General features: G+C 45.3%; 1 protein-coding gene across 1 annotated transcript; it reads left to right on the forward strand.

The window, feature by feature from the left end:
- Positions 1 to 13,309: 13,309 nt before the first annotated feature.
- Positions 13,310 to 39,005, forward strand: grapa (GRB2 related adaptor protein a; the record flags this gene model as incomplete). The annotated part of the gene is made up of 2 exons (XM_080724918.1): positions 13,310 to 13,486; positions 38,161 to 39,005. Coding segments are annotated over 2 exons (357 nt in total), but the record flags the coding sequence as incomplete, so codon positions are not given.
- Positions 39,006 to 72,089: the final 33,084 nt, after the last annotated feature.

Below are 72,089 nucleotides of genomic sequence, written 5' to 3' on the forward strand. Positions count from 1 at the left end.
GTGGGCATACACTGGGTCGTTTTACAAAAAAGGAATTGGTTCATTTACCAGAGTAATTGACATTAATTCAGTGTGTTCCATTTCGACAATTGTGTTTTCAATTTTGCTCTTCAGTGTTCTGTACATGCTTGGTAGTGTTCAGCCAAAAGCTTAGTTGTGTTTATTCAATGAATGGTATGTGTGTGTCATGTGAAAATAGGGCTGTGTTTACCAAATGAAAACACGACTTCCATTTTGTGAACATGTTAAGAGATTTGATGGCAAAGAGTTCTTTTGCAAAGGGATGCCAGGGTTTAGCAATTTGTGTTTGATGTTTGGAGTTTTGTGTATGCAGTTTTGAAAAGAACGTACAGTTTTGAAAAATGTGTTTTAGCAATCGAAAAAAACTGTAACTACGACCTAAGGTCGCAATAAAGTAGCGCAAGGTTCTTCAACAGGGGGTCCAGGAATCTATGAAAAGGTTGGGGGGTCCCTGCTTCATCTTTCTCTCAACTAAGGGGTCCTTGGCCTGAAAACATTGAAGAACCCTTACACCAGCGATACACACAGATCCATGCAGAATGTTCGCCATGCGACGCAAGTCATGCGACGAGGCATGAATGACTCTTTCCAGACATCAGTAGTAAGGCAGGCACCAGAGCAGAGCAGAGCAGAGCAGAGGAGAAGAGGAAGAGAGGAGGGACAGCAGCGGGCAGACAGATGGAGAGACAGACAGACAGACAGACAGACAGACAGACAGAGGGAAAGAGAGAGGAAGTGAGAATGGAGAGAGGGAGGAAGTAAGGACACAACGAAGGAAGGAGTGAGGAGAGGTCAGATGACTGTCCACCGGGTTGGGCTTTTTGCTGCCTCTGTCTTGTCTCAAAGTTTCTCTCCTGCTCTGTCTCTCTGTGTCTCTGTCTGTCTGTCTGTGTCTCTGTCTGTCTGCTGTCTGTCTGTCTCTCTCTTCATTTAACTTGGGAAGAGAACAAAATATCTGTATCGCTGTGGGCCTTAATTAGAATACACGGCATCCGGTAGATGAGATGTGTGTGTGTGTGTGTGTGTGTGTGTGTGTGTGTGTGTGTGTGTGTGTGTGTGTGTGTGTGTGTGTGTGTGTGTGCGCGCATGCATGCGTGCATGTGCATGTGCATGTGCGCGTGTGCGTGTGTGTGTGCGTGCGTGCGTGCGTGTTTGTATGTGCACGTGTGTGTGTGTGTGTGTGTGTGTGTGTGTGTGTGTGTGTGTGTGTGTGTGTGTGTGTGTGTGTGTGTGTGTGTGTGTGTGTGTGCGTGCGTGCGTGCGTGCGTGCGTGCGTGCGTGCGTGCGTGCGTGCGTGCGTGCGTGCGTGCGTGCGTGCGCGCGCGCGCGCGTGCGTGCGTGTGTGTGTGACAGCTGCTGTCTATGTTACGGAGAGTGCTTCCGCTATGTCTCTGGATAATAATTAATAAATACATCAGAATGACGTCTAAACACTAATATAGCTACAGCAGTATACTGATCTAAGTGCAGCTCCCTCTCTCACTAACACACTGATGATCTAACAACAGCTTCCTCTTTGCTTATTCCTGTCAATGTCAGTCCAGGATCATCATTATTTTATTTCAGCCCTCATCTCCAGTTGTGCAGACCCATTATTATTAATAATAGTAATTATTATAATTTTATTTTAGTATAAAATGATCCCCAGTAAAGGGATATTCTTAACCACTTAAACCCTATACTTTTGCAGTGTATTGTGAGCTGGTAGATCTGCTATTTTACACGACGGTTCTCCCCACAATACGGATGCTGGGGTTGGAGTGGTTAATTGTGCCAGTTGAAGTGGTTAGGGGCTGACCAGCCAAACACAAGTGTTTCGAACGAAACACCTGTTTATTTAGGTCTGGAAGGAGGTACTCCCTCCTTTGGGTGGCGCTATTGCGTCAGCCTCACAACAGAACGTACTCACGTTAACTCCCGCAGGGCGATCCCTGATTGGCCGGAGGGCTTGTCACTCAAGTTTTACGGTACTGGGTCAGTCCCCTATAAAACCTGTGGCATCCCATAATACTGTCTCTTGAAAGCATCTGCTCCGAAAAATCGAACAGAGGGCAGAGACTCGGAGGGAGTACCTCCTTCCAGACCTAAATAAACAGGTGTTTCGTTCGAAACACTTGTGTTTATTTTCGGTCTTCCAGTTCGGTACTCCCTCCTTTGGGTACGTCAACTCCCGTAAGCGACGTCGGCCAACGTCTACTCACCATACACATGAACGGCAAAGGAGATGTCTTCCAGACACACCTTCGCCCACAAGGTCCCCCCCTGAGACCACCGGAATCAGTCGGGGGCAGTGAGTAGGAAAGAAAAGGAAGAGGAGCGCGCCAGAAAGCACAAGGGCAGTCCAAGCGCTCCAGACGAGGAGGAAGACACAAGGGTCCTCCTCATTCTGCAGAAGAGTCAGCAGCCACCTGGAGGACTGAATGCGCTAACGAGCGCGGAGCCACGTCCAACTGGTAAAGAGCTGCAAAGGTGGACGGCGAAGTCCAGTTCGCCGCCAACCAAATCTCCTGAATGGTGGTCCCTTGCCAGAGACCCCAAGAGGAAGACATCCCCCTAGTGGAATGAGCTGTGAAACCCACAGGTCTAGCCACATTCGCACTATCATACGCCAACCTAATGGCGTCGACAATCCACCCCGAAAGGGTTGCTTTAGCAATCTCCATCTTCGCGGTGGACTTGCCGTGAGGAACGAACAGGCTGCGCGACTTCCTGCGCGCCTGAGTCCTCTCACAATAAATCTTCAGTGCCCTCACAGGGCAAAGAAGATTAAGGCGCCTGTCCTCCTCCGTACCAAGGGGAGGAGGATGAAAGGCCAAAAGCCGCACCGGAACATGCTGCACCACCTTATTCTTCGGAATGAAGTGAAGGTGAGGTTAAAGCAGCACCTGCCGGCCGTCCGGGGAGAACCTCATGCAATCCTCTGACACTGAGAGGGCATGTAGGTCACTAGCCCTCTTGGCCGTAGTTAAGGCCAGAAGAAGAGCAGTCTTGTAGCTAAGGAGCTTCAGAGAGATGCTCTCTAGAGGCTCAAACAGGGGTTGCCTCAACCCCCGTAAGACCACCTCCAAGTCCCAGGCCGGGGCCAGGGGTCTCGCCGTCAGGGAGTCCCGCCTAACCGCTGCCATAAACTGTACCACCCACGGGTGTTTGGACAGTTGGTCGCCATCAAGGCTCTGGTGACAGGCCTTAATGGCCGCAAGGTAACCTCTCACCGTAGAGGCCTTACAATTCCTATCCACCCGATCTTGGAGGAACTCCAAAATGATCGGTATTGAGGAGAACACCGGGTTCACCAAAGGGTGTTTTAACCCGACACCACTCCTCAAAGGCTTCCAACTTGCCCTGATACACCTTACGAGTAGAAGGAGCCCTGGACCTCTGCATCGTATCAACGACTGAAGGGTCCAGGCCGGCTGCGATCAGCCTTTCCCTCTCACGGGCCAGACCCACAGGTCTAACCTCTGAGGGTCCGGGTGGAAGATCTCGCGATCCGCTTGACTCAGCAGATCCCGTATCTGGGGCAATTGCCAAGGATCCCTGTACAGGAGCGGAGCTATCAGTGAGCTCCAAGTCCCCGTCCTCGGTGCTATTAGAAGCAGTTCGTGACCGTAACGACGAACCCTCTCGAGGGTCGGAGTAATGAGGTCCATCGGTGGGAAGGCGTACAGCAGGCCCTGGGGCCAATCGTGCGCCATAGCGTCTATCCCCAAGGGTGCAGGCCCCCTCAGGGAGAAGAACAGTGAGCACTCCGCGTCCTCGCGTGAGGCGAACAAATCCACCACCGGATGACCATACTTGGTCCAGATCTGAAACGCTACTGACTGGTTCAGGGACCAGTCCTCGTCGCGAACCCTCCTCCTGGACAGCAGGTCCGCCCCGCTGTTCAGGAGACCAGGGACGTAGGAGGCCTTGACCGACTGTAGGTGCTCCGAGCACCAAAGGGCCACTTTGCGAGCCAGCCCGTCCAGGGCTCGCCGCCGCCCCCCCTGTTTGTTCACATAACACATTGTCACGGTATTGTCCGTCCTGATGAGGACGTGACAGTTCCAGATGAAGGGCTCGAATTCCTGGAGCGCCAGGAACACCGCCATCAATTCCAAGTAATTGATGTGCTTGTTCAATAAATCGGGGCCCCAAGGTCCCCTCGCCGTACGCCCTTCCAGGGTTGCACCCCAACCCGAAAGACTGGCGTCCGTGGTGACTACCTCCCTGTGAATCACCGCCCCTAGCCTGGCGCCGCTTCGAAGGAAGCCGGGAACCAGCTAAGGGCTCAGGGCCGTCCGTGCTCGCTCGGAGACCCGGACCAGAGTGCCGCCCTGGCAAGGAGGGATGTTCAGGGAGAGCATCCATTGCTGGAAAGGTCTCAAGTGAAACCTTCCCAGACTCACGAGGTCCACGGCCGAAGCCATCAGGCCCGTGAGACGCTGCACCAACTTGAAGGAGATTTCCTCCTCGGAAAGGAAGGTGCTGGCACAGGACAAGAACTTGTCCACCCTCTGCTGAGAGAGGCGGGCGACCATCTCCCGGGAGCACCCAGGAAGGTGGTCCGCTGAGATGGGTTCAGCACACTCTTCTTGTAGTTGACTGCGAACCCCAAGGACTCGAGGTGCGCTATCACCACCCGGGTGTGTTGCGCCACCTCCTGGCTCGAGCTTGCGCTTACAAGCCAATCGTCGAGGTGAGATCCTTATCCCCTGCCGCCTGAGAGGTTCTAGAGCTGCCTTCGTAACCATCACGAAACCGCGTGGACTGAGAGACAGGCCAAAGGGGAGGACTGCGTACTCGTAGACCTTCCCCTGGAAAGCGAACCTCAGAAACTTTCTGTGAGGAGGATAGATCGACACGTGCGTGTAAGCATCCTTCAGATCTATTGAGGTGAACCAATCGTTCTCTCTGACGGATCGAAGCAGGCTGGCAACGGTCAACATCCTGAACTTGAAGGTCATCAAGTACTGGTTGAGACCCCGGAGGTCCAATATGGGCCGCAGCCCCCCTTCTTCTTGGGAACCAGGAAGTATGTGGAGTAGAACCCTAGATGGAGCTGACTCCACGGGACCTCCCGTACAGCCCCCTTCAAGAGGAGGGCCTGTATCTCTTCCTCCAGAATCCTGGTGAAGCTCACCGTGGGAGAAAGCGGGGGCGACATCTTGAACTGTATTCTGTAGCCCTTTGTAATAGTGCGATAAATCCAATGGCTTGGATTGCACCTCCTCCACTGATCTGCACAAGGTGCCAGCGGAGCGTAAAGATGTGCTGGCAACACCTGCCGAGCCAACGGCCGCGACACTGCAGGCCGTCCGCTGTGGCCGGAGGAAGCTGCCGCTGACCTGGTCACGTGGTGCGCCGCAGGCAGCGCAGGAACCCACCTGTGATCCACTTTCTTTACCTTCGCCCGACTCGGGCCTACAGAAAGCGTTTCCACCACCTGAGGGGAAGCGCGCTTTACCCTTAGCTTTCCTGGAAACGTCCCGGAAGAGCTCATGGTCTTTAACATTAGCAGGTTGTTCCTGGGCTGCCGCAGTGGGCAGTTTACTACACCCAAAACCTTGTGAGGAGTGTGAACTATGCTGCCCTCGAGAGGAGGGGAATGTGAGCTGAGTGTGAGTGGCTCTAGCAGAGAAGGAACTGGAGCCTGAATAGGCCGAGAAACCAAACCCTTGTACAGACTGTGTGAGTGCGAAACTAGCTGAGGCAGCGAAGGTGCCTAAGGAGGCTGAGCACATACAACTTTCTCTACAGCACAAGATGCACAGGGAAGAAAGACACAGTTTGTATCGAACACACAATTCTTTACTGGTATTTTCGACTGGCAAGGCACAAAATGTACAGCAGCCAGAATTTTTGCAGCACACAACACGGGCGGGTTCACAACACAAACACACTGCACACAAGAACCCGCCTTCACCATAGAACGCGGGGCACGCTGCTTGGTGGCCGACCGCTGAGAAGACTGGGCAGCAGGTTTTGTCGGAGGTACAGTCTCAACCACCAACTCCCTGGTCTCCTTCCTGGCAGCCGCCCGTGCCTGGAAGAGACTGAGCCCGCCCGCCATAATCTCCGTTCCCGAAGAAGGCAGGTTGCGGAGCTCTTTCTTGTCCGTCTCCTCATCCTTCCAGTCAATGGGCTCCAGCCAGCGGGTGGACTCCATTTGCATACACTGGTCCATGGAACGGCCCACCCAAGCCATGGCATGGAAATTGAGTCCGATCAGGAGGTCCAGCGAGGCCTTGGTCTCAGCCGCTACATCGAGGGGAGGGTCAGAGGCCGGTGGGTTCTGCAGGAGCTTCACATAGGCCGCCAAGAGGCCCGCGGCATTGAGAGCCCTCACAGCATGTCCATCAGCTCTGTAAGCCTCCTGGGTGGCCTTGGACATGGCCCTTTCCCATTTGTTCTCCAGAAGCGGGTGGACACCCGCCAGCGAATAGGGGCTCGGCCCACCAGGATTATCATGGAGGAACCGGGCCTGGAGCATGGAGGCCAAGGCAGGGCTGATGTGCGGGCATCTAGGAATCCCCATCTCCTGCACCCCCTCGAACTCCGTGGAGAAGTCCAGCTTTTCCGGGTCCTTGTGAGAGGTCCAAGTCTCCTGGAAAACCTGCTGTAGGCCAGTGATGGCCGGCAGGCAAGCCATAACAGGCGGCGGCGGTGGAGCAAGGTCCACGCCCAGCCGCGGTTGGCGGGAAGTTGCAGGCTGCTGACGTACAGGGACGGTGAGGTTCTGCAAGCGAGCGGCCCTCTCCAGCAGAGACCAGGGGTCCATGGGAAGGGGAGGGCTGGCGCCAGTGGTGCCACCTGAAGCTGCTACGGGGCCGGAAGGAGGGAGCTGAGACGCGGACAGGGCCACCGTCTGTGTCAGACTCGAACCGCCGGCAGCAGAGGAGGAGGCCTGTGACTCCGGCAAGGCGGAGGCAGCAGGTTCAGTGCCACCGGGGGCTGGGGAAGCAGCAAGGCCTGCTTGACTCCCGGCCTGAGCGGTGGTAGGGGGAACAGAAGCTACTTGACTCGGGGCGGCAGCGAGGCCTGCCGGGGCCCTGGCCACAGCAGAGACGGAGGCGTGAGTAGAGCGAGGCGAGTCATTTTCATCAGGGTGGAGAGAGATCACAGGGGACCCTACTTCCATCAAGACCACGTCCTCATCAGGATGCTGGGTGGAGGAAAAGTCCCCCTCTTCCCCAACATCCTCCTCCTCGCTATAGCGGTCGAAAGCAGAGAAGGAAAACTCTGATGAATCGCTGACAGCCCTGGAGTGGGCTGGAGAGGCACCACCATCGGCCGGAGGAGCAGCGCCGTCAGCCGGAGCGCCGCCGGCTGGAGAAGCGCCGCCATCGGCCGGGGGAGCGGCGCCGTCGGCCGGAACGGAGGCGCCGCCACCCGGAGGAGCGCCGCCAAACGCAGGAGGGTCACCGCCGCACCGGCCTACAGGGAGGCCCGGGGAAACAGCAGAGGCGAGACCCGAGAGAAGAGAGATCGTGTCGAGGCGGAGCCGACGCGCACCTAGAGGTAGGTCGCGACACTCCAGACACACAGGAGGATCTTCCCCCAGAGCATCCAAGGCGTGACGCCAGCCCATGCAGGCGATACACGCCCCATGCAGATCGTCCGGGGCTACCAGCAACCTACAGGCAGGGTTAGCACAACGGCCGTAGGAGCGCGAGGACGCCATATCCAAAATAGCTTTTTTCCAATAGCCTTAGCGTCGACACAAGAGCCGAGAGTCTAAGGCAGAAAAGCGTATATCAGCGTGAGCACAGGCAAGGCCAGTGCTCAACAACAACAAAGCTAGCACAATACAACGAAGCCGGTAGCTAAGAGCTAACGCTAGGCTATCGTGAGGCTAATAACAAGGAATAAACAGCTGAGCGCTGCGTTAGCATAAACAACGAAGCCGGTAGCTAAGAGCTAACGCTAGGCTATCGTGAAGCTAATAACAAGGATTAAACAGCTGAGCGCTGCGTTAGCACAAACAACGAAGCCGGTAGCTAAGAGCTAACACTAGGCTATCGTGAAGCTAACAAGGAAAAAACAGCTGAGCGCTGCGTTAGCACAAACAACGAAGCCTGTAGCTAAGAGCTAACACTAGGCTATCGTGAAGCTAACAACAAGGAAAAAACAGCTGAGCGCTGCGTTAGCAAAAACAACGAAGCCGGTAGCTAAGAGCTAACACTAGGCAAAGTAACGTGAAGCTAACAACAAAGGGAAACAGCGGTGCTGTGAAACTTTACGTTGAACATTGAAGAGAAGAATAGTCCCGAGACCGGTGGACTGGTCCTAAGCTGTCGCTCTCGGTTATCCTCGAGACGATTATATCTTCTAGAATAGGTTGAAATATACTTACAAATTACGTAGGTCAGGAGCTGTGAGATTTCGCGCTGTACCATTTGAGGAGCAGATAGCGAAAAGAGACAGTATTATGGGATGCCACAGGTTTTATAGGGGACTGACCCAGTACCGTAAAACTTGAGTGACAAGCCCTCCGGCCAATCAGGGATCGCCCTGCGGGAGTTAACGTGAGTACGTTCTGTTGTGAGGCTGACGCAATAGCGCCACCCAAAGGAGGGAGTACCGAACTGGAAGACCGAAAATAAACTGCTGGTATAGGGACTCTTCTGTTGTCCTATCTTTCAGCAACTCTCTTTCTCCCTTTCTTTCAATTGATGTTCTTCTGTATTTCCTCTTACGTCATCAACTGAAATCTCATTTTTCTGCGTTTCATTACTTCGATACGGGAGTGTACCAGCGTCGGCAGGTTAGCTACTCACCCGCGTCGGGTTACTGAGGTTAGGGTTAGGTTTAATAACATTCACCCAGTTAACAACTCACCAGCGTCGGCAGGTTAGCTTCACCGCGTCGAAAGAATAGAACGTCAAAAAAGTGTTATGTCGCAATATCGACACACACCCAACCGCTCCTAAGTCTGGCTTTGTGTGTCTGTCTGTCTGTATGTATGTCTGTCTGTCTGTCTGTCTGTCTGTATGTATGTATGTATGTATGTATGTATGTATTTATGTGTGTGTGTGTGTGTGTGTGTGTGTGTGTGTGTGTGTGTGTGTGTGTGTGTGTGTGTGTGTGTGTGTGTGTGTGTGTATGTATGTATGTATTTGTGTGTGTGTGTGTGTGTGTGTGTGTGTGTGTGTGTGTGTGTGTGTGTGTGTGTGTGTGTGTGTGTGTGTGTGTGTGTGTGTGTGTGTGTGTGTGTGTGTGCGCGCGCGTGCGTGCGTATGTATGTATGTATGTATGTATGAGCATGGAACTGTATGGAGATAACACAGACAGAACAGCCCATTCAAGGAGATAGACCTATTAGGCCTACACTTGTTGTGTCGTGTTTGATACCATGCACATTTTTTTCTGTCAGTTTAGCAGTTATATAAAGATACTTACTGACCTCTGAGTGGCGACTTCACTTACCTTAGGATGTTGAATGAATGGCTGATGCATTTGCACCTTCCCACCAGCAGGGCGCAGCAGGGGTGTCGGGTAGCTGGAGACAGCAGCCAGCCAAAGTATTTTCTTATTATGTTTGTATGAATATGAATACTGAGTCAACGCTTTGTTAGGTGTGTGTGTGTGTGTGTGTGTGTGTGTGTGTGTGTGTGTGTGTGTGTGTGTGTGTGTGTGTGTGTGTGTGTGTATGGGTGCCATGTATACAGGGGACTCTACATAAGTAGGCATGACAGAATAGTGGATTTGATATCAAAAGATATCTCATCCATCTTCAGGTCCTTTATTATGCTATATAAGCATTCTACTGTGAAGCCGAGCATGTTTAGCCTTTGTAATGATGATTCTGCGTTCTCTAACATTTCAGCTAACACCCCTGATGTCATTGTTGTTAATGAAACCCATAGGGAGGTGTTTATTCTCGAGGTCGGCTGTACCTTTGACTACAGCTTAGAGGAAGCTTTCTTAACCAAAGTGTTAAAATATCATCAGCTAGAGCAGACCATCGCTCAGCTAGGCTACAGATGTAAACTCTTGGTTTTTATCTTTGGGAGCCTAGGGCATGTGCACAAGCTGGTTGTAAGGGGCCTTCAAATGTCCGGCCTCCCCAAAAGGAGAGCCAAACAATTAGCAAGGTACTGCTCTGTATCAGCTATTATAGGAAGTCGCTCCATTTGGAGGAGGCGTTGTTATCTTTACCCATGATTGTTGTCTGCTGTGCTTGACATCTATGCCAACAGTATTGTGTGTAACAATGTTCTGCCCTACCTGCACTTTGTAACTGGCAGTTTTCCTTGATTATCTGACTGCACTGATATTGTTTATGTCCTTTGTACGAGGAATTCTTGTACTTCTGCTTATGTGGACATAAATAAACATTTCAAATGTGTGTGTGTGCGCGTGCGCGCACGTGCGCGTGCGCACATGCAACCCAATTAAGAAGCACATAGTGAAAGCCAAAAGGAGAAAATATAAAAAGTGAGTGAGCAGAATTCAGAGAGAGGACGGTCAGAATGTCTGAGAATGATGAGATGCAGAAAAGGGAGAGAGGAGATGGCGTGCATCCCAGACTAAATAGCCTAAACAGAGGAGAAGATGACAAAAGCGAGATGAAAGAGGGGAAAAAAGGGCAGGGTAAAGGTGGAGCTGAATGCCACCCTGTCATCAGGGAGATATCACTGCTTATTCAGGAAACACAGTCTATGAATAGCTCTATAGAGCAGAGAAATCCACTGAAGGAACTTAAGCCATGACTCCCTAACCAATTCCAGTGTCTGGAGTGAACAAACAACACCACAACCTTTTTACACACCTATCAAGTATATTATTCTTTGTGCACAGGGTTTGATTTTGTTGCTATGCTGTCGGGGGGAAACCTGTCTAAAACCGTTCGTATTATACAAAATAAAATAACTAAATAGTGAGAATAGCCGATCTACAAGCTCTACAAGTTCAGCGCGTCACTTTGTGAACTTGTAGATCTGCTATGTTCACTACTTTTGTGCGACCCTCTTGATTGATGAAGTAGGGAATTAATTTACAAAAAGAATAAAGAATTGAAGCTAAATGGTTTCTGCCTGACAGCAGTGATTTGTAGAGAAACAGAAGGAGAGACATGGACTCCCCAGCTAATCTCTCAAGGACAGCTGAAGTGCTGCTCAACTTCAAATGAAAAGCAACAAAACAGAGAGGGCGCTGCTTTTCCCTTTTCTTTAACGATATGGGTTCCCAGATTGCCCCCCAGCAAACCCAACCCTGTTCTTACAGACACACTTACAGTGTTTTGCTTGCTGTATCATTCATTCAGAACACAAGACATTTCCATTTGTAGTTAAAAAAGGTATCTGACAGCAGAGAGAAGAGGTGATTGTCTTGATTGTTATTTGTCTCACCTTTGTGAATTGTGCAGAAACAATGTGAAACAATGTGGAAGAAACAATGTGGCAATCGTTATGGCTGGAGAGTTCATTATTATTAGAGTAACTGTTATTATAACCATTAGTATAGCTGTTGTTTCACTCCTCTCATTGAGAAGTAATGTAGCTTTCCAGACAGATCCCAACAACAGAGGGTAGGGTATGGCTGTCAATGAAGGAGCACATGTAGAGATTGTATTTTAATCCAATTCACAGTACTAAACAACAATAGCTATATCCTACAGTAATCATCTCTACGGTATACTAGTTTGTCACATGGCATTTGGACCATCAAATAGTGGATTAATACTCGATTGTGTGTTTGACAAACACAATATCAATTGTTTATTTACAGTATGTATTCCCACAAAATGACAAATGGGACATCATGATAATGCCCACTTAAACATTTAAATACTAAAACTAAATAATGAACACAGCCAAAGACATAAGACAGGAAATGGACATTTTACCAAAATACATGGCATTAGAATGTGGCTGATATAGCAATAACGAAACCATCCATAACATCTTCATGGTTAAATGACTCAATGTTTTAATGATGAGCTGGCATAGAATCACAAGATATCTGTCAACAAACATGGACCAGAGCCCAGGGGTAGACCAATGAAAACTGAAAACTGTTTGAGTTAAGCCTTCAACAGATGGCATTTTCATAACCTCTACAGTTAGATACAAATAATTACCCTAACACTGTGATCACTGTATACAAACCCATCATTGCAATTGTTCATGGTCATCACTATTCATGTTTGTTCCAACTTACTGTCCGATTATACAGTTGATATTGAGTTCATTTTACTGGTACTGCATTATTGATGGATGGATGGATGGATGGATGGATGGATGGATGGATGGATGGATGGATTCATTGATTGATTGATTGATTGGTTGATTGATTGATTGATTGATGGATGGATGGATGGATTGATTGATTGATTGACTGATGGATGGATGGATGTTCTCATTGACAAAAATGCATATACAGTACATGACCATATATTTGTACATCCGTATCTGTCGAAAAGATAAAAGGCAAAAAGCACAAGAGCTCATTTCCATTAAATAACTAACCATGTAAAACCTGTATACTTTGTTGATCAGGGATCCTCAGGGCTCTGTACTCAGTACCCTCCTTTTTTACCCTATAGCAAATTTCTTTGCCGAAAAGAAAACTCACAATCAAACGCAAACAATGTGTTCCACACGAGGACTCATTGTGTAATTCGTGAGTGTGAGTGAGCATGTAGATATTTGTATGGAACATCCCCCATAAAATGAATGAATGGCAGTCACTACTTCAGTTTTGGAATAGCCAAATTACTATTACTATTCGAAATGTATATTTGACCAACTACCTAAAATTTGACTCCACTGACTCCAGATACCCGTATATCTTGGGTCATTACTAATTAACTAAATGTTTACAATTTTGAAGCCTCTCAGAAATGTAACCTGTTAGCAATATCTGATGCAAAAAAAAACAGAAAAAAATAATATTAATTATGTATCATAAAATGATGAACTTTGTTATCTATTCTAGTTTATGTTTTTGCGTAGGATTTCGTAATTGTCTATGTCAGTGGTTCTCAAAGTGGATTTCAGGGACTCTATGTTCCTTTATGGGGGTCTAAAGTGACCCTTGCAAGTCTGTAACTTTGACAGTGCACAAATGGAACCAAATGGACCCTAACGGGTCCATTTGGTTCCATTTGTACACTGTGAAAGTTAAGGGGAGGCTTTCAAATTTCAAAGTTAGAGAGCCACTGGTCTATGTAAATGAATTATTGCAAAAAAGTGAATAAAATAAATATTCAAACAAATGTATGTATTCTCTCTCTCTCTCTCTCTCTCTCTCTCTCTCTCTCTCTCTCTCTCTCTCTCTCTCTCTCTCTCTCTGTCTCTCTCTCTCCACCAGCTATGGGGACCATGTCCAGCATTTCAAAGTGCTCCAGGATCGCTCTGGTCAGTATTTTGTGTGGGATGAACTCTTCTCCTCTCTTAATGAGCTGGTGGACTTCTACCATAGCAACAGCATCGCTAAGGAAAGAACCGTCTTTCTGAGAGATCCCGAACAGTTTGCCAGGGTAAGAACTGAACTAGTCTTTTTCGTTCTAGTTTCTGTCTGTCTGTCTGTTTCTCTATCTTTCTCTCCCTCTCTCTCTCCCTCTCTCTCTCTCTCTCTCTCTCTCTCTCTCTCTCTCCTATTTGAAGAATTGCCTCTCTTATATAACCCCACCTGTTTCACAGAATGATATCCTCTTCTCACATTCTCATTTCTGTCCTCATGTTCTAGACCATTTAAACCCACATCTGTTCCTTAATCTAGGTCAGTGGAACTCAAACGGTTTCACACGAGGGAACCACGTTTTTTTATTCACTGACCGCGAAATGAAGACAACGAAATTCTAAATAATACAATATTCCCCTATAAAACTGTCATGACCCTGGTATCTGAGCACATATCACAGACTGCCATGTGAGTCACCATCACCCACTGGTTTGGAGACTCTAATCCAGGCCAATGCTTCTCAAACGGTGTGCCAACTCTGGGGCACGCTATACAGGGGCGTCACAAGGGGTAGGAAAGTGGGACTGAGTTACTAGGGCCCACGGTGGTGGAGGGGCCTTAATTATTTCATACATTAGCTATTGAAAAATAGAAGATATACAAGCTCACAGCGCGCCACCGAGTGCCGCGCTGCGAGCTTGTAGATCTGCTATTTTTGAAAATGTGTGCAAATCTTTGAATATATGTATTTTTTAAGAGAACTCAAATTTTGCTTCTGGGGGTCCCTGGAACTCAATATTTTGAGATGTTGTTCCGTGGCCAAATACATACCATTTTGGGGGTCCTTCACATGAAAAGGTTTGAGCTCCACTGACATAGAAACATAGGTTTTTCAAAAAACCTCAGAAAGATTTTCATGATTTTTCAAAAATAGCAGATCTACAAGCTCGCAGCGCGGCACTCGGTGCCGCGCTGTGAGCTTGTATATCTGCTATTTTTCAATAGTTAAAGCACAGGGGCCCCGCAGTGAATCCTTGTACCCAGGGCCCAGAATTTGGTGCGACACCCCTGACGCTATAGTCTGCCGTGAGACAAGACCAGGTGTACCATGGGATTTTGTGACAACAGCACATTATTATTGCAATACAGATTATATAACTGTAACTTTACAAAACATTATTCATTATTTCTCATTTACCGCAACAGTACTTTGTGTGCACTCATTTCCCAAATACATAGTCTATTCTATACCCTTAAAAAATCTTACATTTTAAAAGATTTTTAAATAATTGTTTAAAATGTAAGATCTGTGCAAAACCGCGATGCCATTCTTTAGGGTATGGAATAGAATCTATTCCATACTCATTTGCAAACAGTATTTTCCATTTGACATGTTCTATTATTGCGACCGAAGGTCGCAGTTTAGTGTGTGAAACGGCACATGCTAATGGACGACTGGACGTGTACACTTTTTTTACGGTCTATGGATTTGCCCCTCTGACATCATGCTCTGACATCACTTGTTATGTCAGGGGAACCACTTTGCCGCTCTGACATCACACTCTTGCTTCACTTTGATGTCACACTAACTGAATCCCTTTTATGCCATATATGGAGTTCCCTGCCATATCTAACAGGACTTCATATGGAATACCCTTATATGTAGGCCTCATCGGCCACATACCACACTAACAGAATCCATATATGGCCAAGACAGCCCATATCCGTGTGGCTGGTTCTACAGACAGGGATCTCCATGTATGGGCATAAAAGGGTATGATGTCAGATGTCATCGTCATCATAGGACTTTCACATAACGAATAACTGAGTAAGCATGTTTGGGCTCTCACAGCATATCTCCATACAGTACATGGATCTCCATATATGGGTACCAGGGGTCTCCATATATGGGTAACTGGTCCGATATACAGTACATCACTGGCCAGATGGCCAAGACATGGCGCCCTGAGGCGTCTTACTAGTAGAACATGTCAAATGAAAATACTATTTGAAATTTTTATCACAATTGTTCAAATTGCGCGTTGTGAGTTTGTAGATCAGCTATTTTCACTATGAATACAGGTGTTGTGCCTTAATTGCACATGGTGTGCCTTAGGCACAAAAGGTTGGGAAAGCACTGATCTAGGCCATCCAGAGTCATTGAAGTGATAGAAGCGATAGGCACCAGGAAGAACCTGTTTACTAAAGCAGATGACTGCGATGTTTGCCTTTAAGCAACATCCATGATATCTAGGGTAAAGGTAACGCCTTAAATACCACAACCTGCCCCTTCATTTGCAGACGAAACAGCCATTTATTGGGCAAAATAACCTGTCGAGCTATAGCAGTTGTAAACATTTTAATGGGAAAGTAAAACAAAAAAAAGGAAATTTTCCCCCAAAAGTTATAATACTGGAAAATGAGAGTGCACCAAGTGCTGATAAGGTGTGGCAGTCACACCTGGACGTGTGTGGCACACCCCGTTTGAGAAGCACTGCTGCAGCAGTGGTCCTCAGCCTTATCAGGGCGTGACTCTCCAAAATAATCATATTATTTGAAGTTGAACTGGGGACCTCCCAAAATAATGGCACCAGATTGGCGTGACGACCCTTGAAAGTGTTTATTGAGCCCACCTGGGCTGTGTCCGAAATCCACCCTATTCACTAATGTAGTGTACTAAAATGGGGCTCCGCCATTTTGAACTAGTGTCCGAATGTATAGTGAGCATTTTTGTACCCTAATATAGTGTACTGAAGTATCCCACAATGCATTTGGATTTGTAGTGAGGATTCGATGGTCACTATTCAAGCGCTATTCAAGCCCTGCCGCCCCACAATGCACTGCGCTACGGCCGCTGTCTCGCGCTTTGAGCACGCACATGCGGTGTGCACGCGCACACGCACACTGCAGGTTCGTCTCTGCATGGCAGGAGGCGTAGCCACCTGTTGCTGAGCAAACGCAACAGAACCGCTCGTAGCAGAACCACCGGCTAAAGAAAACAACTGTCCACAGCATTGTCACCAGAGAACAAAATTTGCTTTTCATCATTTAATGATGAAAACAGCTCTAAAGTTGTTTATGAAGAGAATATACGAGAATAGACGCTGGAGGCTTTTGTTTTTCAATCTTTTCTTCCCAACCTTCCACAGCTGATAATAATCATGATAAAATAATGTTATTTAAATTAGCAAGAATAACCTATTTTATCACAAACATGGGTGTATGTCTGCATGTGAGACAAATGAATGTGGCATAAACATTATTCATTCATTGATTCACCAATGAATGAATACAATTTAAAAAATATATATAGGCCTATACATTTTTTAACATTATTTTATTGAATTGTGATGAATAAAAACATAATTATATTTGGCCTATTTCTCATAATAACAACGCAACATGTTGGTATGTACGGCTATTAGGTGGGTTTAGGAATCACGCATTATTTATTGCTCCAAAAGCCAGCGCTAGAGTGTTTTAACTGTGCGACAGCGATGACGCAACCAGATGGCGACGGGGTAGTGTCCGAAATGCGCTGATTTGTTCACTACTGTAGTACACTACATCTGGATCCCTCATTTAGGGTTAGGGAGTAGGGAACGTGTTCCGCATTTCGGACACAGCCCTGGTGTTAGATATGTGTACCATGTTGTTATCCTGGCCTGTGATGCTGTCAGCAGCTGCTGGCTGGGCAGGCCCCCAGGCAGGGCCTCCAGCCTGGCCCTTATTGTGACGCTGTCGCCTCCGGCAGGAATGTGATCCTATCATGGCTATACTTTGTTGTTGTTGAGTGGAAACCTTGTATGTCCAAAACCTTCCTTTTTGTGGGGTTATTTACGATTTAAAATAGTGAAAATATGCTTGTAGATCTGCTATTTTCACTTCTTCTGTGCTACACTTTTGTATGATGAAGTAGGGCTTTGATTTACCAAATATAATTTGAAACTTGGAGATATGAGGTTTTTGCCGGACATTGACGACTTATTACTGTAACATACATTATCAGTGCTACAGCATACCATACGTTACGTCACTGTCGCGTAGAAAAACCTTGTATGTCTAAAACTGTTAATGAAAACTGAAACGAGGATCCAATGGATCGAATGTACAGTAGTTACATTAGTCACAAGCTCTTGTTAATAAGTAATCCTTTGAAGGATTACCACATAATAACATGCACCATTTTCCACTGACAATATCTGGGATAATAAACTCATAAGCTGATTAATAGGGGCCTGAGTATGATATCTTTTATCTGGAATGTGCCAATTTTAGCCACAGCACTGAGTCAATCTTATCTAGTTTTCTGTCATTTACTCGAAATGCACTCCTCTTGGGTTATCGCGCCTCCTAGCGTGCGATACAGAGCTACACATATGCTCCCGAATGACAAAGTCGGAGGGTATGCCAGTCAAAACGCCCCGCCCCAACCGTGGGCATAAGGCGCGAGACTGGCATGTGTACTTCCTCTTCCGTTCCTCTGCACGCATGAGATACGGACGTCTACACATGTTACTCTACGACAAATTAATTAATTCTTCAAGTTACTCAGTCTAAGTTCAGTTCGAATTCAACTTTAGCCTTAGCGGTGAGTAGGACCATCACCCACGGGTTTCGTTCAACTTGGTCTGTTCTTCTCTGTTTTGTTCTTCGCTGTTTGCTGCTAACGATAACAAGCGGCTAGCCTAGGTTAGCTTAGCTTACCTTCGTCATGTCTAGCGAGGGTCTGTTTTCACCACCCCTCCCTCGACGCTGCGGGGATCCGGAGTGCAGCCGCTTCATTGCCGCTGAGGACCCGCATTCCATCTGCCTGGGCTGTCTGGAGCTACAACACGCTTGGCAAGGTTTCTACTTCCCAAACAGCTGCGTGTTCTGCGCGACGATGGACGCGGCCGTTCTTCACCAGCGTCTGCTGGTGGTCATGAACATGGACGCTACAAGGCCCAAACAAAGCCACGTCGCTCGGGGAGCTCAGACGGAACACGGCGCTCAGATCCCCGCCACGCCAGGACAAAGAAGCGGGCCTGTTTCCAGCACCGCAACAAGGTTTGTCCAGGCGGCTCCTAGTGTTTGCGAACCTATCCGCAGTAGCTTCGCTCCGATGTACACTATTTCTACCACAGCGCACAGTGGTGGACCCGGCATGTTCGGCTCCACCCCGCGCTTCTCCTTCACGCCCGGTCCTGGTTTGACCAGCACTGGGCCTCTCCAGGCCTCCGCCGCCCTGCAGGCTAGCCTCCAGGGACCACTCCAGGCGGGGCCATTGTCTCCGGTCGCCGCCGAGGCGGCCACCAGTGGGACTCCTCACCCCACCAACCCGTTCCTGATGACTCCCACGGTCACCGCCCCCCCCTCTTTCCCCCCTCTCTTAACGTCCCAACAGAACGTGCCACGTAAAGTGCCTCGTGGCTCGGACGAGTTTGGCACCTCCGAGGAGGAGGAAGATGCCATGGAAGGAGAAGAGGAGGAAGATGAAGAGGAGGAGGAGGAGGACGGTTTGGTTCAAGAGGAGACAAGTGAGGACATTGTGATGCTAAGCCCCCGTCATGGCGGCACCCCTCGCACCTCACCCCAAGCCCCCCCCATCGCCCCTGCCAAGAAGGCAGCGGTGGAGAAGGAGAAGGTGGGCGCCACAGCAGAATCCACCCCACAAGAACTGGACCTGCTGGCAGTGGTTGAGCTGGCGGTGGCCAAGATGGGCCTCACTATGCCAGTGGAGCCTCGCCCTGCGAGCTCAACGGAGATCAAGTTTGCGGGCAAGAGAGAGGTACAGACACCAGTCCCTCGCTCTCAGAAGCTACCCGCTACCCCGGGGCTCAAAGAAGCTCTCCATTCCACATGGAAGGAACACAGAGAGCCCGGGAAGATGGCTCTGTCAACCTCACTGGCGGATGAGGACAAGTTTGGCGTGGGCGGCCTTCCCCCTGTGGATGTCGCCACTAATCAGTTCTTCTGTGCCCAGTTTAAACCCACGGAATGCCCCTTCACTCAGGAGCCTGTGCCCAAGTTCAAGAACAAGGACGAAAACAAGGTCTCCAACATGGTTAAAAATGTTTATAAAGCTGCAGGGCTCTCTGTGAAAAGTTTAAACGTGGTGGGGCTGATGAATGGAGCCATGGCAGAGATGCTGCTCCAAAACAAGGACCGCCTCCCTCCTGAAGCCTATGCTGAATGGGATGCCATGCTACAGCTGGCAATAGTGAGCAACGTCCATGCCATCCAATGGGCTGGCAGAGGGATGGACGTCGCTGTCAGCATGGAGAGGTTCAGGTGGCTGCAGAAAGTCCCCTTCCAAGGCGACGAACCAAAGGCCAGCGAGAGGCGAGAGGAGCTGAGGGGCCTGGACACAGCCCCCAACAGTCTCTTCGAGGGAGCGTTACCGTTCCTCCGTGTCATCACCGACACCAATAAAGCCCAAAAAGAAGTGGTGGATGCTGTTTTGGGTAAACCTGATAAAGGGAAAGAACAGTCAGGCTACTCAGGACGCTCTTCCCGTAATAGGGAGAGATATCAGGGACCCCCCCGACAGGGCGGGAAACCCCATCGTTCTCCTAGAGCTCCGTCTTCCTCCTCGGGCACGAGCAGGAACAGAAGTCAGAGCAACCAGGGCTCCCAGCACCAGGAGATGCGCCCACCAGCTCGCCCTTCATACAGTGCAGCAGTGAGGGGGCGTGGGAGAGGGTCGAGAAAATGACACTTTGAGAAAGAGGGCCTTCTCACCCTCGGCGCACGGAGACAGGGTCATGGACGGCTCTCCAGCGCGCAAGCACAGTGCACTTTTGATCCTGCCACCCAGGGTGGAGGAATCCAATGTAAATGTGAATTTTGTTACTGTGCCAAATGTTTTCTCCCAAGTAAAGAATGTGTCTGCGAAACAAGGTCTCTTCTTTCACAATGCACACACAATGGAGAATCCCCAGTGGGGACATCCATATATAAAATATGCATGCCCAGTACCACAATCACAAACACAAACAGCCTTCAAGGAAACCCCCTTAAGGGGCATTTCCAATATAAAAGGTTTAATTGTTCCACAGCCTCAACTCAAGGGCCGGAACAACAAGTGTTCCTCCCTTCCGACACGAGGGGGCGCCAAAGCGCCAGTCAAGGTAAGAAGGTTGCAGAGAGGTCTTTCTTGTTTAGCTATCCCAGCCCCAGCTGCGACAGCAGTATTAAACAGGGTTTTAGACAGGACGTGTTTACAAGAATGCGTTCCTTTTTACACTCCTCCTCTGCCTCCTGTCCCACCGTGCAACAAAGTGTTGTCGCCGGTGATAAAGGCATTAAACGTAAGGCCCTCGCTTCACAGCAAGACGGTGTCACGCTCAGTAGTAAGTCACGTGTCTCAGTCTCGAGTCCCTTTGACTTCCGCGTTACCGGTGACGTCAGAGTCGTGTCCGGGGGTGCACATACCGTGCATTCCTATCAATCACATTCCGTTAGGTCTGACGTCAGCTCCCATTCAGAATCCTTTGTCAAGGCATTTAACTCAATGGAAAGCATGCAAGCCGTGTCCCTGGGTGCTTCGCACCGTGAGGCAGGGATACAGGCTACAATTCTCAACCCAGCCTCCCTTGTCAGACAGAGTGATATTCACGCACGCAAAGGGGCAGGCCGCTTTGATTCTGAGAGAGGAGATTCACTCTTTATTGGGGAAAGGAGCGATCAGGGAAGTTTCCACAGATCAGCTCGGTCTGGGGTTTTATTCTCATTATTTCGTTGTGCCAAAGAAAGGGGGGGGGCTGAGGCCCATTCTGGACCTAAAAGCCCTCAACAATTTTCTGGTAAAGTACAGTTTCAAAATGTTGACGAACGTAGCGCTATTGCGCTCGATCAGAATCAACGATTATTGGACGTCCCTCGATTTGAAGGACGCGTACCAGCATGTGGGAATTTACCCCCCACACAGAAAATTCCTGAGGTTCGGTTTCGAGGGGAAAGTGTACGAATACACTGTTCTCCCGTTCGGCCTCTCTCTGTCTCCCCGCGTGTTTGTCAAAGTGACACAAGCGGCTATAGCTCCCCTGCGGCAGCAGGGAATCAGACTTGCGACGTACCTGGACGATTGGTTAATAAGCGCAAGTTCGAGAGAGGAGGTGACACGTCTCACCAATGTGGTGATGTCGCAGTTAACCTCTCTGGGGTTCAACATAAACTTCAAAAAGAGTATGTTAACACCAGCTCAGCAGACCACCTTTTTGGGGATCTCGCTGGACTCAATAAATATGACGGCTCGACTCTCACAGGAGCGATTAGTCAAGATCGTGGCCTGCGCGAAATCTTTTCGCGTGGGCAGAGTGGTCACGTACAAGCGCTGCATGATTATGTCAGGGCTGATGGCCTCAACTATCCATCTACTCAGGCTGGGCAGGCTGTATATGAGGCCTTTTCAAAAGTGGATGTTGGCACTCAAGATCCACTCGACACAAGGTCGCCGCAAGGTCAAGGTGTCCCCAGGGTGTGTGTACACACTGAGACCGTGGGTGGACGTGACTCTTCTGTCCCAGGGGGTCAGTATGGGCGTGGTGGTGTCACGGAAAGTGATCACAACGGACGCCAGCCTCAGTGGTTGGGGCGCAACGCACGAGGGCCGTTCGGTGAGGGGAGTTTGGGACTCCGCTCTACAGAAGCGGCACATCAATTTTCTGGAGTTAAAGGCAGTGTTTCTGGCGTTGAAACATTTTTTGCCTTTCGTGGAAGGGTGTCACGTGTTGACCAGGACAGACAACACGACGACCATGTGCTATATCAACAAGCAGGGGGGCCTCTCCTCCCCGGCTCTCAATCAGCTGGCGCGGGATCTGACGCTGTGGTGGGAACCACGTTTGGCGTCGATCAAGGCGTCGCACATTCCGGGGCTTCTGAACAGCGGAGCAGATCTGCTGTCCAGGGGGGAGCCCCTTTATGCGAATTGGTCCCTCCACCCGGGAGTGGTGAGACAGATTTGGAGCAGGTTCGGTCAGCCTCAAGTCGACTTGTTCGCGTCAGCAGAGAACGCGAAGTGTACACTTTTCTTCTCTGCGACGGGGCCAGCCCCACTGGGGCTGGATGCTCTGGCTCACGACTGGCCGAGGGAACTGCTGTACGCGTTTCCTCCGTTGGAACTGATCCCCCAGACTTTGGAGAGGGTCAGGCGGTTCGGCCTCAAACTATTGTTGGTGGCTCCGGGGTGGGGCGTGTGGAGGTCGGAGATATCTCCCCTCCTTTACGACAACCCGTTGCCTCTGCCGCCAATCAGAGATCTGCTACGGCAGGCAGGGCAGGAGATCTTCCATCCCGACCCGGCGAAGCTAGACCTTCAGGTTTGGCCCGTGAAGGGGAGTCTTTGAGCGCTTTGGGTCTGACGCCAGGGGCGGTTCAGACTATTCAAAGTGCTAGGGCTTCGTCCACGCGGTCGGCTTATGATAAGAGGTGGAGGATCTTTGAAGACTGGTGTGCGGAGCGTACGTCGCCGGTGGTGGCGTTTGAGGCTCCGGTCCAGCTTGTTGTGAATTTCCTTCAGGAAAAGCTAGAAAGTGGTCTTGCCTTTTCTACCATTAAAGGTTACTTGGCGGCGCTGTCAGCGTGCCATGTGGGCTTTGAGGGTAAGACGGTGGGTAGGCACCGTCTGGTGGCTCGGTTTTTAGCGGGTGTGCACCAGCTTAAACCGGTTACTAGGTCCCTTTTCCCGTCGTGGGATTTGGGTGTGGTGTTGGACGGGCTGTGCCGTCCACCGTTTGAGCCTCTGGAGGCGGCGAGCTTAAAGCTTTTGAGTTTTAAGACTAGTCTTTTGTTGGCCTTGTCTACAGCCAAGAGAGTCAGTGATCTACATGCGTTATCGGTGGACCCGGTGTGCATGAGATTCTGTGAGGATGGCAAGAAGGTTCTGCTAAAACCCCATTTGGCGTTTGTCCCAAAGAACCGTGTGATTATACATGAGCCAACCGAGTTGGTGGCTTTTCATCCTCCTCCGTTTTCTTCGGAGGAGGATAGGCGTCTACATTGTCTTTGCCCGGTAAGATCCTTGAGGATTTACTGTGAGAAGACGAGGGCTATTAGAGCGTCAAACCAACTGTTTGTCACTTTTAAAAGTGGTCCTAGACGGAAAGCGGTGGCTAAAGCTTCACTTTCAAGGTGGATTGTGCAGGCCATAAAGATGGCCTACACTTGTGCTAAAGTCCCGGTTCCTGAGGGCCTAAGGGCTCATGACACTAGGGGAATGTCGACCTCCTGGGCTCTAGCCAGGGGTGTCTCGATCCAAGAGATCTGTTCGGCGGCTAACTGGTCGACTCCGTCGACTTTTGTGGTTTTTTACCATTTGGACGTGGCTCCATCTTCATTGGCGCATTCGGTCCTGGGTGTTGCCGCCTCCTCTAGTTAAAGACTTTTTCCCCCCTTTTTTATAGCTGAGACCAAGTCCCTTTGCTCTCGGTAAAAGGGGGGGACCCTGTTTCCTTATAAAACGGCTGCTAGTGGGCCTATTAGTGAGTAGGCGGGCTCCAGCCTGTCAGGGTTTTATGAGGCGGACCTGGTCGGCCTATTAGTTCATGAGGCGGATTTCGGTCTGTCAGGGTCTTTCTACTTTCTTCCGCTCTCGAGTCCGGTGGGCTCGGGGCTCCGTGGGGGAGGGGCCACGCCGGGGGTGTGGTCTCCTGTCAGGCGGAGCGGGCGGAATTTGAGGGTGTGCGCTTCCGGGGGTTTATGTGACCCAAGAGGAGTGCATTTCGAGTAAATGACAGAAAACGAAAGGTTTCGTACGAAACCATGGTTTTCTTAGTTTAGGAGAAATGCACTCCTCAAACGCCCCTTCGCGCGCATGTTGCGTGCAGAGGAACGGTGTTGTTAAGAGGAAGTACACATGCCAGTCTCGCGCCTTATGCCCACGGTTGGGGCGGGGCGTTTTGACTGGCATACCCTCCGACTTTGTCATTCGGGAGCATATGTGTAGCTCTGTATCGCACGCTAGGAGGCGCGATAACCCAAGAGGAGTGCATTTCTCCTAAACTAAGAAAACCATGGTTTCGTACGAAACCTTTCGTTCCCTGTTACTGTTTGCAAGTAGCAATAAAGTGAGTCATTTGTTTTTCCAACTTCTGTGATATTCTAATATTCTGTTATTTCATATGCAGAGAGATTCATGAGAAGTATAAATGCATAAACTCCTTTTTGACCTTACCAGGGATATGAACTAGGGTTGGTACTGTATACGTATAAGGACAAGGTCAAAATAAATGTATTGCAATGCTCTTTCAGCGTTAATGTCAGCATAGAACAATTTGTGGTTTTATTAGTTTATATATGCTATAAAGTTTATGAAGAAGTGGTAAATGTGACCACAGCATGTTCTTTCAAATACTTTTTATGATGTATTGTTGCTATTGTTTGGGTAATGCACTTTTAACCTCATATCTCCCCATCTCAATTAATGTATGGCTGACATAGCGTGTGAGATTACAGTAGAGCCCATCGTCTGTATGCTGCAAACGCTAACATGATATTTCTCTGGCCATGTCAAAGTAGGCAAACATGCGGCAAAAGTAGGTGAACATCCTAAAATCCTAAAATAACAGATCTACACGCTCACAGCGCATCGCATTGTGACACGTTGTGAGCTTGGGAGATCAGCTATTTTTGACAAGAGATTACGTATAGGAAAAAACAGTACCAAGAATAGAGCCCAGGGGAACCCCGGTCAACAAAGTATGTGACGTCAATGTCTTGTGATTCCCCTGACAGCTTCAGAGTAACAGTAAGACATCACTATTTGTAACTACATTTGTACAAATCCCTTTGCACATACAAATAATAATGTGTTTTCTGTGTGTGTCCTTGCTCACTGTACAATAATATGAATAATTATAGATAAATAAATATAAAAATCTATAAACGGACATAAAGAAACAACTAAAAGAGTGCTTGTCGAAGCGCAGATCCCCGCCAGGCCAGGTTGCTTAGGCAGTCGTAGCCAATCGGAATGGAATCTGTGAAATCTGACTGATACATTTTGATCTGAAAATGTTGTCCGCCATCCGGCACAAATTACTCTATATTGTTCCCCCCAAATAAATTGTTTCATTAAAAGCGATAATTTTTTAGAATTGATTGAATTGATTAGTTAAAAACCTGTTTCACCCCTAGTTCCCTGCCCTGCAAGTGAAGAGGAAAAGAGAGAAAAGGATCAATAGAAAAATGTGATTGAAAGAACATAAATGTTAGGAACAATGGCGTATATAAATTCAATCTTTATTTCAGACCCAGGGAGATCCACATCACAATTATACAACACAACACAATAAAAGGCATATAAAAGGCAACATAATTGTCCATTCATGTAAGCAACAAGTCGAGATCAAATCAAGAGAATATGTACAGTAAGTGTTACAATCTGCCAGTCAGGATCTTCCTAAAAAGGAGGACGTGGCGTGCTTTAAAACATGTGAGCAACTTCGTAGAATCTGCAATAATTGCAAATAGCAATTGCAAATAATTCTCCATTTATATAATGTACAATGAAGCTGACATATGTCTATTTACTATGACATGACATGCTTCAGGTCATCTTCCTGTCACATCTCATTAAGTCTCAGTCCGAGATCTTTAAAGGGAGGTCAAACTCTTAATATCAGGTCATTGCCCATGCCCAACAGTCAGTATTCATTACATCATAATTATGTTACAAACATGCTCTGTGTACCTACAATGCAACACAATACCATTTAATAATAATATATTTTTTTATAATGCACTTTCCACTTGAAACAAATATCAAAGTGTTGAAACATTAAACACCACAACTATACAAAAAAAGGTCAAACCAGTGTACAGTAGCAAAGGCGACATTCACACAGGCACGTTTTATGACGATTAAAACGAATCCTATAACGTATTGTTGGAAAATACACAATGGTTGGGCATGTGTGAAGACGCATCCGTATTCTTTTTCGAATAAAAGAAACGAATGCAAATCAACAAAAAAACGGTGGTTTCGATGCGCTACCGCAAACGCTTCCCTGTTGGTGTGAATCCATCCGTCTCAAATACATGCAATGAAACATTGTGGTAGGCTATATAGAGCCATGTGCGGGTTAAATCCATAGTTATTTATAAAAGGTTAAATCCCCCGTCTGTTCTCATTAGATTTCTGACGATTCTGGCCGCCTCCTCCCCTCAGTTGATTTCTGATCACCGCTCCCTCGTTCGCACATGGTGTATTATTTGTGAGGAGTTGTTGCTCACAGTTAAATAAAAGGAAAGTGCCACAGGAGTCACTTGTATAGCTGTATATCATATAATATAGGCCGATGTGTGGGTCTTGCTCGCGCGCGCGGCATCTGTGCCAAATCGTGTCCAGATGGAGACGCTTCATGCACGGAGCGCAAAGAGGGAGCCAGCGGAGGGAAAGACGAGGGTCAGAGAGAGAGAGAGAGAGAGAGACTGAGAGAGAGAGAGAGAGAGAGAGAGACGTTGACGCTCTACTCTTCGTAGATATTCATATCTTGCTAAAGTATTTTCTGTCTGGTTTATTGCTGGTAGATTTTGCGAGTCCCTCCCGCCGCCGCTGGTTTTATTTTGTGATCGCCCAACCGTCGACCGCAGATAAATAGGCTAATGCGGCGCTTGCGGGGGTCCTGCGGTTACATTGTGAGTTGAACTTGAAGAATTAATAAACACAGGGAGATGGAGGAGGCATTATTATGCAGCTTGGATACATACATGTCCCTGGACAGACGTGGACGATTCCTTGTTTCGGATGACAAAGTGCAGTGCGAGCGCAAACGTATCAATTAAATATGCAAGAATGTGGCAACTTCACCCCTCCCATTCGCACGACTAAACCGAATTATATTATGAGAATGTGGCCTAAGAGAATGCTTTGTTAAACAGGAAGATTTGTTGTCTCTGGAGGAGGTGCACTTTTTCTAGTTTTAGGTCTGGTCTGGTTTGGTTTGGTTTGGTTTGGTTTGGTGGTGGAGTCAGGGCCTTTGGTTGCCTTTCGTGCCCATGCCTAGAACCAGCCCTGCAACTGAGCAATGCCTTCAGGTTTTATTAAAATCAGCTTGTTCATTCTCAAGTTACCTCGCATTGCTGTAGGCAGGATACGTTTCACTTATAAGATTAACTCAATATTACATGAGTCAGAACCACGCACCGTACATGAGTCACAACCATTAGTGCTCAGTCATTGTTCCTGAGGTTTTAGGAGACATGGGGGTACAGTACACAGTAAAATCCTCATTGTTCATTATTTAACAAATAACTCCCAATTGAATAAAATACACAGACATAAAATACATGTTGTTTGTAGGCTACATAAGGGTCCAATTGGTTAAATGTTTACACACTTGAAAATAGAACAACCAGTAAGACTCCCTAATCGGGAGGTAAGCGACCGTCAGGTCACATGTAAAAGAGGGCTGTAAGTGGCATTGGTTCCTGAGTGTAGGGGGATGTGTGTGGCAAATGTATTGCATTGTTTGGGCCAGAGAATGTGTGGTTTAGCAGTGACATGGTTGTGTTTCTGTCGGCAGAGATATGTCATTATGTAGGTGGTGCAAATGTGTAACATACCGGTAGGTGTTGTGTTGAAATATGACAAGCACAGATTATGTTGTGGGGAGCACAGTGGCTGAGTGATGAAAAAGCAGACAGGCGTATTCATTTAGATGGCGTTTATTGTAGAAGAGTCAGCTTGACAGTGCAGTGACATGTAGCAAAGAAGACAGCAAAGACATAAGTTAAACACTTGCAAGGTGTGACAGAGTGTCTCACATTAATATGGCTCGCAGTTGTGCAAGTTTGTGAAACCAAATGAGAGTTAAAGTAGACATATAGGCAGGCAGAGAGACAGAGGAGAGCAGGATGTGTCTAATTTGTGGGAGAGTGAAGAGGAGAATTTGTACAGGCGCAGAGTCAGAGCAACAGAATGGCGTAGACTAAGTAATGAAGCAGTGAGATTTAGGGCCTCCACCTCTCACGCCATACGGGCAGCCATAGTTACACCTGGAATGTTGAATCTCCATATATGGAGATAACCTACGCATCACACAAAGTCTGACCTCACCAGCCCATACTTGGGCATGGACGACTTATATCTCCATATACGGAGATGGCCATATATGGAGATACGATGACATCACAGCGTCCACAGCTGATGATGTGGCGTGATGTCATACAATACACAAACAAGCCCTATATAAAGGGGCAATTCTCACCAGGGAAGAAAGCATTCCTCGACTCAGATCTCCATATATGGAGATAACCTATGCATCACACAAAGTCTGACCTCACCAGCCCATACTTGGGCATGGACGACTTATATCTCCATATACGGAGATGGCCATATATGGAGATACGATGACATCACAGAGTCCACAGCTGATGATGTGGCGTGATGTCATACAATACACAAACAAGCCGGTGGCGGAGATATGAGTTGGGGAAAAGTGTGACATGACGGACAGACAGACTGACTGACTGACAGACAGCCGGTGGAGGTTTTGGTAGTAAATGCGACCTGACGGTCGCAATTAACACTGATGATTTTACTGTGCATGCAGTTTCATCCAATCTGTCATTCTACATTAGATCGCTGCAGATTAGTCATAGCTTGTTGAGTGGTTTCACCTGCGGCGGTTTCACTGGAACAATCATGGGACCTGTACCACTTCTACAACCGTGTTTAATTATGCCACTACATCATTAACTAGAATTGACGGAGTCAATTTTTACAAGTGTGCCTGCAGCTCGCTAAATGCGCGACCTCGTGCAGCGGTTTGGACCGTGAGACCATCCGCCAAGTCGTCTGTGTTTCTTTTTGAGAGGGTCGTTCCCCCTGAAAAACGCGTTTTGGCACGAAACGGTTACGTTTCACGTGTTTGTGACGCCCCCTAGGGGTCGAAGTGGAAATGCTTTTGGGGATATGTTGAGTATGCCACCCGCAACCTGTGGTAGAAATTCAGTGTTGACTCGACGTTTTGTTTGTGATTTATGGCTATTGTTTGCAAAACGGGCCCCTCCCGCTAACTTTGGAAGCACGTTACGAACAAACGGTATGGACTATCAAAATATCCCTTGACTATGTTCATTGCATGGGTTCATAGATCATGTGTACCCATTTTCTTGACATTTGAAGAAAATATGTAGGAAAAGGAGCAAAAAGTGTGTTTTGGAGAAAATTCAAAATGGCGGAAAATCTATCCTGACGCAAATGGGCGGGGCCTATATGGGGAGATGCGTCTTGACCCAAGGAATCCAGGGAAAAAATAATTTTAATTTTTCGACCTACGGTTCAAGAGTTACGAGGCAAGTGGGCCGTTATAGCGCCACCATGAGGCCGAGTGGAAATGCTTTTGGGGATTTGTTGAGTATGCCACCCGCGACCCTTGGTTAAAATTCAGTGTTGACTCGACAATTTGTTTGTGCTTTACGGCTATTGTTTGCGAAACGGGCCCATATCCTGCTAATAACTTTGGAAGCCCGTTACGAACGAACGGTACAGACTATCGACATATCCCTTGAGTATATTCATTGCATGGGTTCATAGATCATGTATACCGCTTTTTGCGACATTTGAAGATAATATGTAGGAAAAGGAGCAAAAAGTGTGTTTTGGAGAAAATTCAAGATGGCGGAAAATCTATCATGGCGCAAATGGGCGTGGCCTATATCGGGAGATGCGTCTTGACCATAGAGTATATATAAAATAGAGAGCGGACGAGCCCCGCCCCCACTATCATTTCAATGCAAGTGCTCAGTGGCGTTTTGAAGCAACGGCTACGTGCTAGCATGTAGCTAATCCAGGTGCATTCTGGGGATTTTGGAACCAGTGTGGTTCCAAAATGACGTCACGCTGCTCTCCTCTCCTGTTTGGAGTGGAGGGGGCGGGGCCAAAATGCGCGTTTAGGCTGCAGTTCCAACTTTGGCCACCATCGGGGTTGCTTCAAATCTAGCCCTGGGTTCTGGGGGCTTGGTCTTGACCCAAGGAATCCAGGGAAAAAATAAATTTAATTTTCCGACCTACGGTTCAACAGTTACAAGCCAAAACGTAAAGTGGGCTGTTATAGCGCCACCATGAGGCCAAATGACACTATTATTTTTTATTTAATCCTTGAAATCATTATGAACCTCCTCTCCAAGTCTTGAAACTGTAGCCCCTATGGTTTGCAAGAGAAAAATAATTGAATGTAAGTTTTTGCGATTCCCATTATAAGTGAATGGGGAAAATTAATTCACTAATAAATTAATATCAATTAAACTATAGAACCTTTCTCTTAGCAAAACAATAGCACACGATTCCCGATTAAGCCGGTCGATTTGACATATGGTGCGAGTGTGTGGTGCAAAAACTGTGGGACTAGTTACGTGCCGAAGTTTTCGTCTGTCCGTCCGTCAGTCTGTCTGACATAAGTATGAGCGATAACAATAAGTGTCCTTGCCATGCTGGCAGGCACACTTAATTAATGACATCAGAGGTTCCCAAACTTTTTAGTTCATTCATCCAATTTGAAAATGAAGCCAAGGAGGAAGTCGATTAACACGCTGTAGTTCTCATTAATGGCCTAGACTAGGGTGTCTCTATTTCCCCCCTGCTGACTGCAGAATAATTATTACTCCATTGTTTACAATGGGCATTTGAACGGGCTTTATACACATTGTCATAAATACTATGTTTTCAGTCACTAGTTTAAAGTTCTTTCAATTATTATGATATGCATTTTTGTTATATGGTACCATTTATGTTAAAATAGATAATAAAGTAGGGTATGCTATATGGCTTCTACTCTACTGAGTAGAAGCCAATAGAATTCATTTCCGGTTGCTTTTAGGGACCGGAAATTCCAAGATGGTCGATTTGCCAAGAAAGTGGCTTCAGAACGGGTCTGTAGAAAGCAATGGGTGATGTCACCACTCAGTTCCTCCACATTTTTTACAGTCTTCTAGAACCAAAAGTCTTTAGTCATGGAAATTCTTTGATTTCTTTAATTGTCTCTGCCAGGCCAGACGGCCCAAGACTATGTTTTCGCCCCTGTCTATCCATGTGTGTTTGTCCATTTGTTGGACCAGCCGTTGGACCGATCGGTGTGAAATATTGCACACACACTCCCCAGAGGCCAAGGAAGAACCTCTGCCCCACACTTTTATTTTATACTACTCCTTTAGATTGTGTCCAAACCTCACGCAAATCGGAACACATTATCTCTGTGGTCATTTGATCAAATGTCTGCCACGTTTTTTTCATATTCCATTGGCTCAGACAGATTGGCTTCCAAAGTTTGCAGGACTTTGGAAAAAATATATATTTTCTTTAATTCATGAAATGATTTTCACATTATGTTTTATACTTTTTGAAATATTTAACTACATTACTCGAGTTGGACTGAATCCTTGCCCATATTTGCAGTCATATGTCTGATTCAACATTGGAATACCATGTGGATCCAGATCCAGATATCCAAGTGATTAGATTTTTATTATTATCTTTTGGCTATTATTACTGCTCAGGTGTAACATTCGTCCAAGCTAACCCTCATCAAAAAACACTACTGAATCACTACACAAAACCTATTCGTGTAGTAGTGACTGTGTAGTCATGTGTAGCAATTGTGTAGTAAATCTGTAATGTTTTCACTACTCATGACACACCAGTAGAGTTTTGTAGTGAAACAGTAGTGTTTCCAGTAGTAATCAATCGTAGTAGTGAAAAAGCTGTTAAAACACTACTGCTTCACTACAAAGGCATTTAAATAGTGATTATGTAGAGATTTTACTACTTGTTTATGTGTAATGAATATGTAGTCACAACACTACATATTCACTACTCATGACACACCAGTAGAGTTTTGTAGTGAAACAGTAGTGTTTCCAGTAGTAATCAAGCAGAGTAGTGAAGGCATTTAAATAGTGATTATGTAGAGATTTTACTACTTGTTTATGTGTAGTGAATATGTAGTCACAACACTACATATTCACTACTCATGACACACCAGTAGAGTTTTGTAGTGAAACAGTAGTGTTTCCAGTAGTAATCGGAGTAGTGAAGGCATTTAAATAGTGATTATGTAGAGATTTTACTACTTGTTTATGTGTAGTGAATATGTAGTCACAACACTACATATTCACTACTCATCATGACACACCAGTAGAGTTTTGTAGTGAAACAGTAGTGTTTCCAGTAGTAATCAAGCGGAGTATAGTGAAAAAGCTGTTAAAACACTACTGCTTTAAGGGGGCACGGTGGCGCAGTCAATAGTGCTGTCGCCTCACAGTTAGAAGGTCCTGGGTTCGATTCCCGCTGGGGGACACTGTGGGTTTGTGTAGAAATTAAAAGTAATTCAGTAGTGATAAAACACTACATAAACACTACACAAACAGGAGTGACCGAATGATAATCGTGTAGAGTTTCAAAAGGGTTTGTGTAGAAATTAAAAGTAATTCAGTTGTGATAAAACAGTACATAAACACTACATAAACACTACACATACAAGGATGTATTAATTCTATTGGGATTGTGAAGTGATACAGAAGTGAATGTGTAAGCATTGTGTAGTAATTCAATAATAAATGTGAAATAATTGAGTAGTGATTGGGTAGTACTTTCCCAAAAGCCAATAGTGATACTGAAGTAATTAAGTAGCAGTCGTGCAGTGATTTGAATAGTCATTAAGTAGTGATTATCAGTAGTGTTTCAGTGGGTGAAACCAGCCAATACTCTACTCATTACTACTGGGAATCACTACTTAAATCACTACACATTGCAATAGTAATCAAGTAGTGAAATGGTAGTGTTTGTGTAGACATTTAGTAGTAGTGATGAGTAGTGATTCAGTAGTGTTTTTTGATGAGGGAAAATCCACAATCTGTACTTTAGGTCACCTGGCACAGAAGATGCTATGGCTTTCATTATCCATAAACGATTAACAGTAATCCTTGACTGAGAATTTATGTGCTTTTGCCTTTATGTCATCTCATAATATCACCGTCCTGTGATTTATGTCTGGCGTCTGTCTGACTCTGCATTGACTTGCCCTATGGAACAAATCTGTCATTCCATTTGTACATCTTTCACCATGCAGGCTCACGCTCTGAGTCTCTCACTCTGGCGCTCTATGGCACACAGAAACACACTTTTATTCATTCAACTCACTCTGACACCACATTCCCCCTCCTTTTTTTGTGTGTTGGGGCCGTGGGGGACAAAACAACATGGGGTCAATTTCACGGACATGACCTAAGCTAGGTATGACACAAGATTTTCCCCATTCCTACCGAAGCCCAGCTTAACCACGTAAACCCGAAATACTGCTTCATGTGACGAATGGCGAAAGTATTTGACACAATGTTGTAATTTTTGGAATGTCAAAGGTTTTGAGATGTTTTTGCACATTTTTGCCTACAATGACATTCCCAAAATATGGACGCCAGGTTGAAATTAGTTCATCTGTATCCACACGGCATGCAGCAATGTCGTACCTCTGGTACCGCTGGCCATTTCCCCGCTAATTCTTTATCAGCTCATTACACGCACCCACCCGCCATCTTTTCTTATCTCCTCAGGCCAGAATCCCAAATAATTCTGTGTCCGATTTTTTCCCCAAACTTCCCCTGCCTCGTCGCTATCTGTTCAGTCACTAAGCCTATTGTACAAATCTTTGGTGTTGAGTGGAAACCTTGTATGTATAAAGTTATTATTATTTTAAAACTATAAAAAAAGGAAAATAGCCAATCTACAAGCTCTGCTGTTTTCACTACTTTTATGTGAGACTCAGGTATGATGAAGTAGGGCATTCATTTCAAAAAATAAAAAAATAAAAGAAAAGAACATGGCGATACAAGGTTCTTTCCCCGCAGGCGATGAGATATAACTTTGACAGCTTGTCACCTCACATATCGACATCCATGTCAAGGTCAAGGGCATCAGACTGTAAGCTCTGGGATCCAGCACTGCACACGTCACTCCTTGTTCTTGCTATTCGCACTCATGCACCTACCAAGTGGACCACCGTCTAAGCGTCTATAGCCTATATGTACACTAATATGTACTCTACCCATAGATTGAACCATGAAATATTATTGTCATATTTCTACCTGGTCTGTGCTAACAGACGATACAGTACATGACCCGTCTCATCACAGCATATAAACGTCCAATACCGTTCACACATGTGCTGCTCATACCTGGTGCTGGATCTACCCTATACTCCTTATATTACTACTTATATTCTTTGATTTTATACGATAGTCTTATATTTTTCTCTTATATACTGTATTTACGTATGCTGTAGAATGCTTGGTGCTCGCTAATTTATCAATTTGTAACTCAGAGAGTGTAACAATGTAACCAAACGGACCCATATGGAATTTCTCCCGCCGTTAATTCTTCATAATGTGGTCATTGTGATTCTCTGCATGGCCTTACGGTAAATAAACCATGTGGTTTGGAGACAAATCTGTATGCCTGTAATGCACAACTGTGATGCCTGTAATGCAGCCATTGGTTCCACAAATATCACCCCCCTCTCTCTCTCTCTCTCTCTCTCTCTCTCTCTCTCTCTCTCTCATATTTCTTCATCATAACCATTTTTTTCCGTTCATAAGCTGGCATAGAAAAATGGGTCCTTCATGCACTGTCACACACGCTCACGTGCACACTCAGTAGATCAATGAAACAGATAAGGGAGTGAGAGTGATGATAATTTGTCTGTGATGAAGTGTGTGTGTGCTGTGTGCGCGCGCGCGCGCGTGCGTGCGTGCGTGCGTGCGTGCGTGCGTGCGTGCGTGCGTGCGTGCGTGCGTGCGTGCGTGCGTGCGTGCGTGTGTGTGTGTGTGTGTGTGTGTGTGCGTGTCGTGACCACATACAGGTTTGGTGTGTATGCGGGTGTCTATCTGTCTAGCTAACAAAGGCCACAACAAAAACATGATTGGTATTCCTTCCTGCATTTCATCTCACACCCTCTTTCGTTCAGATCACATGCACTATCCTCCTCCGCAGCACATATGACAGCAAAGATGTTCTAAAGTGCAACCTGGTCTGCTTAAAATAGCTACTTTGAGACACTTTAAGAAACCCAAATGACTGACTTTGCTTTGTTTTGATTTCTACGAGTCAATAGAGATCAGAGGAGACCGGATATGTCACTGGAAAAGAGAAGAATTACTTATTAATCTCTAAGAAACAAACAGGGTAAAAAAACAAAACTGAGATATTACATAGGAAGTTCTAACTGCTGTTGTTTTACGTTGCTTCCATTCTTTTAGTTAAACAAATTGTAACAGGACTCGGTAGCAGGAGACAGACAATATCAGGATTATTGGAGTAACAAGCCCTTTATTTTGTAGTGCATTGCAGAATCATCCAGTCATGCTTTTTGCCATGCCATGGAATAAACTGACACGGTATAAACTGCACCGCTACACAGAAGCAAACGGCTATCGGTCAGAGCAGTAATGAACTGTGTGGGCATGGCTGATACCGTATACTGGGCGTATCGAGGCACTACAGGTGTGTACACTACAGTCACATCCAGCTCCAAGTCAAACCAATTAGACTCTGAGCAGGCCATGTGTACACAAATGTTTAGTCATTTTTGGTGTTTATTTCATGCAGGATAGAGGAAAAAACACTGCTGGGCTGTGATTGCGACCGTTAGGTCGCAAGTTACTATGAAAAGCTCCACCGGCTGTCAGTCTGTCAGTAAGTCTGTCAGTCTGTCTGTCTGTCTGTCCGTCACGTCACACTTTTGCCCTACTCATATCTCTGCCACCGTTGCCCCGATCCATGCCAAACTTTGCACACACACTCCTTGGCTGCCAAACCACACCCCTCATTTCTCACATGCCCCTACTGTAGCCTAGTTCCCTTTTCCAGAAGGTGGAATAGGCGAGTATTTCCTGCTCCAGGTCAGTTTCCCATTGCTTCCTTTGATGGATTCAAACTGGATTCTTCCAGTTCGAATCAGCTGTTGAACCAATCAAACGGACCGTAGACTTCCGGTTCGAATCTGCTGAACCAATCAAACAAAGCCATTGTTAAACTGACCCGGAGCAGGAAACCGGTCTGACACCTTCTGGAAAAGAGAACTTTCGTTATTATGCACAGAGTACGGTGACCAGACGTCCCGTTTTACCCGGGACAGTCCCGTTTTCAAGCTGCGTGTCCCAGTGTCCCGACAAATATCTCTAAAACACTAATATGTCCCGGTTTTCAACATTCACTGCAAAATTGTCCCGGTTTTCGCCAGAAATAAAATAATACTAGCTGTTTTTAGTGGTTGCATAGACATTTATCATGTTCTTTTCACGAAAACATGCTCACCTAAACAATCAGAAAACATGAACAAATTCATTTTGTGTCTGAATTCAACACTGAGGCTTTTTGTCAATCACTCACTGCCTGCATGCAACCCTGCAGTGCATGTGTGCGTGTGCACAAACGTTAGAGAATGGGCACGCCCGGGCGCGGTAACGTGCGCATTGCATTGAGGGTCCCGGTTTTAGGCAACAGTGGTTTGCGTCCCGGTTTGAGCGGCTGAAAATATGGTCACCCTAGCACAGAGCCTAGTGGTCTTCTACTATCAATGTCATCATCATCCACTGAGCAGTGAGCACCGCTCACAGCCAAAACAACCTGTTCTAAATCTTTACTGAACTGATCTGAACACCCTCTCTCTCTCTCTCTCTCTCTCTCTCTCTCTCTCTCTCTCTCTCTCTCTCTCTCTCTCTCTCTCTCTCTGTCCTATATCTCTCTCTTTGCCTTAGATGAGCGTTTATTTGTTGTGCCTCGAACATAGTACATCAATGCTGTCTCTCTCAGTCTCAGCAGGACTGGCCCGGTTAAATAAACGGTACCTACAAATGGAAAATAATAATGTTGAGCAAACTGTTAGACACTCCCCACTACACTGTGCAATACAGGGACCAATATTTAACCTGCCACAGAGAAAAACGATCCGTAATGGTAAATTGTTATACTCTGAGAAATTACCACTCAGGATTTTACTGTGCAGCAGTTGCCTAAACTCCTATGTAGGGAAAAGGATTTTTCAGGGCAGCAGCAAGAATTGTTGAGAGATCATTGTATTCTAGGGCAGTCCAATTAACATTTACAAAGATGAACGACTCGCTCTAGAAAAAAGAAAAAACAGACACTCCAGGGAATCAAAATTCTAATATCATCAGCTGTCAGGTCTTTGGACTATTATGTCCTGCAAAGCTAAAGGTCATGTTTAGCGAAAATGAGAAATGATCTCAGTTCAACACTTCAGAAGTTGTTTAATATTCTGCTGATGCAAAGGGAGGTACCATTCACATGTGTAATATTAACATGTAGGAACCTAACATGTAATACAGGACACAATAAAAGTACAGTATATACCTGTACATCAATTACACTAATGTATGGGTAGACAACATGTCTACCTATCAGGTGCCTATCAGGTGTCATAATAAAATGTAAATATTTTATTAACTATTGTTTTCTTTTTCTCTCCCCCTCTATTTCATTTCCATGTCTGTCTGCCCCCTCCCTCACCTGTCTTTACTCCCCCTTCCATCCTCCTTTCTTGTCTTCCTTCTACTCCTCACTCATTTTCTCTCTTTTCCGTCTGTATCTCTCTCAAAACCTCTCTTTCAATCCATCCTCTTCCTTCTGTGTTTTTTAACCCATCCATCTCCATTATCTCTCTCCTCTCTCTCTCTCTCTCTCTCTCTCTCTCTCTCTCTCTTTCTCTCTGACCTTTCTACACTTCTATCTCGCTCCCTCCCTCCCCCCAGCGCCCCCACCATGCCCATGCTCTGTTTGACTACACCCCCCATCACCCCTCCCAGCTTCGCTTCCTCCGCGGCGACGTCATCGACCTCCTCGACTGCTCCGACTCGCAGCGCTGGATGGGCCGCTGTCACGGACGCATGGGCTACTTCCCCCCGGAGTACGTCCAGCCCATCTACCACTGACCTCTCCATCGAAACGTATAGGCCGCCCCTATTGGCCGACGAGCCGTCCGTCACAGACTGACCCCGCGCCTTCCTCAAAGCTACACATCCACGCCCCCCCGCTACTCGCCGGAACTCAGACGACGACAAGGGCTGGTGGACCAACGGATTGACCCCGACACTTTTATAGACCGGACCCCTCTCACAAGCCTGTCCATCACATACCTCAACCACTCATCTGCTAGCGGCTCATCAACCACTGTGTGAAGTCAACCACTGACTCTTCTTCAAAGCTGATGTGGATGGATGACGATGGTTCGGCGAAACCTTGGGCCCATGCACACTGTGGAGAACACACACACGCGCGCACACACACACACACACACACACACACAGAGAGCATTGAACAGAGCAATGCTCTGGGGGGTGCACGGTAGAACTGGGTTGTCTCCATGGCTGCACTGTGTGGTGTGTTCAGTCCCCCAGGCAGATCCAACAGAACACGATGGACCAGAGAACAGAGATGCTTTGTGTGGAGGATATGAGACACTGACACAACACATTCCTCTATGGCGGAGCTGCGAGTGTGTGTGTGTGCGTGTGTGTGTGTGTGTGTCCGCGCGTGTGCGTGTGGGTTGGGAGTGTGGGAGTGATACTCAAAAGATAGGTGCATAAATAGTGAATATGCCCAAAGACAAGATGTGTGTGTGTTGTGTGCATGTGTGAATTTGAGTGACTGTCTCAGAAACTGTCAGTTTCGTTGTAACACTTTGGAGTAGAGAACACACAGCGAGCACAGAGAGAGAGAGAAACACTGCTGCTCTGACATCTTGTTTTCAAATACACTTTAAATATGAAATGCTTAAACTCTCTCACTTGTTTATTTCAAACTCCTCATTTATTTGTTAGTATGTACAGTATGTAAGTATTTATTCTTATTAGTGTGAAATCATAATATTACCAGCATTATGGCGGTTGAATAGAACATTTTTAACAGTATAACTATACAGTATACTTGGTTATTGACTCCCTTATTTCATGTGACTAGCAGTAAGCACTTGGATCTGTCTTCCGTATACTGTAAGTTCATAATGATTTAAATAAAGTTATACATTTCCCTCTTCAAACCTTTTGAACAGTTTGTACTGTTAGCCATCTCATGGCAGGTTCTTTATTTTTGTATGCATACAGTATCACCTGAATGCATGTTTCATTCAGCTGTCACATCACAAGTTTACGGGCGTAAAGGAGAGAGTGATTTTATTTTTAGTACCAGGAGTTGCAGTTACACAAATATGACACAAAACAGCAGGGCCGGTTCCTGGCATAAACATTATAAGCGGTCGCTTAGGGCCACAACCAATAAGTGGGCCACATCTTTTTTTTAAACATATTATTACATTATGTCATGTATCCCCTATCCAAAAACAAGCATTGTTGTTTTAATATGCCCTCCCCTTTCCTCCTTCCCCATGCATAATCCTCAACTTCACTCTAGGCCTGGCTGCCTAGTCAGTATGCCTCCAAAAAGAACATTTCAATCTGGTGCTGCAGATTATTTAAAAATAATCTTGCATAGGGCCACCTGAGTCCTAGATCCGGCACTGCAAAACAATACCAAACGTAATCATGAAGTGTGTACTCAGGATTCGGTAACATAAAGACAGAGTAACTCAAGCAGTTTCTTGTGCAAGTAAAATACATGATACACTGTAGCAGCAGATATCAAATATGAATGAGAATATGCATACATACATGAAGACAGTGTAATGGGCTGATCTGGCAACACTCAACGCCTGGTCAGCCTGGCTGTGAAAGCTGTCCTTATAGTCTGTTCCTTAATTCTGCATTGGATACTGTAATGCCTTGCCTGACAGCAGCATGTTTGCAGGTTTGCATCACATGTCTGCATTTCTATAATGCATCCTCATTTGTTTGTCCACGAATAATAAAGTGTTTCTGTGCGTGCGTGCGTGCGTGCGTGTGTGTCGCTCTGGGCTATGTATGGAATGCTGTGCAGTGCTGACAACCTGTATCACACCAGGATGTCATGTTTGAGCTCAAACAGGAAACGGGGTCACATCCCACAATCCTCCTGTGCATCATATCTCCTGTAGTCCTTCCTCTTCCTTGTGCCCATGAGTGTGTGTGTGCCTGCCTGCCTGCGTGTGTGTGTGTGTGTGTGTGTGTGTGTGTGTGTGTGTGTGTGTGTGTGTGTGTGTGTGTGCGTGTGTGTGTGTGTGCGTGCGTGCGTGCGTGCGTGCGTGCGTGCGTGCGTGCGTGTGAAATTGATAGACTGCCCAACATATTCCACGCAAATGTCTCTATGGTGAAATTGAAGGACTGTGGGAACACTCAAACACTGCCGCTACGCAACAATATAAAAATAACTTCACAGAGGGAGAAAGAAAGAGAATGGGAGAAAAGAGAGACAGATGAGACTAAAATGAAAGGGGGGGGGGGGCAGAGGGTAGAAACAAAGATAAGCGTGAAACAGAAAGAGAATAAGAAATTGTGGAGTGTGAAGAGAGAATAATGAGAAAGAAAAAAAATGAAACGCAATAAAAAGGAAAAGAGCCAAAAATAGAAAGTCAGCCGGGGAAAGCAGAGTGACAGGGAAGTAGAAATACAGAAAGGAAGAGAGGCATGTCATCTGTAAAATACAGAGGGCAGCTAAAGAGAAAAAGACAACACGATGAGAAGAACAGGTGTGTGCATGCGTGCTTGTGTGTGTACGTAAGTGCATGCACGTGCGTGTGCACACAAGCTGTATTTCAGAAGCATCAACATCAGACATAGGCTGTGTAAGGAGCAATCACAATAAAACAGCTGAACCAGTTTGTCTGAGAAATGGCCTCTGGGTATCAAGGTTCCTGATAGAACCTGGTCTGCAGAGAATAGATGCATCCAGACAGTTAAACAATCACAAAGTGAAACAGCTCTACAAACCACCAGTCACGCAAGCCGTAAAAATAGCAGACAGCTAGACTATTGGTGACAACGAGAAGTTTCTAAATCAATTGGGAAATCTGCTAATAGACAGGCTTCCATTTAATCTGTTATAATCAGTCATGTAGCTAGCCAATTAATCAATAGGCCAGACCGGTAGGTAGCTCATGAATCAGTAAGAAAATCAATAGGATAGACAGACTATAGAATCAATCAGTTAGGCAAGCGTCATATAGTCAGTAGGGATGGGACGATATGAAAATTTCATATCACGATTATTGTGACAAAAGAAATCACGATTTACTATATTATATCGCGATAAGCAAAATCCATTATCGTGGGGCGGAACATTTGCCAAAAAATAGCAGATATACAGTACAAGCTCACAACGCGTCACAACGTGAAATCTGTCAATAAGACTGTTAACCAGTCAGTCAGCAAGGGGGGTTGGGCAGGGCTGGTTGCCAATCATTCCTAACTAGTCCCAGGCTCAGTCAGCCTGCCCACCAGTCAGTTATCCGACCAACCTGTCAGTGACTCAGTCAGCAGTTGTTGTGAAATCTAACGTCTCATACAAGACAGACAAGTCATGCCTAAGGCCTCAGGCCCTCAGCCGATGACAATTTCACACAATAAGGAAAACATCTTAGTCCGGGCATTTCGGGCAGTATGTTGATGGAATCGTGCACTTTATGATAGAAGCATGACATTTGGCACACAGTTAGAACATGCCATATGGAACATTTTTGGCTATAGGGACATCGCAGATCTGTCTTGGGAAACTTGTGGGAGCCAAAGTTGGCGTCTCATAGACTTAACTATACAGTAAAATAATACAAAAAAGTATATATATATTTAAGTAGCAAGTGACGGGTCAAACTAGGTTTTTTTTCGGGATTCTGAATCCAATGTAAGCAAATTTCATGCTTCAATCATAAAGTGCACGATTTGTGCACGAAACGCTCGGACTATCTAGAACAGGAGTCTTCAATGTTTTCAGGCCAAGGAGCCCTTATAGTTGACAGAGAGATGAAGCAGGGAGTGGGACCCCCACAACCTTTTCATAGATTCTATCCACAACTTTCCCACGTCCGTCCGACCGTCGTGCATTGCGCAGAAGTTGTGCGGCAGTTTCCGGCATTGCAACCGAGAATGATCTACAAGCTCACAGCGGTTGCATCTGCGACGCGACGTGAGCTTGTATGTCTGCTGTTCTCCGGAAGTGTCCCACAGATAATGCTACAGTAAATTCTCGCGGAAACGTGATATAGTTTCATCGTTTGGCAGCACAATCATCAGTGTATTTTGGATTCATGTCAATTTGTGTTTTCAGATATTTAACCACTTGAACTGTAAATACTTAATAAAGTTGACCTTACACTCTGTAGCCTATACTTGGTCTGCTCTTTTCTCCCTCTACACCAAACCTCTTTGCCGAAAATAGCCGATCTACAAGCTCACAACGCCTCACACTGTGAGCTTGTAGATCTGCTATTTTTGGCTAAAGTTCTCAGAATATGGACACTAGCTGGTTCAAGTGGTGAATATAAAAAAGGGCAAAAGGTTTCTATCACACAAAGATTTGGAGGCCCCCCTGTAGTAACTCTAAGGACCCCTATAGGGGTCCCGGACTCCCTGTTGAAGACCCCTGATCTAGAACTCAAAACGAGGATCAGTGAACACAGCGTCTCACAAGGAGTTTTCAAACAGATGTTATTTTAACTATAACATCACACTGGCATAAGACATTTTGTTAGCTACAGTATTTGCATGAAATCTATTTAACGCAGGAAGTCTCTCAGAGAATCAGCTAGAAAAGTAATTACCCCTTATTCACAATTAAGTGGGTCAGAACAGTGAGCCATTATAAGTAACAATGCTATCAGAAAACTGAGCAGCCCTCAAATCCAACAGTCCCACAGCTCATTCTGGGTCCATGGACTCCATGCCAAATGTTAAATAAACATCAGCACAGATCAAAACTGAACATAGAGATTAGGGGTCACTGAGCCGTCACTATTATACTCTGCTTGGAAAAGAACGTCCTGCAAGGTGTCAAGGCATCTCTGCAGTAATCCCTCATTTTTTATGTTTTTTTTTTTCCTGAAATGCAATAGGCCTACTTATATTGTGTTGAGCAGGGTGTGGCAGGCCAGGGTGCTTCTCCTGGCATAACTACAGGAGACATGACCGTACATGAACAGACACACTGGATGGTGAAGATAATCTGCTGATGGTTTTTGACTTGTATGATGAAGACACTCGTTCCTGTGTCTCCTAACTCAGTGTGTGCCTTTTTCTCTCTCTTTATAAGAGCCTATTATTTCTAATGTCTCCTTCAGACCCTTCCCTCCCTCCCTCCCTCCCACCCTCTCTCTCTCTTCTCTCTTTCTTTCTCTTTCTCTTTCTCTCTCCCACACACACACACACACACACACCACACCCGCGCGCACAGTCTGTTTCTCTGCGGATTGGCATTCTATTGACTTTATGAGAGCAGTGAAAGCATTTGGTATTTGGCAGCAATTCTCGAACACTGTGAGATGACCCAAGGCAAATCTCCCCCTGCTATCACACAGGCTTGCTTCAGTTCGGAGCGCCCTGCACGTCACGTGTTGGAGGTGTACAAGTCGTTAACATATCAGGTCACACCTGTCAGGCGGAGCGCCTACCCTCACTGCGCTCCCGGGAGAAGGGAAGATGACAGCGGCGAGCGCAGTGTGTTCACGGAATAATGGCCCACAATTAACCCAAATATGGCGAAACAAAGGGATTGTAATCAAAGACAGGGATTAGCCTATTTGCAACACGCTGTACAACATCAGGGTCTATCATCTGACATCAAACGGCTAAACTACTTTCAGGAGTTTGGATGCGCCTGTGCAACTTTTAACCGCGTCTGGAGAGGTGTAGTGATAGAACTCGCCCTTGAACTTGAGGTGATCTGACTGAACTCAACTTTTAGTTTTAGTATTGTATAATTAATTTCTCTTCGGTGCACGGCTGCGCTCTTCTTGGCATTGAACCATGGCGCTGTCACAGATTCAGGCACTGGATGACAATCACGTGAATCCGCGGACGCATGAAGCCAAGCCAGAGTTCTTCTACTGTCAGAACCAGCGTCTGGCGCTGGAGGCTCTCCTCCGGGACGGCCTCGAGGCGCACGGTAAGTGCCTGAAGGCTCGCGGCCTGCGGGGCTTCCTCTCGGACGCGGAGCTGCAGTATCTGAGCGGAGCGGTGGAGCCGTACGACCCGGGGTCAGAGGTCTATCCGCTGGACGCGGAGGACGACGAGCCCCCGCTGTCCTCACACTACTGGCCAGATCTGTCCGACACGTCCATCCCGCAGCTGGAGCTGGGATGGCCGGACTGTGCCGCCTACCGGGGGGTGACGCGCACTAACGTGTACACGCAGCCACCGCTGGAGGGGAACGGGCACATCAAGGAGATTGTCAGGAAAGCAATTGCGCAGGCGCAAAAGGTAGGCTATTAAAAATATTATGATATTATGATATCAATTATTTTAAGCCTAGAATCAAGCCATCTTGGATCCTCGTGAATCATGACCAAGAAACCTTTGATTCTGTGAAAATCGCTAAACAAAGGCAATTTATTAAATGTAGCTTACTTTATCATATCATTAAATATTCACATATATATAAAATGATATATATATATATTCACAAAATCAAAGGTTGTATGGTCATGATTCACCAGGATGGCTTGATTCCAGTGTTAAATAATTGTTATATTTTTGAAAAAGTCTATGGGGAAAATTGGAGCTGTGTGTGTGTGTGTGTGTGTGTGTGTGTGTGTGTGTGTGTGTGTGTGTGTGTGTGTGTGTGTGTGTGTGTGTGTGTGTGTGTGTGTGTGTGTCTGTCTGTCTGTCTGTCTGTCTGTCTGTCTGTCTGTCTGTCTGTCTGTCTCTGTGTGTGTGTGTGTGTGTGTGTGTGTGTGTGTGTGTGTGTGTGTGTGTGTGTGTGTGTGTGTGTGACGTGGTGGTGACTCTACTTTGACACCCTACCTGGGAAGTTGGGAACATAATATTGGAAAGAAGTGTGAAAGAGCAAGCTACTGTATATTTCATTATTGTAATGTGATATAGACCATGCAAGTACACCGACATAATAACTACCACTGTTAATAGTGAGTTTCAGTGGTCTACCCACAATGATCCCTTTTGTGCACCTGTCTCAGTCTCAGTTGACTCAAGAGCTAAAGATCCTCCTTTAGTCTTTCCCCTCCTCCTCATCAAGGGTTGTAGAGGTGAATTTAGCCTACAGTACCTCTTCATCGCCGCCTGAACTCAAGGTGGGCGTAATTAGGCAAGCCAGCACTCATCATTTGCCTGTACAAGTCCAGGATGCTGTGAGATCTAGTTTGGGGCTTTTCATGCAGTGCTATTAATGTTAAGCTCCTGCCTTCCCTTTTTTAACACCCTCAACTTGTTCTTGGTTAATGGGGGCATGTGGGTCTCTTGTTTTAGGATGGTCTCAACATCACAGACATTTTAATCAGGGAACACTAGTTAATTCCATTGAAAGCTAGGACACAAAAAGTAGTTAAGCATTTTGACCACTCTAAAAATAAAATGAACGCCTGCTACTGTCTTTGCCTCTATTGATCTACATCTGTGGGAGAACACTAATGTAATCCAAGTTGTTATAACCCAAGCAGGAGAAATAATTCACATACTGAGATGTTTCAATGGTTATGGCCGTTCATCAGACACAGATGAAGAGCCATCAGGTTCACATCCTGTGTTTGTGCAAATAAATGCACACAATACAGAATTATGCACACAACAAGCCATGCTTTATCCGCCACTTAATCACAAGAAAGCCCTTAGTTGACACATGGATGGTAGGCTAGCTACTGGCTACAAGGGAATTATGTGATCAAAGTTCCCCATATGACAAACTCATGTCGGCTAAATAGTTGTTGTTTTCTTCCCCCCTATTTGAGATAAAGAGCAGAGGCATGTTGTTTCTATATTTAGTATTAGGTCTATGTCAGTCTCAGAGTACACAATGCTAAGATAATGAGGAGGAGGCCAGCACGAGACAAAGTGCAAACTGATTACGTTTTGTATCAGGGCATGAATAGAATTTCACACAGGCTTTTCACACTGGTTGTAGATATTCCACCAACATTGGAACAGACATCGGTGTGTGTGTGTGTGTGTGTGTGTGTGTGTGTGTGTGTGTGTGTGTGTGTGCGTGCGTGCGTGCGTGCGTGCGTGCGTGCGTGCGTGCGTGCGTGCGTGCGCGCGTGCGTGCGTGTGTGTGTGTGCGTGCGTGCATTCGTGCGTGCATGTGTGTGTGTGTGTGTGTGTGTGTGTGTGTGTGTGTGTGTGTGTGTGTGTGTGTGTGTGTGTGTGTGAGAGAGAGAGAGCTTCATCTTTCGCCAATATAATGACAAGTTTCATTTAAAGACAGTAATTCTTTCAGTGGTATGTGCTGATTGACTGAATCCTCCCATGGGCCATTCCTCTCACAAGTTTTGACATGAATAAAATGATTCACAACTTCTTAATTATTCACAACTTTTTAGTCATCATTTCTTAATTCCTGACAACTTGTCATATTTGTTTTAGCAGACCAGGCTCAATACATAGTGTCTGATGTGTATTCCATGAAAATGGCCTCATCTCCGACTTTGGGGCCAAAGAAAAACCATCAAAAGTCAGTGCTCAGCTTCAATCAGAAATGTTAAAAATCACAAACCAAACTTGAAATCTTGGAGCCGTCACATTAACATAATTACAAAGTCAGCCTACTATCTCCTTAAAAATATCAAGCTTTAAAGGATTTATATCTCAGCAGGATTTGGAAAAACTTGTCCATGCATGCATGGTTTCATCTTCAGTAGACTTGTAATGGTGTCTACAGATGGTCTTCCTACAAAATCAATATTAAGCCAGCAGTCATGCCATGTCGTGTCATTTTTATTTATTTGTGATGTCTGTGAATGGTGCACTGCTCTATTAATAAAATGTACTTACTTTACTTATCGGTACTTACTTACTTACTTACAAGGATCATATCACTCCAGCTCTTAACACTGGCTGTGTCTGTCTCAGAACTCATTTAAAAAATATCACTACTTTTGTTTTATAAAGCATTGAATAGTTTAGGGCCAAAATACATGTCTTATGTTGTGCTTTGTGGAACAATTCTAGACATCCCAGGTCATCTGGGACAGGTCTTATTTCCCAGGCTTTATGAACCCAGAATCATACATATCACTGGGAAGCATCATTATTTTTTATGTATTTATGCCACACACATTTGGAACAAACCCAACAAACTATCATAAAACTGCAGGTCTGCTAAGCTAAATACCTTTCTGTTTGCCACTGGCGTTTCACAGAGTTTTTTTATGATTTCTTCGGAACTGTAATTTTATTATTATCATTTTTTATCATAGTCAAATGTCCTTTTATAATGAGTTTTGTTTGCACTGACCTAATGCTTGGTGTCTTAATGCCTCAAAGCTTAAAGGAGTAGTTCACCCCAAAATGTTTTTTTTTTTCCTATTGATTACTCCCTCCATGGAGACTTGAGTATTATAGTAAATTTACCCCTATTGATTCTGGATGGGGACACAAATGCATTTGGGTCCCCGTCTGGAATCAATGGGGGTACATTTGTTGTAATCAAATGATTGTCTTAGGAATGCAACTAATACAAAAAATATAATTGAACTCAATTCTCCATGGCGTGAGTAATCAATAAAATAAAAGTCCTTTTGAGGGTGAACTACTCCTTTAATGTTTTATGTAAAGCACTTTACATTGCCTTACAAAATACCTTCTTTGCCTTGCCTAGGGCCCTAGGCTTGTGTGAATGTGTGTTCATCTGAGGAGAGGTAACATAAGGTAAGGTAAGGTAAGGTAAGGTAAAGCCTTCCCACACATAAACTGTCAGACATGAGCGACAGACCCATTACCGCCTACAGTAGCACTGGCAAGAGCAAATGACACTGATCACCTCGCCAAACATCACTTCACAACAATGCCATCTGGATTTTGGACAGAGATATCTCTTTCAGATGGGAAAAACTTTAGTTTTGCAGGAGTTCCCCCCCACCCCCCCCAGTTTGTTTACATTACAGCAGTAAACAAACTGCCCCTGTTGCGTTAGCATTTATGGTTGTATTTTGAAGATTCTTTGTATTGTCTTTACAGTATTATGTTGTTGTGTTGTATATTGTATGCTACTGTTCCTTACTGTATCAGGGGTTGACACTAAGGTCTCAGAGGCACTTGCCCGTCGGGCAAGTACAGGTCATGTTCTACTTGCCCAAAGGTCATGCCCACTTGCCTGAAAAGTAAATCGTCTGTTATAAAATGATAGGTAAGATTTTAATTACAGCTCAGTTTAACACTTATTTCTTTACTTTCTGGGTCTGTGCGATAAAAAATGTCATACTGTTCCTCTATACTTCCAAATACAAATACCAAATACCTACATAGCTATGATTGAATATGTCTATGGTTTCACACTTTTATTTTACATTTTAAGCGTAACAACAGTAAAAACAGCACATTATAGGTAAACAGTGCTCTTATTTTACATTCCACAGTCCAGAAGACAGATCATGCTGGCCACGTTCAGGTGTTTAGACAGATATCTCATGTGTGTAGACGGTTGCGTCCCCTCTCAAATGAGCACTTGCCCAGTCGGCCAACCTGAAAACAAACTTCACCTGCCCGAAAGTTTTATTTACCTGCCGGGGGAAGGTGGGCAAGCCTTAGTGTCAATCCCTCTGTATGTGTTTCAGTTGAACTGGCTGTGAAAACAAACTCTGGGACAATAAAGTCTAATCTAATCTAAGCTTTAATGTCCTCAAGGGGCAAAGTATGTTTACGTATCTGTGTGAATGTATTTGCATGCCTCCAATTGTGCACGTGTGCATATACTTGAAAGTATATTCATCTCATGCACGTTTCTACTCTTTTGACTGTGTTTACACCTGCTCAACATGCGTGTTCTTTTGCATGTATGCATCGTGTGTGCGTGCGTGCGTGCGTGTGTGTCCAGGTCATAGCAGTGGTGATGGACATGTTCACGGACGTTGACATCTTCAGGGACCTGCTGGACGCAGGCTTCAAGAGGAAGGTGTCAGTATACATCCTGTTGGAGAACACCGCCCTACCTCACTTCCTGTCCATGTGTCGGAGGGCCGACATGCACGCCGGACACCTGAAGGTGAGTGACCGCAGTGTACCTTATCTATACTGTACCTGTACCTGTACAGTCATATACTGTAGGTCTCACGTTGGGAGCTCATTCATCCATTTGTAACTCTGAGTGTAGCATATAAATAAATGTGTACGCCAGGGATCGTCAACGTTTTCAGACCAAGCACCCCTTAGTTGAGAGAGAGATGAAGCAGGGACCCCCCACAACCTTTTCATAGATTCCATAATAGTTTCATCGTTTCACAGCACAATCATCAGCATATTTTGGATTCATGTCAATTTGTGTTTTCAGATATTTAACTACTTGAGCCATCATTACCTAATAAACTTGACCTTTTACTCTGTACTTAGTCAGATCTTTTCCCCCCTCTATTCAAACCTCTTTGCCGAAAATAGCCGATCTACTGCGAGGCATTGTGAGCTTATAGATCTGCTATTTTTGGCTACAGTACAGAATATGGACACTAGGGTTCAAGTTGTTAATATAAAAAGGATTGGAAGATTTGGAGGACCCCCTCTAGTAACTCTGAGGACCCCCTAGGGTCCCCCTGTTGAAGACCCCTGGTGTACGCTCTCAGAGTTAAATGAACTCTCATGATTTTACAGTGCAGGGTTTTGAGTTCAGCGGGAGACAGTGTACTACACTATTAAATCAGTAAATCTGATACAGTCTCATGACCCATTTTTAGGACGACCCAAAGAGTCTAGGGATAAGGGAAGCAACACTACACCACACCACAGCAGTGGCTCAGGAGGTAGAGCGGCAGTCTGGGAACCAGACAACGTGCATAATGGCAATACTAAAAACAAAGGACTAAGTCAAATCAAAAGTCAGGTTCCTACTGTATCTAATGGACAGGAGAAAGCTTACCTCTCTTACTGTAGTTCATACTGTGTGTGAGGTTTGGATGATTCTCATTGTTTGTGTTTTTCTTCTCTTTAAATGTTTGAATATTCAGCCTCCTTAAAGGACAACAAGGGTTCATATTTTAGATTGTAATTAGAGAAAGGAAAAGATAAGTGTTCAAATGTTTTAATTTACTGCTTTCTATCATTTTAGCCATTTTGGCGAGTTTGTTTTCAGTGGATGGTGGGGGCATGGTTAATGGTGCTCTGATCCTCAGTGATAGAAGCAAGGTTAAGGGATTACTATCCATTTTGCCGTTGCCGTTGTTCGATTCATATTTGGAGGAATGTTTTGTGACAGTTTAGAGCAGTTACCTGTAATTAAGTTCCAAGCTGCATTTGGCAGAGTTCAGTTACAGTAAATGGTTAATATGCTGAGAGCAGTATTAGCAGATCAGGCTAATGATATCATTTGCAGTTGACTGAGTGTGGAGGCTGGACATGAGACTGCTCCTTCTGGGTTAGACTGATAGACTTTGATGTAGACACACTGATAACATACCTATTCACTCTCCACATACATAACACACACACACACACACACACACACACACACACACACACACACACACACACACACACACACACACACACACACACACACACACACACACACACACACACTTTAAAACAGGCATGTGGGTGTGTGCGCACAACAAGCACAGGCATGTGGAAAAGGTCACATAAAACATATGCTAGATTTGAGACATTCCAGCAATCCAGATACAAATCTCTCTCTCTCTCTCTCTCTCTCTCTCTCTCTCTCTCTCTCTCTCTCTCTCTCTCTCTCTCACACACACACACACACACACACACACACACACACACACACACACACACACACACACACACACACACACACGTTATGTCGCTGCTGATTTGTTCCTCAGAGTTGAGATAGGAAAACATCACATTCTGAAAGACAATCAACTACCATATGGATCACAGATAACTTAAATACATGCGCAAACCTGCAAGAGCCATATGTTCCATTGAACTGCACCCCCTACATACTGTACTGTACACACACACACACACACACACACACACACACACACACACACACACACACACACACACACAGAAAGAGAAGATGAGTGAGAGTAAAGAATGAGGGGAGACCAGAGAGGAGGTGTCAGAAAGGCAGAAAGGAGTGAAGAGGAGGTGTGAGGTAGTGATGGGACGATGGGATGATATGAACATTTCATATCACGATTATTGTGTCCAAAGAAATTTTGAAAGCGATTTACAATGTCATCACGATAATCAAAATATCCCCAACATCCATTATCCTGGGGTGGAACATTTGCCAGAAAATAGCAAGCTCACAACGCATCGCGTGACTCGCGTTGCGACACACAGCCAAAGCCTTAGCTCTGAACAATGTTGTTTGGCCAACATATAATATTGGCCAAATTAAGCCTCTTTAACCCCTGGATTTCTTTCTCTGGTAAAACGTTCAGTAGGATAGACAGTAGACACAGAATAATATTTTGATTATTCACACACACAAACACTCACACACACACACACACACACACACACACACACACACACACACACACACACACACACACACACACACACACACGCACGCACGCAGGCATGCATGCACACACATGCACACACACGCACACCAAGGTTATTATAGTAAACGAAAACTAACTAAAAAACTAAAACTAGAATGGAAAAACATTTCAGTTAACTGAAATAAAAATAAAAACTAAGCTTTTAAAAAAAAAGAAAACTAACTGAAACGGTATTGTGTGTTTACAAAACTAACTAAAGTAAACTAAAATTATAGAGAAAATCTCCTTCGTTTTCGTCTTTTGTCTTTTGTGGAAATAAAAAGTAAAAAACACCAGTTGGTGAGGTCAAAAAGAGAAGTTGTATGTCTCAACATTACTGCCACTCTCAACAATATGATGTTTTGTTGATTTTCTTTATTAGACAATACTTTTTTTCCAGAGCTTTTTTTATCTCACCCCTGACAAATACCCCATATTACGTAAAACACTAAAACTAATAAAAACTAAACTAAAACTAAGCATTTTCAAAAAATAAAAACGAAACGAAACTAGCAACCTCACTTTAAAAACGAATTAAAACTAAACTGTAATTGAAAACAAAACCTCAAAACTAATAAAAATAAAAACTAATGGAAAAATCCCAAACTATTATAACCTTGACGCACACGCAAGCACGCACGCATGCAGCGTTGTGTCTTACAGTCTCTCTGCCCTGGTTACCTGTCTCTACACTCTACTTTTGATTCAAGCATAAGACTTTGAGTGAATTATGTCTTCTGTTTGTTTCTAACATAACTGTTTATTCTTGAATGTATCACGTATTCTGATTGTTCCTAAAATAACTGTGTTTATTCTTGAATGTATCCTGTCTGGTCGCAAGGTCCACCATGTTCTGATCTGGCCTCTGAAAGGAAGGAAGGAAGAAGATAATTTAATTCGTTGAAACTGCTCCATCTGTATTCATTTCACAGCAACAAACATGAACATTTATGGACTCGTTTCACCAATAAAATCTCAAATGTAGAAAACTAAAAGAAGAACCAAAAATGAAAACACAAAAAGGGACAGAGACAGATAGATGGATGGAGGGAGATATAGAGATGAAGAAAGAGATACAGTCAGGCTGTACGTAGGTCAAACCACGGAGAGAATACAAGCGGTGAAGTGTTCGCTGTCTTACCTTTATGACTTAACCACTCTCTATTTTTCCTATGTATTGCTGTAGATATTGACTCACTGTCAGTGAGTTGTTAATTTGATGTTTGTACCGCCTAAGGCACAGTTATAATGATTCATCCCTATACTGATGTTATCAATGTATACACAAGTACTGTATGTTTATGATAATACACCGTGAAATAGGAAGGTGTGGCCAACGGCATAATTGCACTGAAAGAAAGAATGCTAATAATGCTAACATGGGCATGTTTTAGATTCAGTCCATACCTGTTCACTGCAGACCTGCACACTACAGACACCTACACAGTCCAAATTCAGCTTAGTGTCAATTATACTAAACAGCCTGCATGTGTTTTATATCTAGGTACAAATGTAGGGCCCATGTGTTTACATCTATCAATCAATAAATCAATCAATCTATCAAGATGTGTGCATATAATGTTTTATGTGTGTGTCTTTTTTTTGTGTGCGTGCTTGCGTGCGTGTGTGTGTGTGTGTGCACCTGTAGAACCTTCGTGTGCGCACTACAGGGGGAGTAGAATTCCACACGCGGTCCAGCACCAAGGTCAGCGGTCGCCTAGGACACAGGTTCATGTTTGTAGATGGAGACAAGGCCCTGTCCGGTTCATACAAGTCAGTATGTGTTTCTGTGTGTGTTTCTAGTATATGTGTGAATATGAGAGCGAGAGAGAGATAGAGGGAGGGAGGGAGGGAGAGAGAGAGAGAGGATTATACTAGAGATAGAAAGGTGCTGTAGCTGGATGGGTACATCAACAGAGAGGGAAATAGTGGAAGTGATAGTGAGTGGGAGATAGATTAGAAAACAATTAATCAAAGCATCGTGGTTTTGTTTGGTTCCTTTCAGCTCAGGCCTGTGTTGCTCCTCTGCTTGTCCCACTCGCCTGCTGAGATATCAAATGACATTTTCAAAGAGCAACCGACCAGTCAACATTATTATTAGCAACAGAGACACAGACATTTTCAAAGAGCAACCGACCAGTCAACATTATTAGCAACAGAGACACAGACTACTTTATGTAAATGAGAGAGAGAGACAGAGAGAGAGAGAGAGAGAGAGAGAGAGAGAGAGAGAGAGAGAGATTATTTAGTAATTGACTGCAAAGTTGTAAATGTCCTTATTCTAGTAGGGCTATATCCTAGACTGTACATACATTTTATGTTTGTTTTATTTGACACTTTCCGTGGCAATGTAAATGTATGTTTCCCGGGCCAATAAAGACCATTTGAATTTAATGGAATTTAACTGAGGGAGACAAAAAGAGGGGGTCAGGCAAACAGACAGACAGACACACAGTACTGCGTGGGTGTAGCAGACTGAGAATACCTTCTCTATCTGCCTGTTTCAGGGTGAACACAAATATAGAAAATGTACTTTTACTGGATTTACTGGAAAAGCACGTTGTGTCTGTATGATTTTATGTAGAACATTATAAATGTAAATATCTTTTACATATTTGGATTCTGTGTGTTCTGCTGAACACACAGCCTCACTGACTGGTTGTTAGTTGTTTGTAATTTTGGACAGTTGACACTTAAACTTGCTTACATAGCTTGGTGTTAGAGAAGTTTTTGCTTTGACATTTACCTCTACAGTACCAGATAGTCTCACTCTGCGATTTGTGTGTGTGCATGTGTGTGTGTGTGTGTGTGTGTGTGTGTGTGTGTGTGTGTGTGTGTGTGTGTGTGTGTGTGTGTGTGTGTGTGTGTGTGTGTGTGTGTGTGTGTGTGTGTGTGTGTGTGTGTGTGTGTGTGTGTGTGTGTGTGTCTGTTCCACAGCTTCACCTGGATGTCGTCGAGGCTGGAAAAACATCTGATCAACGTGATAACAGGCCAGGCGGTAGACACCTTTGACAGACTGTTCCGTGAACTCTACTCAACCTCCAGTGCTGTGGACCTCCGGCAGGTCGCCACGGATGTTGCACCAGAACCAGAGCCCCTCCAGACGGTGGCTGATAAGCCACCCTCTGCTGCCCTCGCCAGAAAACTCTACAACCCCAAATACGCCCTGGTTGCCGCGGGTAACAGCTGCAGTCCTGCCTCCTCCACTGGCAACAGTCCCAAAGACTCCAACTCCCAGAATACAGGGCTTCTGGAGTCCAAGAAGAAGAGGAGGAACAAGGGGAACCCAAAAGCTGCGGTTGAAGCGCCTCCCCTCCACCCTGGCCTAACCAATTTGGAGAAGGCGTACCTAATCCCCTATTTGCCCACCTGGCCAGAACCTGACCCTCCCAGCGATGTGATCGGCTTCATTAACATCATCGATGCCAGCCGGCCCACCCAGGTGCACCTGCAGCGCTCTGAGATGTTTGGAACCAGCCAGGCGATCAGGTTCCGCAGTCCGTTTAGTATGCCAGAGGAGAGCCTGCCGGAGGTCGCCCAGCCCAGAGAATCCTCCTCTAAATACAAGGACAAGGTCGAAGACACGGAAGCAGACAAAAAACAGACCCACCAACTCAATAGCGGGCTTTCTAAACTTGACCCTAAAGCACTGCCAACTGAACGGAATGCGCAGGCAGATGAAAACGTTGCTGAATCGAAACGCACATCTACGCACACCAAGACAGACACTAAGAAGGTCGATGCGGAGCATACACGCAGCACACCTCTCAGCAACAATGTGTCCAGTCTCAATTCTGGATGTAAAATGCTTACAGAGCTTACACACTCTGTTAGCACCACAAGCAGCCCTAAGGTGGTGCCTGTGTTTGCTGGGCCCACAAAGCCTGTCTTAAACACATGTACTCCTGAACCACAAAACATGATGACAGTCCCAGTCGCTCCCGTCACCATCTCCTCCATCATCTCTTCCTCTGTGTCAACTTCCACCTTCTCCACTTCCTGCGTCACCGCTACCAACGTGAGCTCATCGGCCCTCCCCACCTCCCTTGCCAGTACATATTCCATTTCCTTTCTCTCCACCTCCTCGCCTCTCAACGCCGCCCTCCCTGTCCCTAAGCCTCGGACCGTCCAGCTGGTCATCAAAGATGGTGCAGGCAGAGCTGGCGTGGATGTTTCGGAGGTCAGTGTAGTAAAAAGATCTGTTGGGAACATCACCCGTGCTGGCCCGCTAGCAGAGCCGCTAGCAGGTTGTGTAGTGCCCGCCACTCAAACCCAACCAGGTGCTGATGTTGTACGGCTTTTTGAAAAAGAAACGGCATCTGTGCCAGAGCTGCAGAGTAAAAGCAGACTAAAAACTGGGGCACAAACAGAAAATGGGAACATGTCCCAAAAATTCAGAGAAGAGTGTTATAAGGCAAAACAAACAGGGCCTGTGAGTAATGAGAAAATGGACGGGATTTGCAACGCAGTAACTGGAGTGCAGAATGACTGCGACAGCCAAAAAGGAACACTAGTGACCCCTAGAGAGACCAAAATTCTGGCCCAATCGCACATTTTGAGTAGCGATAAATTACAGAGAGAGAACATGACTGCGAAAGGCATAAGAAAAACAGAATGTGAGACCGCGATATTAACCAACACCCATGTTACGGCAAAGCCACAGGCAGCCTTTGGGACCTCCCCAAAGACTCTTGACGAGGTCATAGGAAGACCACCAACTAAATCCTATGAAGCTCCAAATGGAGACACTGGGAATGTGACACAACCAAACACAGCAAAGGAAGCTGTGAGAACCTTTCAGAATGGATTTAAACCGCCGAACAAAGGCCTGCCTGATGTGGTAAACTCTGTAAACCATAAAGCTGGCACACGCGATCCTTTCTCTGCCAACCACATGCAAAGACATCATCCAGACATCGGTACACAAGCAATTAAGCAAAATGTCGACAGTGTCGTGCAAACAATTGCTGCAGACGTTCCTGATAGCAACGTGTTACAAAACTCCCAAACTCAATCTGGAACAAAGGGAGGCCCGCGCAAACTGGAAAAAGACATGTGCTTACATCTCCCCGTCTTGTCCACTCACACTGCAGAGTTGCACTCGGATAGACAGCCGTCACGCACGCCTACCCCAGACTCGCGCACAGAAACTCCAGACTTCCCAATTCGCACACCCACATCCGATGGGCATGTTTCCCCGAGAGATGATTCCACCATCTCCACCACCTCAGAGGAATACTATGATTGTAGCGAGCTTCCATCCTGTGACCCAGGATTTGAGCTGTTGATCAACCGAGGAAATTGGGTAGCAGAGGATCATGTAGCAGATACTATTACTACTACTACTACTACTGTTATTTCTGCTGCTACTGCTACTACTGCCATTACTACTGCGACTTCTGCTACTGCTACTTCTACTCCTATTACTACTTCTATTACTTATCCTAATACTATCACTACTGCTACTTCTACTCCTATTACTACTAATACTGCTACTTCTACAGCTGCTGCTGCTGCTGCTGCTTCTACTACTACTGGTACTTCTCATATTACTGCTATTGCTGCTGCTGCTCCTGCTGCTGCTGCTGCAACTACTACTCCTATTTCTACTACAAATACTGCTACTGCTAGTTATATTACTACACACACTACTACTCCGACTCATTCTCCTGTTACTACTACAGCGTCTATTACTATTAGAACTACTACGATGGCCCGCTCGTCTACTAGTATAGATAGGTCCGCACATATGAATTCAAGAGGTTCTTCTACTGCTTCAGCTTCTATTCAAGACGAGATAACCTTTACTGACACACACGCATGTTTATCTGCGAGCGCTAAGCCCCCCTTGGCTGCATCTCCAGCCATATCTCTGTGTCATACCCCAGCCCCGGCTGACAGTCAAATCTCCAACAAACCCCTAGCTGTATCCCATGCCACCCCAACCACCATAACCACCTCTTCCGGGGTGGTTCTGGCCAAGCCCTCGCTCGTGGCCAGGGAACCAGAGGAGCCTGCCATGTCCTCCAGCTTGCGATGGAGAATAGAGGAAGAGCAGATAGAAAGAGAAGGGCCAATTTTTGAAGTGCTGATGCCGGCCAAGGGACTGGAAGGGCTTCTTGTAGGAGAGGAAGCAGAGCAGAGATTGTTTACTGTGACAATGAAACAAAGGGAGTCACCCGCTCATAGTGTTAAGTCAGTAGATCTGTCCATGCCGGGACTGCAAGCGGAAGAATCCTCTCGTGATGGATTTAAATCTGAAGAGTCTCACACAGAGGAAATGAAACGGACAGATCTGCCTTCTGTCAGGGAGAGGCTGGTGGGACAGCCTGCGGGCAGGGAGAGAGCAGCACAAACACCAGCGCTGGGACCCAGTGGCGTGGACAAGAGAGACAGGCCTTCGGCTGTAAAAGAAACAGAAGGAAAGAAGGTATTAAAACTATGAAGGCAACGTCATACAAAAGCATATGTTGCATTAATTTGTACTCTTTTATCTCAACCCATTTAGGCCTCACCTAAGTTTTCTGAATAAAGTCAAATATTATTCAAAAATTACAAAAACTACATACTGTACACTAAAATGTGTTCCCGGCCTGAATGGTATTTAAATATTCCCACATCTCTGGGGCCACACCCAGTTTTTGACCACTCTGGTATTATGGACGAATGGACAATCTCTCAGAGAAGGATCTCAGTTTGGTGCCACACTATAGTCTGCCTCCGTCCTTGTGGAGCTAAAACCTAGCCTTAAGAAATCTGTGTCCGATATAAGATGGTAGCACTCTCTGTCATCTTTCTTATGATGCAAACTGTTGTCATCATCTGAAAAATTCAACCAAGTGCATCTTTAATATTTAAAAATGGTTGAAACCAGCTGAGTTTTATCGTAGGTGACTAAATTGTTGGTTGCCACACATGCACCCTCATGAAAGGACTTGAGGAACCTGTGGTGTACACAATGTACCGATTGTATACATACAGTATGTATTTTGTGCACGTGCATGCATGTGCAGTTGTGCACATAATAATTACTGTGGAGTATGCACAGTCAAGCTTCACTGAGCTGAAAGTCATGATGCTGTTCATTGTCAAAAGCAGACTGAGTGTAAATTAAAATGACATACTTGTTAATGAACCATCTGTTCACAGACGTGGAGGATTGATGAGTTGGTAAAAGACTGATAGAATCCCAAATTAAAATAGGTGACATTCGCTTACTTCACCCCAAGCACCTTTTTGTGGTTAGCTAGATATTATTCATTCATGTTTTAACTTCAATCATCTAATATTTATAAGTTCAAATTAAACATAGATAACTGATCCCTTTCTCACCTGAGCTACCCTGGCATTGCCATTAGCAAGCTATGCAATGTTTTTGTAAAAGTGTACATTTTCACACTGCATTGTACTCTTAGTGTAGGTCACTTGTCAGCACAATCATGAGGATTGAAGAAATGGTATTTGTGTAGTAATGGAATTATAAACCCCACTCAAATGTTTTATATCGAATTTATTTGTTTACTTTGGTAACTACATATTTCTTCTCTTCTCTCCTCTTCTCTAAAACCTCCAGCTTCTACGAATAACCTACGGGTTACCTCCCCAACCTCGCACGCCTCACCCCTCAAGACCAGCTCGGCCACTCAACCCGCAGACCGCCAAGGCGGTCCACAGTAGCCCCCAGTCTCAAGATAACTCACCAGCTCCCCGCAGACCACCACCCAGAAAGGCCCCACTAATGTCTGGAGCTGGGTCTGTGGGTATGGTAGGTGGTGGGGCTGGAGCAGGTAGGAGACAGGCGGAGGAGCCCCACAGCCGAAGCACCACCCCTCATACGCAGCCTCCAGCAGCACAAGGGAGGACAAGGACTGGACAGACACAGAACCAGCCTCCTTACCCCAAGCCCCAAGTCTCCTTCCTCCACTCACATTCCAACCTACATTCAAAGGTCTCCTCCCCCCAGTCCCAAGTCCTCTCCACCCAGAACCAGGCCGCTTCCCAGGCCCAGCCCTGTTTGAAGCAGGGCCTGGAACCAGGGGCTGGGTCTGTGGATCTGTTCACGCCAGGAGAGGAGCAGGGCAAGGCTCCGTTTGGCTTCTCCATCGGCAAACTGTACAGTCTGAAGGGCCTGAAAGACAAGATGGGAAAAACGGCACCAGCAGCACCAAAGAAGAAGAGAAGCTCCAACCCTCCCGTGCAGGGACATAAGGGTACAGGCTAGCCCCTGGTGCCCGAGGGACTCAGGGACATAAGGGTACAGGTTAGCCCCTATTGGACTTGTGTAATGAAGACATAAGGGTTCAGGACTCATACTGTAATGAAGGGGCTGTGCCGGAGGAGGTCCTATACTGGTTAGATATTCCCATCTTGACTCTAAAAGATTACGGTCAATGTATTGCCTCATGAAACTGTGTTTCTCCCATAATGGCTTGCAACAGTTGTCTTTGTTGCTGAATCTGGTTTTGCGTTACATGTGTGCTTATTGGCCAAATAACGTGGCAAAAGCTGAAAGTTACTGTTTGTAAGAAAATATTGTTTGTAAATAATGTATTTGTATAGTAATTAATGGAGTTTGTGGGCACTTTTTTAATGAGACGTGAGTTTTTGTCATTTTAATTGCCAACAGTGCCTGGATAAATGTTTGTTTCTAAAGCTCATCACTTCTACGTACCATGAGACTGATATGTTGCTGCTAGTTCAGTAAATTATCACAAAACCACTAGTAGTGAAAGGAGGGAGAGGCTCAATATGATAAGCTGTTCAAAAACACAACATAACAAGTATGTTTATGTGGTTTATGTATGTTGTTTGAATCTATGCATGTGCACTCCCATTCTTTTTTCCTCTGCCTCTCTGTGTGCACCAGGCTGTGCACACATGAATTAAAGGTGCTTTAGGCATTAGAATCCATGTACTACTAAAATATTCATCAATTAAAGGTGCTGTAACTGTGTTATGTTTGATCATTTGTTTTTATATACACATAGTTTACACAAAATCCTCTTTAGATTCAAAATGTTTTCTGAGTTTTGTCTAGGAGGTGTTATCACAGTGTCCTGTGTCCAGACAACGGCTGCACAACATAGCTTTGTGAATTTAAAGTCAATGTTCTTGTGGTTGCAGCACCTCTGGATTTATTCAAGAGAGTGTGTGGAGAGAGCAACTTGCTTTTTGCAAGACAAATAAAACGTATTAACGATAAGCGATAATGGGTTTGCTGTTTCTCTTACAATGACACTCTATTATAGGAGAGAATGGTTGAGCTAATCCTATTACGACAGTTTAATTCATACCTAATTAATACCCACACCCGAGAGTCAAGACTTAAATCTTTGTGATGGTATCAAGAGAATCATAGTTTATTCTTTGACAGTTAATTGAAGAATGCATTGGTAGGCTCTGTGAATCTCTTGTGAAGCATTTGTGCTGTATCTAAAATAGATTTATTTCCTTCCTTGTATTGCCAACTGTTGCCAAACTAAAATGTGCAGATGTCATCCAGAGCTGTCACTTTTAAACAACGCTACAAAGCAGAGAACCTGGGCTCACATCTTTGTGATGTCACTGGAGCTTATTTATTGACTGAATTAATTGAAAGTCTTCTGCAGTTCTGAGAGAGGATTTAAATCCAAAGAAGCTTTTATTTTATGGTAACGCCAGGATTTCTACACCAGAAAACATACCCATAAGACCATACTTAGTGTTCTGTCCCTGTACCCACCAATTTAATATCAATGATTCATTTGGATTGCTGTGGTGCTATGTGATGTAGTCACGTTAAGGGAGCAGTGTCTCTTAGAACATGTTTCCAGTGCTCAATGGTTCCATTTATCTGTGATCAGTAATATCACTCACTGTGATATCTGTGTGATATCTCGCACAAACGGAATTCTGTGAACCTAGCCTGAAGTCAACTGTGTTCCATCATCACTAATGAGTTCTGTTCGGTTGCTAACTGGGTGAACACTGTGATAGGAAGCTGGTTATCTCTGCATGTGGTTGTAATAGAGGGAGTAAAGGCCACTGTAGTAGTAGTATAGTAGTGACACAGCATATAGCGGCAGTCCCAGCATGCCAGATCACATGGTCTGTCAATGTCGATTCCCTCTGTCTTAGGACTGGCTGAAGTGGGACAGCGTGCCTCTTCTTGGCACTTTTTGTCATTCATATCTCATATGACATGACATGACACGTGCTAATACTTTCCCACACTTTGTGTCCATGCCCATGCACTAATACAAGTCATGCAGCCTCTGCTTTGTGCGGAAAACACCCTGGTTGGTTTTCCACCTTGCCAAGAATATACGAACTTAGGAAGTAAAAGTCGACGATGCACGGATTCGCTTTTTTATATATATATTTTTTAAAGATATGTTTTTTTTTGGGGGGCTTTTATGCCTTTATTGATAGGACCTGACAGGAAATGGGGAGAGAGATGGGGAGTGACACGCAGCAAAGGTATTTGGGATCGGTAATCGAACCAGCGACACTGAGCCTATGTGGTATGCGACCAGTAGACCAGCGGGCGCCCCATATATATAATGTTTTATTGGGGACAATTAAGTAGTATATAGCAAAGGTCATTGCATATAATGTTACCTATTTTCTTTTTACACATCACAAAACAAAACAAAAAAACAACAACATGATCATGACGTTTTGGACTGACAGTTCATATCTGGTATCAAGGTTTTAGGTCGTAGGTGGGAATCGTCAATCTTCTTTATCACATCCATTTCCAGCAGCTTTTTCAGTTCAATGGAGAGAGCTTTAACTGAGAGTGGGAGTCTCAGTGTTTTCTTGCACAGACTTAATATGGATTTCACACCATGAATGAAACATTTTGCAATGCCCAGTTTCTCCCCAGTCACGTTTTCAGGTTTGATCTGTGCTATTGTGGCCACAGGTGGGAGGAGCGTGCCATAAGCCATCTGTTGGAAACACTGTGTTGTTTCTAATACAAAGTCTGGTTAACATGCTGCACTGCAGCTCATATGCAACCTAGCACTGTACCTCAGCTCTCGTTCAGGTCAGGGACGTGTTGGCCATTGGGAAAAGCAGGACAACTCCCAAACGGCCGGTTCATTCCCGGCAGGTCCAGGCCGGCCATTAGGAAAAAAATCAAAAATTAAATGTCGGCCTTTGTTCCATTTTGGGGGCTGGGCGACCAACAAAGTAAATCGTCCCTGTCGGGCAGAAACCTTGTATCTTCAAGTTTCAAATTTGTACATTTTTTCGCAAAGCAAAGCCCTGCTTCATCATACAATGCCGTTGCACAAAAGTAGTGAAAACAGCAGATCTACAAGCACACAACGCCTCGCACCGCGATCGGCTGTTTTCACTAGTTTAAATCATTTTTAAAATGATAAATACAGTACAAAACAAACGGTTTTGGACATACAAGGTTTCCACCCGACAACGACGAAATATAACTCATGTAATTGGCCCATTGGCTTGTCACTTTGTCACAAATCTTTGAGTAGCAGCAGCGCTATAGAGAGAGATATAGCGCGCAATGAGGGCCTCTCCAACTCTTTTTCCCGGGCTGAATCAGGGGCCCAGCATGTCCCTGGTTCAGGTCACTAACCTTTTAAGTGCCTCAGACAGTGGCACATTTATTATGTGTTGTCTGTAGGTGTTCAGGAATTACTGACACATCAGCAGAGCCTAGCTGTATTCCCGTACTAGCTCAGCAGAGCAGGAAGCTGACTTTGCATTTATGGTCAATGTACATAAAAACAGTACTGCTATGAATCACACTATAGACCACTGGCCTGTGCCTGACTGGATGTAGGCATGTGGTGATCATTAAAACCCAGGCTGATCTGAAGACAGATTTACAGTCAAACTGAACGGATATCTTTCTGCGGACATGCTGTGTGTATACTGTATATCTCATTGGCACCTTCAGGGCAGTATTTTCCTCTTACAAGCCAAAAGTAAATGGTCAGGGGTTTTGAATGCTTTGATCTATGCTGCACGCCTGCAGGCTACACATGATGGATGGAATGGATTAATTTGTATTCATGTAGATGCTAAATGGTTATAATCGCAATTAAACTGGGAAATAATTTCTGGACAGTTTTCTTGGTCGTACACTAGATGCAGCATGAGTCAGAGTCATGAGTCACACACATGGGCACGCACGCAAGCAAGCACACACATCCAGTGTGATAGGGAGGGGATGGAGAGGAATAAAGAAGTGGTTGAAATGGAGAGAAGAGACAGGCTAGAAAAAATAAAACAACTTCTAAAGTGAAAGCAGTAACAGGGACAACTAGAAGCAGTGCTCTTGGGAGCACAGGTCTCCGCCAGGTCAGGAAGGTTATTGTGGCCTCCTGGGGAACACACGCACACACAGACGGACGGACAGGGGGCAAAACAGCCTCTTCCCCATGCCGACACGGACGGACGGACGGACAGACAGACAGGGTGCAAATTCAAAACATAGTCTCTTCCCCATGCCTTCGGCCTGGCTGAGACAACAAAGAGGACAGAGAGAGAGGCCGAGAGACAGAGAATGACAATCAACAACAGACAAAATGCTCTTGAAATCTGAAACCATTAGGATGCAACGAGGGATAGACAGGAAAATAATGGAGGGAGAGAGAGAGAAGGGATGAGACATGGTATTCCTTTATTCATTATGTAATGTAACCAAATCAACCCGTCATTTGTACACTCAGAGTTAAAGATACTTAGAGAGACTTTCAGAGAGCGGGAGAGAGAAAGACAGAGTGACCTACAGACTGTAATGCTAAGTGTAAAGAATAATGCTTCATGTTTTATATACAGGAAAGTACTTTGAATTGTCTTGTTGTTGAAATGTGCTGTACAAATAAACGTGCCTTGCCTTACAGACACCCAGAGAATGAGGAAGATAGACTCCTAGTAGCTACTAGCTACAGACACAGAGGAGAGAGACAGAGAGATAGTTTCCTTGTACAAAAGTTAAGTGGGTCAGTGTATAATAGACTGCCTGTGCCCAACACTTAACATGCACAGCAGAAACAAAATTTGAGACACTTAATCAGTACTTACTTCTCAACTCTGTAACTACAGTAAGTAAATACACTGTTTTATAGATGTTATTCCTGTGGAGAATTAGACTGTATAAGACATTGGTGGCTCTGTCTTGCCATCACGCACACACGTGTGCACACACACATACTGTGCCATCCGGATTCATGGTGAGATCATCCATTCAGAGCCGGATTAATGCACATGCTTTACGTGCTGAAGCACAGGGCACCATGCTTGGGGGGGCACCAAACGGTGGGGAGAAAGTGAAAGAAGAGAGAACTATTGCCGCAAAAGAGACAAAATCTATAGCAAAGGCTGCTGAAGGAGTGCTAAAACGGTGAAACATGTCCCCGAATCGCCTATTTTCCGCGATGTGTGTCCCCCTTCAGACATTCAAACGTGTGTGTGTGTGTGTGTGTGTGTGTGTGTGTGTGTGTGTGTGTGTGTGTGTGTGTGTGTGTGTGTCAGTGTGTGAGAGAGAGAGAGAGAGAGAATGAGTGTGAGAGAGAGAGAGAGAGAGAACTTCCAACACATGACATGAATCAACCATAATTATCTGCTTTTCATCCTCTGTATCAAGGACTGTTCTATGCCAAGTCTTAGCGGCATCTGCTAGCATTGTGTGTTTAGCACTGTCTGTCTGCCGCTGATGAAAAAAAAAATCTTTGCTGACATTTCTGTGTCAGTGACACATAATCAATGATGATGATAACAAACACCTTTTTCACCTGCTTGAGACCTTTAAATGTTGTCGTTGCCTGAGGCTATTCTGTCTCACTTTAAATTCAATAATGAGCTCAACTGGCCTTATTGGACCACAAGTCAAACTTGATCCAATGTGAAAGCCAGTTCATTTATTGAGTGATTTTTTTCCCCTGTGGAAGGGAACAGTGGACACATACAGTATAAAGAATAACTAGGCCTACAACCTGTACAATAAGCTAAAACTCAACAGTGAAACAGTGAACTACACTGATGGCAAATGAGGCATCATGTTAGATCATGGAGGACATGGGGGCAATAACACGCCCCCTAATCAGCTGACAACCTCGGGGACGTGCACTCCTGACATCACAGCCTGACAACACAGAGTATGTGAAATTTGGGGCTGTGGAGGGTTTTGGTGAACAATAATGTTCATTTTGTTGTGCTTCTCCTGACAGACAGACATGGAGACATGAATTTCATTTTGTGGAAAGAACTAATTGCCTTCAAGGGTCACCTCCAGTATCCCAGAGAGGAACTCCCCCTTATAGTTTTGGTGTTGGGCATTTTTCTCAAGGACTCTTCAGCAGTGTTGGTGGTCAACTTACTTAGGCCTACTTATATCACTTATGTCAGCACAGGGATTTCAACCAGCAACTTAATTTAAGGTACTAGTCAGCCGAACTGGCAAACCGGATGCAATGGGAACACTCCCCTGCTGAAGCGAAAAAGAAAAATCAAACCTCGGTTCGAAGTGGAGCGGTGAATCTGTGTGTGTGTGTGTGTGTGTGTGTGTGTGTGTGTGTGTGTGTGTGTGTGTGTGTGTGTGTGTGTGTGTGTGTGTGTGTGTGTGTTTGTGCCTGCACAACAGCGCCCCTCCTTTAACTAGTGTGGCCACTCAAGGTATTGCCAGGCTACAGACATACCCAGCCAGCCAGCCAGCCAGCCAGCCAGCCACATAGCCAGCCAGCCACAGACATACCTGTCTATTGGGAGCGCTTTCACCGCTCCAAAAATAGATTAAAACACCTCACCCTGGTGAAATATGCGTCTGTTTGTCTCCACAGCCACAGAAGAGAGATAAGCTGGAATGCAAGGTGGTTTGCATAATTTACCGTTCAGTCAGCACTTACAAAGTAGCCTTTTGTAGCCATGCAAAGCTGGTGCCTGGTCACAACTTATGCTATAGATCTGTTTTTCAGATTATATGTACCTATATATTATCACAAAATGAACTACACTTGACTGCATTTATTTAACTATAATGTTTTTAAAATATTAATATGTAACATAGTATACAACACATAATAATAAACTCAAAATGCAAACCCTGTTCTATAGCTTTGAGTCTCATGGGTTCAGAGGCTGTTCTTGCTTTGCTTTGAGTGATGGGCTCACTGTCCAGCTGTATGACCTCCTGCCCTGGCAGAGCCTCCAGCCAGGAGAGTCCAAATGAAACGTATTTCTAAAATACTTTTGGGGAAACTCTGCCGTGCCACCAGCCAGAGAGAGAGAGGGAAGAGAGACAATGAGCAAGGAGAGAGAGAGAGAGAGAGAGAGAGAGAGAGAGAGAAAGAGAGAGAGAGAGAGAGAGAGAGAGGTAAACTGAAATACACAGAGGGCCTTTTCCACCGCCCCAAAGAACCGGTTCCAGATTTCATCCCATAGGCGGGAGAAAGAACCAGAACCGGTTCTTTGCCGGTGGAAAAGGCCCCAAAGAGAGAGAATCAGATGAATCTGAAAGAAAGAGATACTGAGGGCGAGTCAGGATCAAGACCTGTTGAGACAGAGCAGCAGGGAGAGAAATCAGGAGTCTCATCTTACGGCTCACACACACCCACACGCCCTCACAAACCCACACACCCATCCTCACACACACGCGCCCATACGCAAGCACTCTGGGCCTTGGGTCAGGTACAAATAAATGCAAGTGTACATATGAATATGCAGCCCATAGATGTAAGGCAATATCACTCCACACTTGGTCATGCATGGATGCATAACTACACAATGCTTGTGTGCACGCAAGCACACTATTCACAGTTTCACACCCTACTTTGGAATGGAGCTTATGGAGTGGCATTAATTAATGCTGGCAGGAATTATTACGCAAAACAGATGAGAGGGTTGGCAAATAAATGAAAGAGAGAGGGGAGGAGTTTTTACACGTCCTGTTCCATCAATTTAATTATTCTAAAGTTGCACGCTGCCCATAATTGTCAAAATGTTTGATGAAGATAGGCTATTTTTGCTATTTGCATTTTTTTGCTATGTTGTATTTGTAAAACAAATAGGGCTTACATGGTTCAATACATGTTAAAAATAGGTTTGTTTCATGCATTCACTGCCCTATCCACAACTTTCCAACATCCCATTGTGCATTGCGCAGAAGTTGCACGGAGCTTCCGGCGCCGCAGCCGAGTGTGATCTACAAGCTCACAATGGTTGCATCTGCAACGCGACGTGAGCTTGTATGTCTGCTGTTAACCGTTAAGTGTGATGCAAAAAAATCTCCAGTAAATTCCCGCGGAAAGAGGTGGATAGGCTGAGATTAACGATTTAGGCTATTTCAGTAGGCCTAAATATATATGTTTTTTTATTTTTTTATTAAAATTTTTGTCCCACGATTTTGTAACCCATTTTCACCCAGTGCCAATTGCATATGTAATCCTGGGCTCTGCTCTCCCTTTGCTGTGCCTGGGGAGACAACGGACTGACCCCATGCTTCCTTCTATGCATGAGTAGTCCAAGTTGCTTCTTTTTCACCTGACAGTGGGGATTTCCCAGGTTTAAACGTAGCGCGTGGAAGGAACACGTTATTCCAACCAGTTCCTTTCCCCTCCATCATGCGCCCCGGCTGGCCAGGGGGAGGCATTATAGAGACCAGGATTACTGCATGTTTTTGTGAGGGTACCTACCCTAGTAGCCCTGAATACATGACTCTCATATGCATGAGAGTCATGCTGTGCCCTTAACATGAGGACCAGTCGGGAATCGAGCCCTCAACGGTTTGCGCTAGGAACGTCAGATTTCAAAAATAAAGTGCTTACCCAAGCCAACTTTGATAACGATTTGACGCCGTGCAACGTTCATTACACGCCGCTGCCGGATTGTTGAATAAAAAGCATTTTTGTCCAAAATCATTTTGCTTAACTAGTTCACAGCCAAATCGCCTTCCATCGCCATTTTGAGGAGGGTGAGGCAGCCAGATCGCCAAACGTCGCCTTGGGGATCATTTTCTGATCATTTTGGTATTTTTTTGACATTTTTTGAGCTATAAATGACCTTTCTAGCTTAATTTTAGTCTAAAGTTACATATTCGAAGGAAGTGACATCATCGATGACGTAACCCGGAAGTCGTTCGGCCATAACATAGAATGGGCCTTTTTACAGCATTGAATGTTGACGTTTTTCTTATCAAACTTTACCATTTTTAGACCGATTTTCATTCGGAAAAAAATGGCTGGACTGACAGATTGGTCACTCAAGAGCAAAAACGAGTGTAAATGGCGTGCGCACGACGTTCGGATCGTGTTTTATAGCTCCCGTTCGGCGGACCGGGAGACATAATGGCCGCCAATGGGCGCCGCCATTATGGGTCTACTGCTGTCCACTCGCTAGTCCAGACTCTAGGAGATTATCGTTGGGCACACTCTAGTGGATAGTACTAGTACTACATTCTACAACAATATGATCCCTGTTGGGTTAGATTAAAGCTAACTTGGAAATTAATAAAATTCCTGGCAGTATAGGCGCACAAGCCTATTGTAAATGGCTGGGAGAGAACATAGGACTTCCGCCTCTAGTGGACAGTCGCGTCATCGCATCATCTCCGTTCACTACAATGATCAACCGGAGATGACGCGACTGTCCACTAGAGGCGGAAGTCCTATGTTAAGCAAAATAATTTCGGACAAAAATGCTTTTTATTCAACAATCCGGCAGCGGCGTGTAATGAACGTTGCACGGCGTCAAATCGTTATCAACGTTGGCTTGGGTAAGCGCTTTATTTTTGAAATCTGACGTTCCTAGCGCAAACCGTTGAGGGCTCGATTCCCGACTGGTCCTCATGTTAAGGGCACAGCATGACTCTCATGCATATGAGAGTCATGTATTCAGGGCTACTACCCTAGGAGACACGGGGAGAACATGAAAACTCCACACAGAAACGCCCAATCGCCATGATTGAAATATTATTTGTAAACAACAACACCTTCTTATTCCCATATGAGATACAATAATCCATCACACAGAAATAAGACAGGAGAGTGATCAGAGTGAGAATGGTATGTTTACTATGGAGAGAGAGTATTCAAGACAGGTTTACAGTACATACATAATGGTTGGTTTGTGCTCTCTCAGACAAATTATGTTTTGACATGAGTATAAGTATGGTCATTTCATCAGTCAATGGATGACGTTTCAACAGTTAATAGGATATGTTTCTTGTCCACGAATCACAAGACTAAGAGTCCATATACAGGGTTCCTGGGGGAAGATGTCCTTGCTGGTGTCTGGATGACACAAGCTGAGCCTTAGAATACCAAAACAATTCTCATTGTTTAGGTACTGGCTCCAGGCAGTTGATAAGGTCTGATTTCTACCAGACGGAGACCTTGTGTGTGTACTGTACATTACATGAGTATAACGGGACACAGTCACTGTGTCTTTAGGGTCAAGTGGTCAACAATATGTATTGATAAAAAGATGATATGAACCATAACAAAATACCTATCAATATCCACCGGCTGGTTAATATTGATCTTTTTATCAAATAGATCAACCAAAGAAAACAAAATAGGCAGTGGGATGAAAGATGGTTAGGGTTAGGGTTAAGACATTTCTTCAATAGCAAAAGGAACTGTATTATCGTTAGGGTTAGGGTTGACATGAAAAGCATGACATTAATGACAAAATGTTATCATGTTTACACATAAATGAAATAACCCCTTGTAATTGGATTGATAAGTCACAAGATTAGTTGATCAGTCCTCCCCTGCAACCTGTTCAGAATCAGAATAAAAATAAAAAGGGGTCCATAAGTCCATAAGTCCTCGATATGATGAGGGCTAGAGACAGAGCAAAGTCCAGGGATCGAGTTGAGGTCGGAGATGGGCCGGAGATGGGTTGTAGAAGGGCGGAGACGGGTCGGAGATGGGCGGAGACGGGTCGGAGATGGGCGGAGACGGGTCGGAGAGTGGAAGTGGGTTCTTTAGGTGGGTTTCAGACAGCTCCTACGGACAGAAGCTTGCGGCAGTTCACTAATATCGATACAATGGATTCTTCAGTCATAATTATAGCGGCTTAATTCTTCGACAGTGCGATTTCAGAATACTCACAGGCCCGGGAGGCTGCAATAGCCCCCCGCTGTGATGATGGCGCGTTCGCACTGCCCTCTGGCCTCTGGTGGTTCCTTGGCTCCGCCTGGCGTCCATCGGGCCTAGAGGATGACAGTGCTTGGCGGCAGGTCACTTGTATTTCAACAATTTACAATCATAATTTCTCCACCTAAATGTTTTTCTTCAAAGTGCATTTCCGTTACCCACCGACAACCAGAGCATAGCTCTGGTCCTGCGGTTGATTGGCTCGTGCACTGGTGGCCCATCGTCTGTTGGTGGTGCCCCTTTTCACTCTCCGCCCTCTGTATTTTTGTCTCCGCTGTGGTGTTGTCATGGTTAGCCCTTATAGGTGTTGAGTGGCTGTAAGCCATTCTGATAGTCTGTTTGTGTTGGGCTTGTGTGGGACAACAGAAGGATTAATGCACACAACACAAACATACTCAAAACATACAAAGTTTTAAAATCAAAAGTTTCAAAATCAAAATTAAACGTTAAACAATGAAAATCAAAGCATAAGCATACAGTAAAATTCAAAGCATATTCCAAACAATCAAGCATATTCCCCCCCTCTTGACACAAGGTGTGGCAAGAAAAAATGTTGTTGATGTTTGGGGCTAAATGGATAAAATAATAAAAAAATAAAAATACATTTTTAAACCACAGATTTATAATCTGTTCACAGTTCTTCAATTATTCAAAACTTTAAAAAAAAAAATCAAAAATGACTTAAAATCATAAGATAGTTACATCTTCAGTCAGTGTCAAATGTTTCTTAGTAGGCCTACCAGTAAGACACCCAAAGAGGACCTTGGCTTAATCAGCCATCCTTCTCAGGAAGGATTGTGGGTAATCGAGTCTTTTTAAAATGTTTCATAACAGTACCAGAATGGAACATCAACAAAATACTTTAGACAGTAAACAATCAGAATGTTGATGAAATCAGTAGAAAGGAAGACAAAACATCTAACACTTTCTCACACATAACCGCCATGGCCATGGCACATTCACACACACGCACTCACAGGCCGAGAGGGAGTAAAGTGTCCGGGCCTCTTCTGTAACATAGGCACCGTAT

Source organism: Nannobrachium achirus, assembly GCF_963921795.1.
Source record: "Nannobrachium achirus genome assembly, chromosome: 4".
NCBI classification, from domain to species: domain Eukaryota; kingdom Metazoa; phylum Chordata; class Actinopteri; order Myctophiformes; family Myctophidae; genus Nannobrachium; species Nannobrachium achirus.